Source organism: Oncorhynchus mykiss, chromosome 2, assembly GCF_057628025.1.
Source record: "Oncorhynchus mykiss isolate SJ-2025 chromosome 2, ASM5762802v1, whole genome shotgun sequence".
NCBI lineage: Eukaryota > Metazoa > Chordata > Actinopteri > Salmoniformes > Salmonidae > Oncorhynchus > Oncorhynchus mykiss.
Window position 1 is genome coordinate 12,813,943 of NC_143023.1, and position 60,948 is coordinate 12,874,890.

Below are 60,948 nucleotides of genomic sequence, written 5' to 3' on the forward strand. Positions count from 1 at the left end.
GGAACTCCCTCTAACCGCTCTCTCTCTGAGCAACTGTTTGTGTGTAGGCATGCAGCTGCACTTGATCAGACAAGATCATTTGGTTAGGTATAATTCTCTTGATCAATTTACCATATTTTTTTGCTAATGCCTGCATGTGTGTAAGCTACAAGTCTTTATTTAAAAAGTAGTATTATTGTTACTATTTTACATGCCTTCAGAAGGGAGCCATTTTTATTGTCAATCACGATTATTGGTCAGTGCTTGACTTGGACTGAAATAGGTGCCGGTACTCATGTTTATATTTAGGAGCAGGAGACCTAAAATACTTTTGAGCTAGTATTCTATAAGAGGAACAGGAGATCAAGCAGTAGAAATGTTGAGGTGCCAGTACTCAGCTCCGGTGAGCTCCTGCCCAAGTCAAGCACGGTTCTTGGTTCAAATTCAGGGTGTTGATTGCACGCCCTCCATAGGTCAGGAAAAATAGTTCTATTGAAAGACTGGGAGAGATGTTAGACTGAAGTAGGGCAGTGCTACAGGGTGGCAGGTAGCCTAGTGGTTACAAGTGTTGGGCCAGTAACTGAAAGGTTGGTAGCTGGAATCACAAAGCTAGCATCTGCTAGATGACTAACATGTAACAGCATACACAGCTAGCAAATTTAGTTCCTTGGAAGTTGTAGGAATGTACATTATTGATTCTGGGAACGAAGTCATAAGTTTCCTGACCGTTAAAACTGAAAGCTATTTAAACATTCTGAGAACGGAAGTAAACATTTCTCCTGTTCTGGGAATGTACATTTCAGGTTGTAGGGAGGTTCTGAGAACATTTTTCTATGGTTCCCGGAAAGTTTACCTGGGAGGTTTTATTAACGTTCTGAGAACGGAAATGATAGGTTATTTGAAGGTAATTAAATAGCATTCTGAGGACATATTTCGATAAGACTGCTAGCTTAGTTGAACTGTTTTGAACTCCAAGCACAAGCAAGACACATGGAAATGTATTTGCTTAGGCATTAATCATGGAAACACATGGAAATGTATTTGCTTAGGCATTAATCATGGAAACACATGTATTGTTATTGTGGCATGGCATCGGGCTCCTGAGTGGTACAGCGGTCTAAGGCACTACATCTCAGTGCTAGAGGTGTCACTACAGACACCCTAGTTTGAATCCAGGATGTACCACGACCATGATTGGGAGTCCCATAGGGTGGTGCACAATTGGCCCAGTGTCGCTCGGGTTTGGCAGGTGTAGGCCGTCATTGTAAATAAGAATTTGTTCTTAACTGACTTGCCTAGTTAAATAAAGGTTACTTTTTTTTATTATTGTGAGATTCAAACCTATGATTTCCTGCTCCCTATCCATGAAATTAGTCGACCACGCCATCAGGATGGAGCTGGCATGACATGTTTTTTTTACTCATAAAAAGCTGTTCATTTTAGTCTATTCAAACAGACCCTATGTCAAAGGAAACAAGCACTCATTAACATCAGATGTGGCCAATCAGTGTGTGAAGCCAACACACCTGAACACACTTAACCAGATAGAGGATAGAGGGTTTTGTTGATGCTGAGAACAGAACATATATGTTTTCAAATAATATTCTTAGAACCTTCTTTGAACTATACTTATGTTTTCTTGTGGTTTTTATGGAAAGTTTTCTTAATTCTCTGAGAACATGACTTTAAATAGAACCACGAGGAAACCTGCAGAAAACGTTATGCTTTTAAGTACTGAAATTCCCACAGAAGAACGTTGTTTCTTAACGTTCTCTGAACATTCTGAGAACATGACTTTGAATAGAGGAAACCTGTAGGAAACGTTATGGGAAGGTTGTATGCAAAATAACCGTAGTACAACCCCACTCTCGCCAAGCACTAAGAAACATATGGTTCTGAGAACATGATGTGCTAGCTGGGTTCTCTAGTGACCTGCAGCACAAACTACATCAGATAACCATCCCTGTTCATATTAGGTGACGAAACCATAACGACCCTGCCCTGTGAATCCATTCAGGGTGAATGAAGGACGCTCATAACTTCATACAGATTAAATAAAAACCACCAGGTTCCACAGCCCAATTCAGTTGCGTAATAACACAGATTGGCAAGAGCAGGTACGGGGACAGGTAGATATGACCTCATTGTTGCTGGACATATTTGAAGTACTGTTACCAACACATTTTCCTGCAACACTTGCAAAAGATATGATCGATGTAGCCTTTCCTACAACCTGTCAATTATTCAACCTTGGAAAAAAAAGCCTTGAGAATCTACAGGCAGGTGTCACACATAATAAACTAGGCCTATGTAAAACTGGGGGAATTCCAGCATCAGAAACATTTTGATCAACAAAGTGAATTATAACAGATATTATTTAAAAAATGTTCAATATCAACAATTTTCAATGCATGTTTATGCAAATACTTTGTCATTAATTCTAAACTCACCTTATAAAAACATGAACAAAAATAATCCCAAACCAGTGAGTGATGCTGACAAAAAAAACTTTTCAAATTCAAAGGCTCCGATTTGAGCAAACTCGGCTAAGAAAGATGACTTCACCACACAGAAAACCAAACCCCATTCTCAATCCATTGTTTATATCAGCAGCGATAGAGGAGCCTGCCCTCTTGACGTTCAATGTAGTTGTGTCTCCCCCTTTCCTCTTTATGAAAGACGGTTGGAGAACAGTCCCAAAGATGATTTCACTGGCTCCCGATGCACCCTCTTCTTCAATGAGATGTTGCTGCGCGCTGCGCTATCACTATCTTGACAATACTGCCCTCTGGTGGCTGTCGTTTTAAATTAGTTTACACCTCCTGTCACACTTGAAATATCTTGTGCTTCGTACCCACCACATACTCTCAAAATGATAAATAGATGCTTTCACGTTAGTTCACCACTCTGTATTGATCTGTTAGAAAGCCATTCGTCAGATCTTGTTCACTCTATGGTAATCGGCCTCTCACACATAGCCCTAGGTTTAGTGACTAATTATGTTAGTAATTGCTCTTGAGGATAAGACAGAGGATATGAGGGGTGTAAGTATTGATAGGCTTACGAAACACGTTTTTACTATACGGAACAACTTTATAAACAAAACATGCAACAATTTCAAACATTTTACTGAGGTACAGCTCATATAAGGAAATAAGTCAATTGAAATACATTCATTAGGCCCTAATCTATGGATTTCACATAACAGGGAATACAGACATGTGTAACGGATGTGAAATAGCTAGCTAGTTAGCGGTGGTGCGCGCTAAATAGCGTTTCAATCGGTGACATCACTTGCTCTGAGACCTTGAAGTAGGGGTTCCCCTTGCTCTGCAAGGGCAGCGGCTTTTGTGGAGCGATGGGTAACGATGCTTCGTTGTTGATGAGGGTCCCTGGTTCACGCCCGGGGGGACGGGCTAAAGTTACATTGATGCTGTTGACCCGGATCACTGGTTGCTGCGGAAAAGGAGGAGTGTAACGGATGTGAAATAGCTAGCTACATTTCAGCCATTACAATGAGCCTGTCCTCCCTCCTATGGCTCCAGAGCGACTACAGTTAATTGATTCATTTTAAGATAGCTAGGTGAGAGAACCACATACAGTATCACAGTCATAGAAAGTCTAACTTTTCCTCAATAAAGCAGCTATCAGCAAAGTCACCTGCTGCGAACCCTAATGGGTTGAGACACTGTCTGAGGTCACCTAGATAACATTACTATCATGTACAATGACATTTTAGTAGATTGATTTTAGGAAAGTTCATATTTCAAAGTCATTTTCAGGGTCATGTTTTATTGTTTTGTTGATACGGTGGATTGCCTTGGACAGAAGCTGTTGGTGGAGTATTTTGGACATCAAAGGTAAAAAAAAAAATATAATAATAATAAGATCTGCCTACTCAGGTACAAAGCATAGAAGTAGAGGCTGTCAAATACCTTGTTTAACCCCAGGGCTCTGGCATGCTGTTTAGAGCATCCTTACAGGGTCCTACCTGACCCATTACTTCACTCACAACTAGAGATAACTTTACCTATCTGCTGAGCAGCTGAGTAGACAGTCTTGGGTTAATGACACTCTTGGGTCCATAGACTAATCTCTAGGCATCTTAGGTGAAATCTCTCTTCAGATAACAATTGATAACACCCCTCCTGTCTATTAAAGCAAGGCACATTCAAGGTTTGTCCTTTGAAGATAACACTCTTCAAAGAACACATGTTATCTTCCTGACCACAATGATGACTATAAATGACATCCATCAAGCCCAACAGGATTAGTTAGTGCAGACAAGCCAAGACATCAAGATGTGGTTGGATTTGTATTTGGGAATGGCAGTTGTTCTCAGTGTAGAGTGCAAACCATTGAACAAGGGGACACACAACAAGTTGCTAGTGATCTCCTTTGATGGTTTCCGATGGGACTATGATCAAGACGTAGACACCCCTCACATGGACAAGTTAGTGGTAGATGGAGTGAAGGCAAAGTACATCACCCCTCCGGCTATCACCATGACGTCCCCATCTCACTTTACCACCATAACTGGTAAGGCAGAAGTTACAAAATGCTGTTGACTTGTTGCGTGCATTTGAGCAGCGTGTTTGAAGTTCTCAATCAGGTGCATATTCATCAAAAATAAGAAGTATTTCCTTGGGTAACATGTGACTACGGGCCCAAGTTACTGTTTCAAAACTGGTTTTGAAGTCAAATGTAGCCTACTACTGTAGATGGATTATTGACTGTTGATTTCCTTGGCCAAATATTTAAATTCTTTCATAAAAACAGTTTTGTTTGTGGCATGTGCCCAGAAAATGCCAGTCCTGATCATGATCTCACTCACGTTACTAAGTAGCCCCACTTGCCAGTGTTCTGGGTGGCAGGTAAGCCTAGTGATTAAGAGCTGACTAGGTGAAACATCTGCCGATGTGCCCTTGAGCACAGCACTTAACCATAATTGCTCCTGTAAGTCGCTCTTATCTCTGCTAAATGACTCAAATCTAAATTAAATGTTCTTTCTGATTTTTAGGACAATCTATTATGTCGTTCTGCCCCTGAACAAGGCAGTTAACCCACTGTTCCTAGGCCATCATTGAAAATAAGAATTAGTTCTTAACTGACTTGCCTGGTTAAATAAAGGTTCAATTAAAATAAAATAAATAAAATGTACACTGTATATGTGCACATACTGTACATATCCTTCAGGTCCTAACTATTTAAATACAAATCTGGTCAAACTTGCTGCTTACTTTATCTCTGGGCAATTGACCTCACTTTAATCTGACCCTAGAGTTATTCCTGAGAGATGGAAATCACCTTATGTTTTCATTTGTTAATGCAGGAAAAAACTACAAACCCACAGACAATTTCTAAATGTTCTCTTATATGACAGTGATAAAAAAATATATATATATAGTACAGCAATTAAAGTTGTAAATGCCATCTTCGATATCCTTGATAAGACATCACTGAGGTTTTGGATACTGTTTATCATAATGTCATGACGAAAAGACAATTCAAACTGGAAGGTTGCTGGTGTAACAGTATAGACTTTACGTCCGTCCCCTCGCACTGACCTGGGCGCGAACCAGGCACGCTCTGCACACGTCAACAGTCACCCTCGAAGCATCGTTACCCATCGCTCCACAAAAGCCGCGGCCCTTGCAGAGCAAGGGGAACCACTACTTCAGGGTCTCAGAGCAAGTGACGTCACCGATTGAAACGCTATTTAGCGCGCACCACCGCTAACTAGCTAGTCATTTCACATCGGCTACACTGGCATTAAAAAAGATTTATCAATCATTCTACTTTCTTCTCATATCTCTCACAGGGAGATGGATAGAGGATCATGGAGTTGTTCACAATATGATGTTTAATTCCACAACTCATCAGAAAGTCGTCCATAAAGCTACCTTGAAGAGGTCTGAGTGGTGGGACAATGGAGCCTTACCGTTGTGGATTACAGCACAGAACCAGGTGAGGAACTGGTCATGATTTGATCCTGGACATAAAATATCACAAGTGTTATTTGTCTAATATGCAGATTTAGCTTACAGTCCTCCCACCCACAGCTACAGAAACCACTGTCAGACTATTTACATTGACCCCCACCCCATTTGTTTTGTACACTGCTGCTACTCGCTGTTTATTATCTATGCATAGTCACATCACCCCTACCTACATGTACAAATGACCTCAACTAACCAGTACCCCTGCACACTGACTTGGTACCGGTACCCCCTGTATATAGCCTCGTTATTGTTATGTTATTGTGTTACTTTTTATAATTTATTTAACACTGTTGGTTAAGGGCTTGTAAGTAAGCATTTCACGGTAAGGTGTTGTATTCGGAGCATGTGACAGATAAAATTGAATTTGACTTGATTATGTTTAGGTGAATGAAGTTGCTCTAATGAAAGTTAAGACCCCTACTACTCCCTGTAATTAGAAGCATTTTGTTCTCTTTCAGGGCCTGAAAACAGGCTCCTTTTTCTTTCCAGGAGGAGCCGCCAACTACAGTGGTCAAAGTGTAAACCGGGCGGTGGTTGAGGAAACAGGTCAACAAGATGATAACGAAACAGAGTGGCAACAGAATATTGACACTGTGTTGAGCTGGTTCACCGAAGAAGATTTTGACTTTGTGACTCTGTACTATGGAGAGCCTGACAACGTGGGTCATGCCAAAGGACCAGACCATCCTGACAGGAAAACCATAATAAAGCAGATTGACCGCACCATCGGATACCTGAGGGAGGCCATCCAGCGAGATGGTTTGACAGAGAACCTGAACATCATCATCACCTCTGACCATGGCATGACCACCGTCAAAAAAAGACCTCTTGTAGATGAGATAATCCTCTCTAAATACCTGAATTTCTTCAACTTGGTTTATTTTGAGCTCCTTGACTACGGCGGGTTTGGAATGATCACGCCGAAGAAAGGAAAGGAACAGCAGGTTTATGATGCTCTCATGAAGGCCCCAAACCTCACAGTCTACAAGAAGGAAGATATGCCAGAGAACTTTCATTTGTCCAAGAATGACAGAATGCAGCCTATTATTGTCATTGCTGATCTAGGTTTCAACTTAAACTCGGTAGGTACTGGTATTCACTTTAAAAACACTTCATATACTATGTAAAAGTAAAAAATGGTCAAGTAAAAATATCACAGATTTAAAAAAGAAAAACAATTATGATATGCATGTAATTTCAACAGCGGTTCATCGTCTACGTAAACAAAGGAGATCATGGATTCCACATGGACGAAATGGACATGAAGACCATCTTCCGTGCTTTTGGACCAGATTTCAAAAAGAGTTATCTGTCCGAGCCCTTTGACAGTGTCCACATCTACCCTCTAATGTGCAAGCTGCTGCAGATAGATCCAGCCCCTAACAATGGTTCCCTATCTGTCACTGAGGGCATGCTGGTGCAGAACGGTACGAGCTGGGAGCTTCTCCCAGAAAGCATTTTAGTATCAAAATGCATGAAAGTGTCTATTAATTCATTCTAATACAGGAATATATCAACCTTAATGTGTGCTCCACTGATGATACTTCTTCTATAAGATAATTATCAAGACTGACATGACAAATGGTTATATCAAATAACTAATGGCGCCATTATTCTCTACACAGGTGGGAGAAGAAATCAGATGTCCCTTGGTGTTTTGGCATCGATATTTGTCTACATTTTACTTGTCATGTAGTTATTTATGATGTTGGTTATTTTCCATAATGTTCGTTAACTGAAAACAATTGCATAGTTGAATCAATCATAACCAAAACTCCAACAAATATTTTTAAGGAGGATCACATTCACTATGATGTTCATCAACAATATCCATCTGATTGTATTATACACTCAGTTTCCAGTTTATTAGGTACACCTATCTAGTACCGGGTAGGACCCCCTTTGCACCAGAACAGCCTGAATTCTTCAGGGCATGGAAACGTTGCTCAATTGGTATCAAGGAAAAACATTCCTCGCACCATTACACCGACAGCCTTTATTATTGACACCAGGCAGGATGGGGCCATGGACTCATGCTGCAATAGCCCATCTGTGACAAGGATGGATGTGTTGTGCGCTCCGAGATGCCGTTCTGCACAGCACTGTTGCACTGCGCAGTTATTTGCCTGTTTGTAGCTTGCACAATTCTTGCCATTCTCCTTCGACCTCTCATCAACTATCTGTTTTCGCCCATAGGACTGCCGCTGAACGGATGTTTTTGGTACCATTCTCGGTAAATCCTAGACACGGTTGTGCATAATATAATAAGCCCAGGAGGCCGGACGTTTCTGAGACACTGGAAACGGCGCGCCTGGAATCGACGATCATACATACCATGCTCAAAGTCGCTTAAATCACTAATTTTGTCCATTCTAAAGTTCAAGCCTTCTTTATACACTGAGTGTACAAAACATTAAGAACACCTTCCCAATATTGAGTTGCATGTCTATGTCATGGAAAGAGCAGGTATTCTTAATGTTTTGTACACTCAGTGTATAGCAAGCCACAGCCACGTGACACGCTGTCTGCTAACCATTTTTGGGAACGGGGTGGTGTGCCTAACAAACTGCCCACTGAGTGTATGTTTAATAATCAAACCAGTCAGCATTGGCTCAAATAACTTCGTCTAGAACCTACATTTAATAATGACACCCTCCCACTGATGGTTCAGGGGTTTCAAGTAGCCTGATTCCTTTGAGAAGTTGTTGCCTTTCATTCTAAATGTCAGATTTTATTTGGAGTCATATTTTTGTTTAAATATTTGTTCCGACTGTATATTTATTTGTTGTTATTATGCTTTAATAAACGTGCACGATGAATGAGTATTGCAGTTTTTAAATTAAAATGTTTAACAGGAAACAGGATTTGGATCTAAGGTGTTATTACCACCTGCAGCCAGCTGGGGATATCATTTTTTAAATAAATGTAACCAATATTTAACTAGGCAAGTCAGTTAAGAACACATTCTTTTAAGAACAAATTCTTATTTACAATGACGGCCTAGGTACAGTGGGTTAACTGCCTTGTTCAGGGGCAGTTAGACAGATTTTTACATTGTCAGCTCCGGGATTCAATCTAGCAACCTTACAGTTATTGGCCCCACTCTCTAAACACTAGGCTACCTGCCGCCCCAACTGTATATGTAACAGATGTGAAACGGCTAGTTTAGTTAGCGTGGGCGCTAAATAGCGTTTCAATCAGTGACGTCACTTGCTCTGAGACCTTGCTCTGCAAGGGCCGCGGCTTTTGTGGAGCGATGGGTAACGACGCTTCGTAGGCGTCAGTTGTTGATGTGTGCAGAAGGTCCCTGGTTCGCGCCCGGGTATGGGCGAGGGGACGGTTTAAAATTATACTGTTACATTGATGCTGTTGACCCGGATTACTGGTTGCTGCGGAAAAAGGAGGAAGGTCAAAAGGGGGGTGAGTGTAACAGATGTGAAACGGCTAGTTTAGTTAGCGTGGGCGCTAAATAGCGTTTCAATCAGTGACGTCACTTGCTCTGAGACCTTGAAGTAGTAGTTCCCCTTGCTCTGCAAGGGCCGCGGCTTTTGTGGCGCGATGGGTAACGATGCTTCGAGGGTGACTGTTGATGTGTGCAGAAGGTCCCTGGTTCGCGCCCGGGTATGGGTGAGGGGACGGTTTAAAATTAAACTGTTACATATACACATATTCCAACAAATGGAAATGTTACAGAACAGACCGATCTGAAAACACAGATGGAGGAAATATAAAACGTACATAATCTCCGTTGGCCCTTTATTTCATACTAAATATTATGAAAGCCTCCCTTACTAAAACAAATTGCAGTTGTGAAACTGCAGTAAAAGTGTAGTAACTGCAGTTAACTGTGGTATTTTGGACACAGTAATTGCAGAATAACTGCACTCTAATTAAGCAAAAGGCACGAGGAGGTGTGGTATATGGCCAATATAACACGGCTAAGGGCTGTGTCTAGGTCGTGCGTTAGAACAGCCCTTAGCCTTGTTATATTGGCCATATACCACAAACCCCGGAGGTACCTTATTGCTATTATAAACTGGTTACCAATGTAATTAGAGCAGTAAAAATAAATGTTTTGTCATACCTGTGGCATAACTGCAGTTATACTGCTCTTTCAATGACAGTCTGACCAGGTGAATCCAGGTGAAAGCTATGATCCCTTATTGTTGTCACTTGTTAAATCCACTTCAAATCAGTGTAGATGAAGGGGAGGAGATGGGTTAAAGGGGGATTTTTAAACCTTGAGATGATTGAGACATGTATTGTGTGTGTACCATTCAGAGGGTGAATGGCAGGACAAAATATTGAGTGCCTTTGAACGGGTATGGTGGTAGCTGCGCTTGGCGCACCTGTTCTTCGTGTTTTGTACAATCAGTGTATATTTTTCACATTGATGCCGTTTATTTTTGTCATCGCCAAGGTTATTGTAGGGTTAAGTGGTGAATTGAAATTAAAACAACAAGGGTGATGAATAGGCTACGGGCTATTGCCTAATGTAAATTATAAGATTATGAAACCAGCCATGATGAGTGGCTACACTTGTTGCGGTCATGTGACGAAGCATTAACGGGTTAGGTCAAATGGAGAGTGAGCGCGCCCTGCATTCTATGTGACGTTAAACTGCTGTACAATCACTTCAGTTTTGGATCCGTGCGTGTCTAGGTTAATCAGCCTAAATCACAACTAGTCTCTGATGTTTTAAGCTATGGCTGAATGTTTTGGGAACGACATAGCTATATATATATTCTACAATTGGGTTAATTCTTAGAATAAAGAAAAAATGTTACATTTCGTCTTGCAAGATGTCTCAAACAACACGGAGCAAAACACAACAACGCCTGAGGACTGGACTGTTGTAAGTCATTTACAAGTATTGTATTAAGTATTGTGATTATTCATTTGTAGTTGTCCTGTATTTAAACTACTGCAAAGTGTACAGCAATGTGTATTTCTTAGTTGTAGCTACATCGTTGCAACATGTGTCTGCTGCATGGCTTTTGGGGGGTGGGACCACCCTCTAGCACTGTAGAAAGTGGATGAGATTATTCTCCTCGGTTGAGTAGTGTAGTGTTATAGGATAGTGACTGTTTTGGTTTCTAATCAACACCTTTCCCCTGTAAAGGTGTACTTTGCAGTCAGATGGATCCAGATGACCAGAGTAGTGTTATAGGATAGTGACTGTTTTGGTTTATAATCAACACCTTTCCCCTGTAAAGGTGTACTTTGCAGTCAGATGGATCCAGATGACCAGAGTAGTGTTATAGGATAGTGACTGTTTTGGTTTCTAATCAACACCTTTCCTCTGTAAAGGTGTACTTTGCAGTCAGATGGATCCAGATGACTATGGCAGTGCTGAGGTAAGCAGGGCGCAGCATTTACAACCTCTTTGTAATTGTACAATCTGGTGATCACACGGGTCAAATGAGGAGCTCTTCCCAATGTGGTTTTTCTTCTTGTTGTTTGCAGCATTGTCGGTTCAGGTTCCATAATTGTTTATGCAACTTTCCAACACCTTATAAGGACACCTGAGGTTAGTTACAAACACTACAGATGATCCCCTCTACAGTTGGTTTTAATTGTTACCCTACCTTAGTTGGTAGAAAGGCGCTATATAAATCCAATCGGTTTTTGTTAATAATAACAATATTATTAACCTACCTACAATACCATGACTGCTTTAGACTCCAAAACAATGGCCAATACCACCTCCTCTGCAGATCCAGCCATTGTTCTTACTGAGTGTGACAGACTTGCTGCTGGCAGTCAGCTGGCTGGTAGGAGCAGTACTGTTCACTCAGGACTGTGATAGCCATGCCACCTGCTACAACCTACACATCGTTGAACAGGTATGTACACAGACGTATAATACATTCATTTACAGTAAGAATTGACTTAATGTTTTACTGAGAAATAGATGGCCAAGGCCGATCCAGATCCGGCCCATATGAAGTAGAGCAGCAAATCTAGCCCAATTTGACGCCTCTTCAATTCTGTTAGATCGGGACAAAGGAGTTTGGATGTGGCTGACCCATTTCCCTTGTACTTGTGCACTGGAATATTCTGTACCAAAAGGGAACATGATATATAACCCCACAACAAAACCAATGATGGTCCTAGATATCTAATCTTCATGGATATGCAGAAAGAGAACACCATTTCATTGACACGTCATCACCACTAAAATAGAAGTAAATGTTGGTTGACTCATGGTGACCACTGACGGAGAACCCCTGTCTTTTAACAGATCCTGTATATGACCTCGTTCTTCTACACATTGAACTATGTATGGACCCTGTACTCTGGGCTAAATAACAGATTCTACAGTAGCCTTCATGGATACCCAGCCCAAGTAGGTGCTACCTGACAAATTATCGTTTTGATGTCTGACACATTTGGTTGTCTGTAATTCCCCATATTCAACTGTTTGGTTAAAGTCTGGCCTCTGTTTTTTTGAAGTGCGCCACCAAACTGAGAAGTTTCAGCAAGATTGCTGCAGTCCTGTCATGGTGAGCATGGACTATTTCACAGAAAGAGTATTTCATTTACATGTATTTATTTAACCTGGCAAGTCAGTTAAGAACAAATTCTTATTTACAATGATGGCCTAGTATATGCTTGACCTATTTAAAGTTCAGTAGATGTCATTATACATCCAATAGAGGGAGTATGCTAAATGTCCTGTCCCCATTTCTCCTTCCAGTGTCCTCCCCGTGCTGCTGATGCTGCCAGTGTTTGTAACAGGAAACATGGACCACTGTTACACAAACTTCAGCCAGCCTTACAAGTAGGTCTGTAGCATGCATCAAAGTAGGAATATTATCATGGAGAGAGTTTATTTTGGGATAGAGATAATTGTGTGTCAATAAGGTTTGCAGTTTTAGTAAGGCAATCAGAATTCATATCAAGCACATCCGTGCTAAATGTTTGGTCAATTAATATGATTTAATCGTCATTTTTAATGTGTTTTTTTATTATACATATCTCTCGTTGATTTGAGGTGCATAACGGTTTGACTAAAGTCCCTCTCCCTGCATATTAGGTGTCTTCTAATGCACACGGAGGCACTTTTCATGTCCACTGACTTGAGCAAGATGGAGGTGGACTCAGCTTGCCGCCTGGGACACATGTACAGTATTGCTGTCTTCCTGGCAGTGTTCCTCCTCACCTTTGTTGGCATTGTGGTGAGTCAGCCTCTCCCATGGTTACCAGCTTATATTTATTTTATTCAAACGTATCTTGGCTTCACACGTCTTTTGTCTACACCAGGTGCTCATGGGAAAAGCCCGCACTGTTTACAGACGTTGTGTGAGTTCTAGCGGTTTCCTCGGCGACAGGCAGTGGGCGTCGCTTCGTGTTCTGGACCGACACATGCTCCTCTACCCCTCTGTCTTCTTCTTCTGTTGGGGCCCAGGTAACTACAGTATTGTTCACCCAGCTCAGAATCCTAGGGCCCCCCCGGGCTTGCTAAATGATTTGTAGCAGCTGAAAATCACATTCTCCTCTCTGATATATTGCCTTGTTTACCTTGTCATTTCAGCAGTGTTCCTGGCAGCCATGATTCTGTACAGCCCCAAATCAGTGGAGGGAGTTGTGGGCGTCATTCTCTACATCTTACAGGTAAAACTGCCAGCTGCTCTGAAACCTACATCCAAGACGTGTGCAACCTCAGTCCATGGCTTAACTTCTACTTCCTCATCCCAGGCCTTCACCTCATCCTCTCAAGGCCTTCTGAACTGTGTGGTGTACGGCTGGACACAGACACACTTCCGCTCAGCTAGCAAAGATGCTCTAAGGGACATGGACACCCAGACGCCACTTCTGAGATCTCAGAAGAAAGGCTATAAAACTCTATGGTCAACACCATCCCCCAAATCAGATGATATAGAAGGATCTGGTATTCTACCGACACCACATTAACTTACTATGGTGGTTGTGACACTGGCAAAAGAAATGAAACAAAGCCTTTTGTGCCAGACTGGGAGTGACGGTTTGGTTTTGAATCTTGGGGACAGTACCTTGGGAAGCACCTGTTATACCAATGAAGCAAGAACACCCTCGGCTGTACACAAGGGACAGCAGGGTCCAACCAGACAGAGGCTGAACTGCTGAGGCGTAAAAAAGGGAAGAACCAGGGAATTTACAAGGAGAGGAAGAGCAGCTCTGAAACAGGATCTGAGAGCTCTGTACTTTCATAGGAATCAGAGTCACTTGTTTTGACTGCATCGCTCGTGCAAACATGGTCTCTACATTAGTGTTTAGAATTTCCCACAGTAGTTGGGGACAGCCGAGGATATTTGTGAAAGGCTTTGTAACTGACTGGCATGTCTTTGATTTAGAGGGGCCCTGATTGAGCCCAACCGTGTGGAAACAGTGAGCAGCCTGTCACTTTTCATCTTGATGGAACAAAGGCCCTCCATTCACAGAGATGCTGCTTGACGTACGAGTTTGGCCCGTGGTGTTGTGTGATGGTCGTAGATACGCAAGTGTGTGCAATGTTTAGTTTTCGCCCTGCATGGGCTTGGTCACAGAAATGTGACTGTAGGTTTATGCTCACTCCTTGAGTTCAATTCTAAACTTTATCAAAGGGGACAATTATTGCCTTGCATGAGGCATGAGTTACAGGATAAATACATCACCACAACATACAATTTCTTTTTTTCTGAGATGCAAATGAAACTGAATGAAAAGAATGTGAATTTCCGGTCTGTCAATGCATTGGACTTTATTTCTGTTTAACTCAATCCATCAATATGAAATGGGCATTGCAGCTCAAATATAGTAACTGCTGCAGCCTCATCAAAACAATAAAATATTGTTTCACTCCCACATCCGACCAGCTGCGTCATGGCAGTTATCAAAGATGAGGCTGTAGTCAGTGCCTCCAGCTTTGACGAAATCAGAGACCGTCTTACTCCCTTTAAAGTTTTTGGTTTCAACTTTCTGCAAAAAGTTTTAAAAAACAATGTTTAATTGAACGACTGTGTATTTGCCACTACAGAGTCATTTCAATAAAATATGCTTATGAAAGAAAGCTGATTGAATACTTGCCTTCCAGTCTCGACCCATGTGGCGTGCAGCCACCACTACAGTCTGAGAGCTGATGCCAAATCCATCCCCTTTATGGACAAGCCACTGGGAGCCATCAGCCAAAGTCACTCTGTGGATCAACAACGAAGGATTAGACATAGCGGGTAGTTTAGGCCATTTCTTAATTAACAAACATGATGTTGCTAGATATGCAGTAACATACAACTGACTTTTGTGGGTTTATTTATAAATATCATACGCATTTCATAGATAATATTATCTATTACTCACCTGACTCCTGAGTGGCTGAGAACCCCCACCTGAAAGGACATGCCTTCAAGGGGTCTCCTCATTCTGTCTGCTTCATACACCTTGGAGTTGTACAGCTTCCTCAGGTCAGACATTTTAGATATGTCATAATTGTAGGATCCTCCACCACCTATGAGAAACGTTATAATAACACATGAACAACATAACAATAACATCATAATACTGTATAGATATTTCTACAAAATAGTTGTTGAAACTTACCACCACTGAAAGAGGATTCCACATTTACAACCAAAAGGGCCAGAAGAGCTGGCAGGATGAATGCGGTTCTGATGGAGAACATGGCAGGATCCTTTTCCCAAGGATGTTGTTGTGAATACCTAATACACTTTCTGCAGTGAGATAGATGTACCTTTTTATAAAGCCCAAGTTGAGACACTCCTCCCTTATTTGTTCTTGCAGCACATCAAATAGAAAGTACTGTCTGGCACACAACAGTGGATTGCAAAATAGTTGTAGCACTTGTTTTTATATAGATATTTCTTCTTTTTTTTTTTACAAATATGCACCTTTAAAAGGTTATACTCTCAAACCGATTATTCATCATCTTTGAAAGACTGATAACATAAACTTGAATTTGCCTAGACATAGCCAAGATGTTGTTTTCTCACAGGCAATGTTTGGAAAGACAATCAATGATTTATTTGACTGCTGTAAAGGGTTAACTTCTGCCTTGGAACACAGTTTAAAGTTCATTCCTGGGCTTTAGCAAACCAGGAAATTCCCAGAGTGACAACATGACAGAGTACCAGAGAGCAGTACCAGAGAGCAATACCACAGCACAGAGCAGTTACCAAGAGTGCAAATACAGTCACTGCCAGTATCCTGCTGCAATACAGGATACTCCCATGTTGGGAAACAGGGGGAACGGCCAACATGTTTTGTTTTTCCATCAGGAGAAAACTTCTATGAGTTGCACTGCAATCAATCTACTAAAAATACATAAAGAAAGCAGCCATTGTAATTTACCACACAACTTTTGTCAGCAACACATTGCATGTAGAACTTGTCTGGACGTGAACATGACTTCAGATGTGAATGATGCTATGGCAGTCCAAGTAAAGGAAGGTCATTTGACTTCCAGCTGCCAGTGGAACCAGAGGCAGTTCAATTAATATTGTAACTTTTCCAGCGTATTGTCACTCACTGTAGAGGGAAATACAGTCACAGCCCGGTGACCATGACCCGATGTGATGGTGGCATATGTCTCTGTTGGGCACTGGGGACATCGGGACTTCTCAGAAGGCTGGAACAGCTGGCAGTCATTCCCCCAATGGCTGGCATGTAGGCGTGGTGAAGAATTGGCAGCTGCACGGACCGTCTTCGTTGGAGGCTGCAAAGGAAAACAAGTGTGTAGGACGTTTCATTTCAAAATATATATAGTAGATATTTCTATAAAAAATAAAGTTAAATATACACTGAGTGTACAAAACATTAGGAACATCTTAATATTGAGTTTGCCCTCAGAACAGCATCAATCGTCAGGACATGAACTCTACAAGGTGTCAGAAGTGGTCCACAGAGATCCTGGCCCATGTTGACTCCAATGCTTCCCACAATTATTTCAAGTTGGCTGGATGTCCTTTGTGTGGTGGACCATTTAACAATATAATAAAGGATCATAGTTTTCACATGGATTCACCTGGTTAGTCTGTTATGGAAAGAGCACATGTTCATAATGTTTTGTATACTCAGTGTATATATAGAAAGTTTAGAAAATATTTGTATTGCATAATGTATCTTTTAGTATCAGAGTAATATATTTTCCTGTACTGTTCAGGTGAGTTGATGTCATCAAAGAGTTCCCTGTTCATCCTGGGCACATCCTCAGAGCACACCTGGGCTCTCAGTCTCACTTCATGGCCCTGTGGACTGGGAGGACTCAGCTCTTCCTCTAGTACTTGCATGGCGACATCCTCCAACTGGTCACCAATCTGTAAAGACCATTTCTATGTTCATTCCCAAAGTTCCACCATCTGAAATGGCATTAATGATTATTAGCTCCACAACAGATGGGTGTTCAACCTACAACGGTTAAAGTTCTGTGAATTGTTTAGACTCAAGACAAGGGGTCAGAACTCACCTCTGTGATTCTCCTCCAGAGCTGCTGGTTTTCAGTCCGCAGGCTTTCAAGAGATCTGCCCTGATTGAGACTGCTAGAGGAACTGGAGGTCTCCGAATCCTCCTTGTGAAGATCACATTGTAACCAGCTAGTTGGATCCACTTGGTTGGGATTGTCTCTGATTATTACAAGCTGAGATACAAGACAGAAGCATTAAATTATATTTTTCAAGACGAGTGTTTACATCCAACATCATCTAGCATATACACCAATTTGTAAACAATATACATTGAGAAATGGAAGTAAAATGAGAACATTGAGATAAATGAGATATTTGAACATGAGAGCTCAACATGTATACAAGAGGAGGTTTCAGAGATGAGGCAGGTGACACCTTGGGCAGGAACACCAGACACAGAGTGCAGGTACAGCAGGAGATCACCACCAAAGCCATGATGAAGAGCTGCACATTAGGGTTATACTGGGTCAGGAAGCACCCTGATGCTCCAATGATAGACATGACGGTCACGTGGTACATGCTCAGCCTTGTGTACTTGCTGTCATCGAGGAGATGGATATGTGCATGCCTTGTTCTCAAGGCCAGGAAACATCCAAGAAACTAAAGAAAATATGGAAAACCATCAGCTTTGTTTGAAAAGGATCCTGGGTGTTGAACATGGTTCTGGCAATTTCTCTCACCATTAGAAGCCCTTTGTAGCCATATACAATGGCGAGCCATTTAGTCAGGTTTGTACTTTCACAGTGCTCCAGGAAGTGCCTTGTATTAACATCTTCACCACCAGGAGCAGTCTGAAACACCACAAAAAGGAAAGACTACTTTAATATTTTTGATCTCCCTCCGAGGTTCACATTTACTACGACTCTACCACACGGTCGACTCCAGACCAGAGCCATTCACTACCACCACACGGTCGACTCCAGACCAGAGCCATTCACTACCACCACACGGTCGACTCCAGACCAGAGCCATTCACTACCACCACACGGTCGACTCCAGACCAGAGCCATTCACTACCACCACACGGTCGACTCCAGACCAGAGCCATTCACTACCACCACACGGTCGACTCCAGACCAGAGCCATTCACTACCACCACACGGTCGACTCCAGACCAGAGCCATTCACTACCACCACACGGTCGACTCCAGACCAGAGCCATTCACTACCACCACACGGTCGACTCCAGACCAGAGCCATTCACTACCACACGGTCGACTCCAGACCAGAGCCATTCACTACCACCACACGGTCGACTCCAGACCAGAGCCATTCACTACCACCACACGGTCGACTCCAGACCAGAGCCATTCACATAAACAAGGTCATCTAAAAGGCAGTTAAAATTGAAAGGCTAACTTCAACAACGTCTGCATCCCCTACACAACAAAAGATAAGAGAGCAAGACCAAGGTTAAAATAGAAAATGTCTTTGAAGTGTTACCTCTTGGCTGAACTCTTCCACTGTTCGTCTGAGTGGATCCACCATCTGCCAGCAGGTTAACAGACACAGATCCATTAGCAGCATTCCCCCGACAATTATCCATAGTTGGTCATCCTTAATAATCTGAAGAAAGAACAGAGAGGGAGAGGATGAGTATTAAATATTAGACAGGAGAGATGGCGATTAAGAGGCCTGTACTTTTTGAGTTTCTTTAACTTGATCTTTTGAACTTTGAGTTTACCTTTTCAATTATCTCCTTATTTTTGACAATTGTCCAGACCCTCCAAGTTTTCGCAAACAATGCCCCAAAGGTTGTGGTGTATCCTACAGAAAGAATATATGTGCGAATCTGTGACAAGAGGGAAAAAAATGAAACAATGTGCATCCCTTGAAACAAGGGGTTCCTTCCTTATCACTGAAATGCTTAGACGTTTAAACTCAGGTGTACTCACAGGGCAAAGCATAACAAACACTTTGTCAGTCACAAGGGATCCATCCAGCCCATAGAGGAAGACGGAGGTACAGGCCAGCATCGTACCCAGGATAATGAGGTAGTTCATGGACGGACTGGACTTCTTCATGACCCTATGGGAAAAACAAAATATTGAGATCAACGGGCAGCCTTGTCTGAGCAGAGCATGTGAGTAAGTAAACTGGATAACAACGAAAGACAGAACAACCTTGTGTTTCGATGAAAGCTACCTCAGAAAGTATCTAGTTCAATAACAAGCCAATACAAAATGCTTGGAATAATGATCATACCAATGGTTGTGATGCTTGATGTGGAAGAAGAGGAAGAAGAGTGCCATGAGCATGGCCAGGCCAGTGGTGGATAACAAGATGATGTAGAGGGGAACATTGACATCCCACCGCTGGGAGTGTGTCCGGTCTTTAGGCGGCTGCATGCCTATGAAAGGCACAAAAAAGTAGAATGCAAAGACTGTTACAAAAACAAACATTTTTTGTGTGCTTGAGGTGTCATCATCAGATGTCTTAATGCCTTGTCCTAACATTGTGGCCACCTACCTTGAAACTTGATTAAGTGGTTGAGTTCTAATTCTTCAGCATTATACTGGCCTATCTTAACCTCCCGGCCCTCTGTGGAAACACATGCAGTTGATAAATATTTCACAAAGAATGTTCTCTAAATTCATGGAAATACACATATGTAATGTTTACCTTGAAATTGGCTTAATTTAATAGTTCCCATGCGTTCCCCATTTCTAAACATAACTTGACCCTAAAAAAAGAAGAAGAAAGAAACTCAATTTGACAAGAATATTTGTAAAGCACATCTTATCTTTAGTCTTTTGGAGCAACGATCTATCTAAAATGGAATGTTAACAACAGTCATGCTAACTTACAGTTACACCCTCAAAGCAAATCTCCTTCATGGAATCCAGGACCATTTGTCCAATCTCCTTGCTGCTGACTGTGAAGTTCCGGTGGAAGTCATATCTCTCTCTGTGACGAACAGACTCAATGACCCTGGTCAATGCTTTCACCATCACCCAAACTCCATCATAGGCAAACCCATGGAACTTGCTGGCAACCAACCCTCTCTGCAGCAGCTCTCTGTTGTAAGTCTCATCATACTCTTCTGGGGTCTAAACAGAAACACAAAGGTGTTTGTTTGACTTCTCTTAATGGTCTTGCATTACCTTTGCTACACTGCAAATACACTGTTTGATGTTTTCAACATTACATCCACATTTTTTGTTATAAACACAAGTTATCCATTGGAGAGAGCATGGTACAGTATCGACAGAATATGTTGTCCCTTGCTGAAAACCTCAGTACCTACCCTTCCTGAGATGCCTTTAATCTGTCTGTTACTGAGGTGTGTGAAGTCCACAGTGATGTAGCCTTCCATTGCAGTCAGCAGGTTGTTTGAAGCACAGTTGGAGGAGTTGGCCTCCTCCCACCAGCTCCCCTGGTAACCGCCAGGGAGGATCCACTGATACCTCCCGCCAAACATGTTCAGGCTGTAAGCCTAGAAGACAAAGGTTATATGGTAATTACAAACACAAATGGTTATCATAACGATAATTCAAAAGTAATTGTATGATGAATGCGCTGTTAAACTGCTATTAATCTTTGTCTCAAACAAGTGCTAATCATTAATGATGGCATTGTGTTGCAACGCATCATATTGTAATGTAGGTTTTCTGGTTGTGTACTCACACAGCAAAATACTTTGGAGGCTGAATTCTCGTCAAACAACCCAATAATGATCGTTACATCCATATCCTGTCGAAAGGGACATGATACAAAACAGATTGACACGCTGAGGATGCATCTGCAATTTACTGAAATAATGCAATTCAGTGCCAAATTCTAACTTTGTAAGTAAAGATGATTTGGGCCTATTACTCACCTTCAATTTCTTAACATTGACACATGGGTCAGTGGACAGGCTTTCAGTTACAGCAACCATAACATCAGCCTTGCTCAGTTGTTTAGTCAGATCTCTCCTTATCTTTCAAAGACAAGACAATATAGACTTTACAATTCATACATAAGACAGCATAGTTGTCAGCCGTCTTAATCAATAGGCTAATGCCGGATACCATTGTATCCCTACTTGTAAATGGCGATAACAGCTACATTGTACACCAAACAGGCATGTAACAGAAAGGGTTACCACGATCAGTGGTACCTCTGAGATCCTCTGTACATCCTGGGTCAGCGTCCCTATACGTCTCCACTTGTAGTTCTGTAGGATCTTCACAACAGCCTGATTGACTGTGTTGTCCGAGGTGACCATTCGGAAGAAGTTGGGATATTTTTTCTCATCATCTAAAACAGGCGTTGTTGCAGCGAAAGACAGCTGAAATATTGAATGTGCAATAATGTTAGGCTTGAAGAGCACTAAATCATTATTTGAAGTACAGTGCCTTGCGAAAGTATTCGGCCCCCTTGAACTTTGCGACCTTTTGCCACATTTCAGGCTTCAAACATAAAGATATAAAACTGTATTTTTTTGTGAAGAATCAACAACAAGTGGGACACAATCATGAAGTGGAACGACATTTACTGGATATTTCAAACTTTTTTAACAAATCAAAAACTGAAAAATTGGGCGTGCAAAATGATTCAGCCCCTTTACTTTCAGTGCAGCAAACTCTCTCCAGAAGTTCAGTGAGGATCTCTGAATGATCCAATGTTGACCTAAATGACTAATGATGATAAATACAATCCACCTGTGTGTAATCAAGTCTCAGTATGAATGCACCTGCACTGTGATAGTCTCAGAGGTCCGTTAAAAGTGCAGAGAGCATCATGAAGAACAAGGAACACACCAGGCAGGTCCGAGATACTGTTGTGAAGAAGTTTAAAGCCGGATTTGGATACAAAAAGATTTCCCAAGCTTTAAACATCCCAAGGAGCACTGTGCAAGCGATAATATTGAAATGGAAGGAGTATCAGACCACTGCAAATCTACCAAGACCTGGCCGTCCCTCTAAACTTTCAGCTCATACAAGGAGAAGACTGATCAGAGATGCAGCCAAGAGGCCCATGATCACTCTGGATGAACTGCAGAGATCTACAGCTGAGGTGGGAGACTCTGTCTATAGGACAACAATCAGTCGTATATTGCACAAATCTGGCCTTTATGGAAGAGTGACAAGAAGAAAGCCATTTCTTAAAGATATCCATAAAAAGTGTTGTTTAAAGTTTGCCACAAGCCACCTGGGAGACACACCAAACATGTGGAAGAAGGTGCTCTGGTCAGATGAAACCAAAATTGAACTTTTTGGCAACAATGCAAAACGTTATGTTTGGCGTAAAAGCAACACAGCTGAACACACCATCCCCACTGTCAAACATGGTGGTGGCAGCATCATGGTTTGGGCCTGCTTTTCTTCAGCAGGGACAGGGAAGATGGTTAAAATTGATGGGATGATGGATGGGGCCAAATACAGGACCATTCTGGAAGAAAACCTGATGGAGTCTGCAAAAGACCTGAGACTGGGACGGAGATTTGTCTTCCAACAAGACAATGATCCAAAACATAAAGCAAAATCTACAATGGAATGGTTCAAAAATAAACATATCCAGGTGTTAGAATGGCCAAGTCTAAGTCCAGACCTGAATCCAATCGAGAATCTGTGGAAAGAACTGAAAACTGCTGTTCACAAATGCTCTCCATCCAGCCTCACTGAGCTCGAGCTGTTCTGCAAGGAGGAATGGGAAAAAATGTCAGTCTCTCGATGTCCAAAACTGATAGAGACATACCCCAAGCGACTTACAGCTGTAATCGCAGCAAAAGGTGGCGCTACAAAGTATTAACTTAAGGGGGCTGAATAATTTTGCACGCCCAATTTTTCAGTTTTTGATTTGTTAAAAAAGTTTGAAATATCCAATAAATGTCGTTCCACTTCATGATTGTCCCACTTGTTGTTGATTCTTCACAAAAAAATACAGTTTTATATCTTTATGTTTGAAGCCTGAAATGTGGCAAAAGGTCGCAAAGTTCAAGGGGGCCGAATACTTTCGCAAGGCACTGTACTAGCAATTGTGTTATTTGCATGTATGTCACCTATTAAATAACATGCTCTATTGTGATACACAATACAGTGTGATGTAAAATGGTTGCTCAGTACCTACAATACAGTGTGATGTAAAATGGTTGCTCAGTACCTACAATACAGTGTGATGTAAAATGGTTGCTCAGTGCCTACAATACAGTGTGATGTAAAATGGTTGCTCAGTGCCTACAATACAGTGTGATGTAAAATGGTTGCTCAGTGCCTACAATACAGTGTGATGTAAAATGGTTGCTCAGTGCCTACAATACAGTGTGATGTAAAATGGTTGCTCAGTGCCTACAATACAGTGTGATGTAAAATGGTTGCTCAGTGCCTACAATACAGTGTGATGTAAAATGGTTGCTCAGTGCCTACAATACAGTAAAAAAGATACCTGTACAAGGTTCCACCCCTGTAGTGATTCAGCAATGACGGATGTGACTGATGGACACACACCTCCAAAGATCATTAAGTATTTTGGCCCAAAGCATATGGCATCAAAGTAGGCTTTAAGTCCTTTGGCAATATTACACTAAAAGACAAAGAGAAAACAAAGAGTGAACTGTCCCACTCATCATCATTATGATTCCAAATGCACTGAACAGCTTACATGTCCTTTTTTTGCATTAAAATACACTACTTTTAACCTTGTTCTCCACATAAACAATGTACACCCCACTAACAGAGGCTTGTTGGTCCAAAAACACCAGTCCACTAACACACCAGCAAACGTTACCTCTGAATCTATGACGTGAAAATTGATCTCATAGTTTCTTAGAGGAGTCTGCTGCCTGCTCAGGTCGTCTAGAGCGAGCTGGACAGCCGGCAACAAGGACGCCGTAAGGTTTCCCCGCCCTGGATTGTCTGTCAGTGGCATGATCCACAAGACTGGCAGAGAGTGGCGAACCTGGGACAGAGAAGGAACAACGACCAGCCATGAGAGAACCAGGATCTGTCCTGAGCTTGCCCGTCCACCACCACTCATCCTTTCTCCCTGTCACTTCCCAGTCTCCACTCCCTGGTGTATTTCTCCTCCTGACTAGCACACCTCCTGTAATGGAGTCAGGTCCTAGTTAAGACCCCTTAATCCTCGTCTGTTCCAAGCCAGGCCATTCCACACACCGCAGCTGCTCCCTCAAGAGAATCCACTGAAGAGGATAAAGGGATAAGGTGCTGGCAGTGACTGACGAGGTTACCTACATCTGTCACTCTGATCCCACTGCACACATTCACTGATTGCTATGGTCTGGTTTTATTCTAGAAGGAACTTTTAATATAACTTTCCAATATTTTTGACATTTACTTGTAGGTTATTCCCCTGTGGATTATGAAAAAATGTAGCTCCACAACCAGACGTATTGGTTAAAGAAAAGTCTGATTGACAGCTGATGTTTTTACAGGGAAAGAATACCTTTATGTTCAAGACCACTCAAACCTTCAAACTCTGGCATCATTACATTATCACCACAAGATGGCAGTGTTGTTCAACTTCTCAAAAGAGCTCAAGCAGAACGTTCAATGAAATCCTTTCTCCAGTAATAACATTCATTCATTTGAAAGTGTTATTGTTCTGCATGTAGTTGCAGAACAAGCTATAATACATTTTCTATAAAAAAATCAAACATCAAAATGACCAGTGCAATCATGTACAGGCTAAACTTTATTTACTTATAAATGAGACAAAATATTGAACTTAAATATAAGCGCACAAAAAACCTATGAACTTAGGCACTCGCTCACATCCTCTCTCCCAGAAAGTGAGTCATAACACAATAACGGAAAAGTTGGAAAGGTTGATATTTTGTGCACTCATCGGCCGATGGGGGACTGTCTTGTGATTATAACAGGTTGGTCCAAAGGCCTCTTCCACACACAGAACACATCTCATTCCTGCCCTGCCAGCGCCCCCTTACCACGACTCTGGCCTTTTCCTGGCTCTCTGGATCGATCAGTCTGTCTGACAGGGCCTCCTGGTCCCTTACCCCTGCCACCACCACCTCCCCTCTTCCTCCTGCCCCCATGTCTCTGTCCACCAGCCACCCCTGCATCCTCCTTGGCAGCCTGTGCCCACAGGGCATCAAAGTTCCCTGGAGCCTGGTATCCAGGCAGGCTGGCATCCAGGGGGTCTCTGGAGAGCAATACCCAGATAGCAGGTATGTTCCTACTGACGGTGAGGCTGTCCAGGCCTGCCGCAGGCTCCAGGGGTTCCCACACCTCCAGGACAGTGCTGAAGAGCAGCCTGGTCTGCTGGTGCAAGCCTTTCACACGGCGCTTCAGGATCTCCACACACGTGATGGCCTTGGAGACCCCCTTCCCCATCCCAGTGAATACTATCTGCCGGCTAGGCATCTTTTCCAGTGCCTGGGAGCATGGTGCTTCCTGGACCTCGGTGGTGCTACCCCCTTCTTTGCTCTTAGGCTGCCCCCCCTCGCCTTCCAGCGCTCTGGGTTTGACCTCCATGCGGCTCAGGGCGTAGCGCATGAGGTTGCGGATCTTGCTGCCATCCTTCACTCTAACCTCATTGGTGTCGCTGGAGAGGCCGGGGAATGGGCAGGGGCAGGGCTGTTCCACCGTCCGCGCCTTACTGTAGTTCTCCATGTCACCTGTACCTTATCTTTGTAGACAGAGACACACGTACAGAATATTTGATCAACACGGTATTAGAGCTAGCGTACAGTAGCCTCAGACTTTTACATAATAATCTTGCTGCCATATCCCTTAATTCTCTAGCTAAATACTCTGGCTGTAGCTGGCCAAGTACCTCATTAATAAAATACAACCACTGACTGTTTCGTTGAGATTCAATTGCCACATGCGCGCCGTGTTAACATTTTAGAGCAACGACAATGAGAAACAGTATGTGGTTGTATTTGATTACCGTTTTATTAAAAAAGGTATGGATTTCAGCAAACAAAAAAGGCACACAACGACAGAGGACAAACATAGGTACACGATAAGGGTTTAAGAATTTTAAAAATGTGAAGTATCGACTGCATAGCGAATCGAACGAGTTTCATTTAAAAAACGGAGATCCGTTTAAAAAACGTCGCTCAACTCCGTAGAGTTGATGTAGCCTACTTGGCAAACTCTGCCTGTGACTAGCTACTGTTAGGTAGGTGTGTCAGTCGTGAATATGACATATGCTATCTAATTAAGATTAACTTTGTTATAAAACTCACGTATTTACAAAAACCCAGTCTTAACCATCGGGTGTGTTCTGATCAGCCTGGTTAACACAGTCAAAAAAACAGTTTATTACTTACCCGAAAACATAGGACATCCGTATGTCGCAAAGGGCTCTGATCGTATGACGTTCGCCGCTGCTGCAAAAAGCATTAAAGAGCCCCGGTACATTCTGGGAGTTGTAGTAGATATATATATATATATGCAATCCTTTACTTTTTAAAACATGACTGACTGGAAATAACAACAGAGTTTCAAAAACCATACTAAACCACCTTTGACATAACCACATTAGTAGGCTGGAAGTGTTTGAAGTATAATAATAAGTTGTCTCAGAGAAAATATATGTTTTAGTAGTTTGCTAGAGCAATTTCCTCTGGTTATCTATATTGCAGCATGTTTCGTTAGCAAATGATTATAAGGGACACTTGCCAAAGATGCCATAAGTGATTACGTGTGCCAGACACACCGTTTGTGTTCCTCAGCTAGAGCGTCATTAGGCTACGTCACATTGTTAGGGTTCGTTTTCGAATGTAGGGATTAGGGATTTTGTGTTGCAGATATGTGGTAGGGGAGTAGGGGCACGAGGGAACACACTTAATGTGTTGTGAAATCTTTTGTGAATGTATTGTAATGTTTTTAAAATTGTATAACTGCCTTGATTTTTCTGGACCCCAGGAAGACGGGGCTGTAGTGGAGCAGGTTGAGAACTTCAAGTTCCTTGGCATCCACATCACCAACAAACTAACATGGTCCAAGCACACCAAGACAGTCGTGAAGAGGGCACGACAAAACCTATTCCTCCTCAGGAGACTGAAAAGATTTGGCATGTGTCCTCAGATCCTCAAAAGGTACAGCTGCACCATCAAGAGCATCCTGACGGGTTGCATCACTGCCTGGTATGGCAACTGCTTGGTCACCTACCGCAAGGCACTACAGAGGGTAGTGCGTACGGCCCAGTACATCACCGGGGCCAAGCTTCCTGCCATCCAGGACCTCTACACCAGGCGGTGTCAAAGGAAGGCCCTAAAAATTGTCAAAGACTCCAGCAACCCTAGTCATAGACTGTTCTCTCTGCTATCACATGGAAAGTGGTACCGGAGCGCCAAGTCTTGGTCCAAGAGGCTTCTAAACAGCTTCTACCCCCAAGCCATAAGACTCCTGAACGTCTAATCAAATGGCTACCCAGACTATTTGCATTGCCCCCCCGTCTTTTACGCTGCTGCTGTAACAGTATAGCTTCCGTCCCTCTCCTTGCCTCGAACCAGGGACCCTCTGCACACATCGACAACTGACATCCACAACGCATCGTTACCCCTCTGCAAGGGGAACAACTACCTCAAGGTCTCCGAGTGAGTGATGTCACCAATTGAAATGCTATTAGCACGCACCCCGCTAACTAGCTAGCCATTTCACACCGGTTACACTGCTGCTCTTATTATCTATGCATAGTCACTTCAATAACTACATGTACATATTACCTGAATTACCTTGACTAACCGGTGCCCCCACACATTGACTCTGTACTCTACACATTGACTTGCTATTGTTATTTTTCTGCTGCTCTTGAATTATGTTACTTTTATTTCCTACTTTTTTAGGTATTTTTCTTAACTGCATTGTTGGTTAAGGTTACCTGTTGTATTCGGTGCATGTGACAAATACAATTTGATTTGATTTGATTTGAAGAGTAGCTGCTGCCAAATTAGGGGTCTTTTACCAAATAGGGCTATCTTCTATATATCACCCCTACCTTGTCACAACACAACTGATTGGCTCAAACACATTAAGAAGGAAAGAAATTCCACAAATTAACTTTTAAGAAGGCACACCTGTTAATTGAAATGCATTCCAGGTGACGACCTCATGAAGCTGTTTGAGAGAATGCCAAGAGTGTGCAAAGCTGTCTTCAAGGCAAAGGGTGGCTACTTTGAATAATCTAAAATATATTTTGATATGTTTAACACTTTTTGGTTACTACATGACTCCATATGTGTTAGTTCATAGTTTTGATGTTTCACTTTAACTATACAATGTAGAAAATAATAAAAATAAGGAAAAACCCTTGAATGAGTAGGTGTTCTAAAACTTTTGACCAGTAGTGATTAGTAGATAGATTAAAAAGGTTGTCTGGCGCCGAACTGTGCATGTGCAGGCCATTAAAGGCACTCCTTCGATATATATATATATATATTAACAACAAATCAATACAAAAAGTACATGGGGAACACAAGTACATATAAAGAATATACAAAGGACATTTGGGCTAGGGGCGGGGCTAGGGGCTTTTTGCAAGGTCATGAAATGTGTTTTGTTTGTAAATTTACATTTCTGAATAGGAAATTTGGCCAAAAGAATAATGAAATTAATTACATAAAATTATTTTCACTTATTTATATCATACGTAAATAATCCAAGTAACACATCTCTCAATAATTGTCACGCCCTGACCTTAGTTATCTTTGTTTTCTTTATTATTTTGGTTAGGTCAGGGTGTGACGAGGGTGGTATGTGTGTTTTTGTCTTGTCTAGGGTTTTTTTGTAATTCTATGGGGTTTTGGTATATGTAGGTCTATGGTGGCCTGAATTGGTTCCCAATCAGAGACAGCTGTTTATCGTTGTCTCTGATTGGGGATCCTATTTAGGTTGCCATTTTCCATTTTAGTTTGGTGGGTTATTGTCTATGTGTAGTTGCATGTCAGCACTCGTGTTATGTAGCGGCACGGTCAGTGTTCTTTCGTCCATTAAAAGAAGATGTAGGCTTATCACGCTGCGCCTTGGTCTCCTCACTATGACGAATGTGACAATAATAGTGTAAAATCTTCATAAATGTGTTAAATGATAAATCTACTGATGTCTTGCCACAGATTCCTTACATGAATACAACGGGAAAAAAAAGATGCAACCCTGTTTGTGGCCGTTAAAAAAGGTCCAATTTGTTATTTTTTAACCTCTTCAAATAGTGGTTGTTAATAAGTAGGTATGTGTGGTAACATCCAAACTTTTTTCCAACAGACATTATCAATAAAACCATTCCTATAAGGCATGACATCCTGTTGAAACAAGGCTCTTATAGCTCTGTTGTTGAATGGAATAAAATAGAAATATTTCTTACTGATGAGTCAACCGGTTAGTTGTAGGTATGTTCTGAGGGTCAGGGGCCTGTTGCACAAAACTAGGATAAGGGATTAAGCCAGGATATCTTGGTGATCCTGGCTCAATTGATCCGTAATCCGGTTGCACTAAAGATGGATAGGGGGCAGGAGGATATGTTATGGTATAAATTACCATGGAGATTTATTCTGTGGAGCTAGCCTGCTCCAGACCAGGCTAAATTCCAGGATCTATTTAATCTCATCCCTAATGTCAGTCAGCAGTCACCACAAATGGAAACCAATAGTTATTTCACTGCTCACTATACATTGTTATCACATATAACTAGACCCACTGTTATTTAAACGTTTGTGATCATTAATTTCAATGATTTTGGATAAAAAATGATTTTTAGATGATGTTGCTATCATTAGATAATTTACAGTTTCCCATAGACTATAAGGCTATATATAAAATGCTAGAATATTAGGGCCACAGAGGGGAAAAAAACACAAGTCATAATATTGTAACCAGTTGTTTTAAAGGAGGACAGTTGTTAAAATGACAGATGTGGGGCATTTCGTGAAATTGTACTTCAGTATGGTTTCATAAACAAAGACATGCTGATGTGCCAGAATATTAAGTATCACATTGTCATAAGTATCAAAACTGTAAAAACAATATGTAGCTTTTCTGCAGAAAGAACCAGCCTCATAAATGTATGACTTTATCCTTTTTCTTCAGTGTGGCCCTAGTACTCTGTCATATAAACAAATACACATTCCATATGAATATAAAAACACAATGTGTAACATTATGTTCCTTTATTGAATAAGGACAAAACAAAGCAGGTAAACCATCAGCTCCTTTCAAAACTGAAGTCACAGTGACTCTACAAGATGGAAAGCACAGAATCTAAGCATATTATACAAAATGATACATATACAGACCTTTGAATGTGTATAACACACCCTGCATGTCTGCACACTAAAATAAATGCAGGACAAATCCATACACATCAACTGAACAGACAAATGAATGGATGCAGTAGCCTCCCTGCAGCCTTGTATTACACACAGTATACCGCACAAACATCATAAGAGGCCAAATTCGTCAAAAAACGAACCCAAAAAAACCCAAATTCCTCTGCCACCGCAGGACATATTTAACCAAAATTGAAAGCACACATACTAACTAAAATAATTCAACACATATTGGTCCCTCAGCAGCCGACCACTGTCGTCATCAGGGAAGATTGCCGGATTGTCCCAGTCCATGGCTGGTGGCACTCTGGGGGCCCTCTCCTTCCTCAGGCAGGCCACATTGTGGAGGACAGCACAAGCCACAGTAATATCACATGCCCTAACAGGGCTGACCCTTAATTTGTGAAGGCAGTGAAAGCGTGCCTTCAGGAGGCCAAAGGTCATTTCAACTCTGGCCCTGGTCCTGGCATGGGCATGGTTGTAGGCCTGCTGTGCTTCCTGGGGGTCTGTGAAAGGTGTCAGGAGAAAAGGCTGGCAGCCATACCCCCTGTCTCCCAGCAACACACCAGAGAATTCACCTGTCAACACAAAATCTCATCATTACTACCTCATAAACACAGTGATATTCTTGACACAGCCATGATGGTTATAAATAGGGGTTGTGTGGCTTACCTTGTGATAGGCACTGATAGATTTCAGAGGCCCGAAAGATTCTGGAGTCATGGACTGAGCCAGGCCATTTTGCCACAACATTGCTGATCACACAGTCAGCATTGCAGACCATCTGAAATCATAAGATGAGGAATATTACACCAATCAATGCACATCACTGGCAATGCAGAGTGTTCGTCAATGGACAATATCAAAAAGTTATGTTCACCTGAACATTAATGCTGTGAAAGGATTTCCTATTCACAAAATCGGCCTCATGGGCACCTGAGGGGGCTTTTATCCTTATGTGTGTGCAGTCCACTGCACCAATGACATTGGGGAAACCTGTCACACAAAGTAATGAGTATCCTACTATGTGTTAACAGTTGTCCTGTAATTTGTAGATCCTCTTACCTGCAATCCTATAGAACTCCTCTTTGATGTCACAGAGTCTTCTGTGGCCAGGGAAGGAGATGAAGACATCTGCTAATGCTTTGATAGCCAGACACACACTCCTTATTGTGCGGCAAATTGTGGCCTTGTTCAGCTGTTCTGCATCCCCCACTGAGTACAGGAAGGCTCCACTAGCAAAAAAGCGCAAGGCCACACAAACCATTTGCTCCACACTCAGTGCATGGCTCCGTGCAGTGCGGTGCTTAATCCTGGGACCCAGTAGTCTGCATAGATACCTGATGCCATCTGCAGAAAACCTGTATCTTTCATATAGATGGTCATCAGGGAAGGCCAGTGGGTCCAACCGGTCCCTGAAGACCCTTTCTCACCTGAAGGCTCTCCTCAGCACAAGTGCTTCTTCATCCACCACATCTCGCACGAATGGGCATGCCATTGTCAGAGCAGAAAGGAACACACAATTTTGGGCCTTCATATAGGCTAGTGGCCACACCTGGTGCTGGGGGGGGTGGGCAAAAGAGGGCGATGCCTTATAACGATGACTTGGTTGTACTGATTGCTGGGAAAATAAAAAAAACCTTAGAAAGATGCCACCGTCCTGTGTGCTCACAATAAGAGCTCATATGTCATGGCTCACTTGACTTTACGAGAATATACCTAATTTTTATTTTGAGCTGTGTCATCTTCTTGGAGCTGGGGGAGGAAAGAAAAATAATGATTAATACATTTGTGTTACAGTTAGCATACAGTGTACATTGAAGGCATATCTCACCTCCCTCTCAAGTTTTTTTATTTCAAGGTCCAGTTTCCTAATTGTCCTCTTTTTTATTTCGAACTCCAGTGCAAGATTTTCCATCTTTTTCTTCTTGTACTGAATGTCTATGTCTGCCAGTTCTATTTGGCACCGGAGGTGGTTGCCATACAACTTTCTGATAGCTTGTGAGCTCTGTGAACACAATACAATTAGCGCAGCTGGAATTTGGCAGGATGTGGTGTCCTTTTATTAATACGCACTATGTTGCCAGGCTGGTTTTCCCACTGTATAGCATCTGGGTCCTGTAAAAGAAATTAGATTTTTTGATTTTGATGAGGACTCCTCACCATTGTAGAGTAAATAGTACTTTCACAGTCTTAACATGATACCTCATGCCTTCTGGAATCCAGAGAGATGGTCTCCTCCTCATCATCGTCTCCATCATGTGCTGTTGCTGCTGCACTGGGGCCTTCACCCTATCACATTTAATCGGATTCATATTGAAGCTAGTAGACAAGACATGCCAGGCCTACAGTATGCCTTTGATGGAGTACTCACTGGATCAGCATCGTCTGGTGCTTGTGCTGGTGGCTCTAACAGGAACACAGTGCTGCCAGACACTGCAAGGCAATAGGTAAACCAAAGTCAGACAGTCCAAATTGATTCAATATGAATGTGGTTGTATCCCATGTAGAGATGGAAGGACATACCTTGAATGAAGCGGGTGGCATCTTGGGAGGAACCTATGCTCGTCTCTTTCCCCCCAGGGATCCCCTCTAAGACGGGCCTGCCTTTATTTAGCTCCAAGGCCATGTCCTCTGCTGGGGTAAGGTCAGCCTTTGGTGACCCACCACCCGTGCCTTGTCTGTGGGTATTCTTTTTCACTGCTAAAACAGTACAGACAATGTGTGAGCAGGCACCTTCTGGGTACAATATATGCTTGTGCTTTGTTAAATATTAGTCAGGGACCATACCATTCTGCAGAATGTTCTTGTATTTGATTTTGACCTGCTGCCATGTCCGTTTTGGCCCGTTCATGTTTAATCTACACACACACACACACACACACACACACACACACACACACTTAATGGAGTCACACTGCAAAAAATTACTTGGTATTTTTGTCTTGTTTTCAGTAAAAATATCAAATTTTATCATAGCTTTATACAGTGTGATGGAGTTACTTTACACAATTTCACTCATATCTGCAGTGCATTTCAATAAAAAAAATTAACCGTTTCATAATTACAGTACAACTGCATTTTTGGAGATGTGAATTAAATATTTGAATTGTAATTGTGATGTTTCAGCGGAGCGGTGAGTGTGTAATTGTGCACTACTTACGCATTCAGGCGGTCTGCAATACTTTGCCACGCTTTTTCTCTTTGCTTTATCACTGTGGCGGTGTTGCCTTTCTTCTTAATTATATATTTTACCTCCTCGTATGCCTCCATGAGGATTTGTGCTTCCGACGGGGAAAAGTACGCGGCTCTAGTTGCCATGGTAAATCAGTTAATCTGTGATCTGTGGCGGGGTCTATTTGAGTGAGCCGTGAGCGCGCACCTATCCAGGATTGGTTTCACCTGGCTTAATGAATCCGTGTCTGCTCATCCTGGCTTGGTCTTTGTGCAACCAATTAAGCCTGGACGCACATGTTTTGGCTTCATTGAGCTCAGCTGAGTCATTTATCCCGGATGTCTTAATTCTACTTTTGTGCAACAGGCCCCAGGTCTTGACACTTTCCTGAATAATAAAGCAACACCTGAGGGAATGGCATCTAAAACCTTGTAAAGTGATAAGAATTCCTTATAATTAAGTAAAAGCCCCTCTGCATTTACCAGTTGGCTCACAAATAAGATGTTATTTCGGAACCAATATTCTAAAAACAGAAGTATTTTTATATAATATGTCTGGAGAAAAATGATGCTTGAAGGAAGGACCTCGACAAGAAAACCTGCCGATGAAAAGCAGAAAGTTTCACTGGAACTTTGTCAATATTATAATTCCAAAACAACATGAAGTTAAGGCCACCACAAGTACAGAAGACATTTTTTGTATTTAAAAATATTTAACTATGCAAGTCATAGTTAAATTCTTATTTACAATGACAACCTACAGGGGAACAGTGGGTTAACTGCCTTGTTCAGGGGACAGAATGACAGATTTTTGCCTTGTCAGCTCAGGGATTCAATCCAGCAACCTTTCGGTTACTGGTCCAACTCTCTAACCACTAGGAATTACGAATAAAGTTCCACATAGAAGTGGGTCACTTCTTGAAAGCGTTTTTTACTAATGGGGAATGCAGTCAGAGGCTATAATGGGGCTGCAGATGACAGTCTCCTCAGTTCTCTCTCTGCTGAAGCCATGAGTGCACGTTTCAGTGCCCAATTTGTTCAGATGTCCAGGAGGAACAAGAGAATAATGATTTAGAAGAGGAGGAGGTATCTGAAGAAGAAGACGAAGAAGAATACAACTCAGAGCACAATGCATCATCTTCAGATGAAGAAGAAATCCCCCAAGCTGATATTGAGACATTTTTGTCAAAGAACAGCAAAATAACATGGTCCTTGTCACCATATGACAACCAGGGCAGGATGGCAGCACAAAATGTCATAAGGATGACCTCAGGGCCCACAATACATGCAGTTGCCCATGCCCAGGACATCGCCTCAACATTCTACATGTTCATTACACCAGCCATCGAAAAAATCATCCTGGAGATGAGAAATTTGGAGGGTTTCCATATATATGGAGACAACTGGAAAAGGATGGATGAAATTGACCTGCGTGCCTACATAGGGCTGCTAATCTTGTGTATAGGTCCCAAGGCGAGGCTACATGTAGTCTCTGGGATGCAGAGAGTAGAAGGGTGATTTTCCATGCCACGATGCCACTGAAAGTCTTTCACACTTTCTCAAGAATGCTACGATTTGATAACCATGAGTCAAGACCTGCAAGACATGTGAGAGACAAACTGGCGGCCATAAGAGAGGTCTGGGAGAAATGGGTGGAGCCATAAGAGAGGTCTGGGAGAAGTGGGTGGAGCCATAAGAGAGGTCTGGGAGAAGTGGGTGGAGCCATAAGAGAGGTCTGGGAGAAGTGGGTGGAGCCATAAGAGAGGTCTGGGAGAAGTGGGTGGAGCCATATGAGAGGTCTGGGAGAAATGGGTGGAGCCATAAGAGAGGTCTGGGAGAAGTGGGTGGAGCGTCTGCCATACTGTACCTCTACAACCCTGGGCCTGAAGTAACAGTGGATGAGCAACTGGTTCCATTCAGATGTACATTTTTATTTTCATATCTGTAATGTAAGTGATTTTCACTGTTAATTTTATTATGTATTGCTATAATATCATTGATTTATGTGATTGTTTTCGGTGACACTGATACTAATTACTGATAGTAATCTCTTTTGTCAAAAGGTCGCTGTCCTTTCCGGCAGTATATGCCCAGCATGCCAGCAAAATATGGCCTCAAGATATGGGTGGCCTGTGACGCACAATCCAGCTACGCTTGGAAGATGCAAGTCTACACAGGGAAGCCGACCAGTGGAGGCCCGGAGAAGAACCAGGAGATGCGGGTTGTGCTAGATGTGACAGATGGACTGAGGGGGCACAATGTCACGTGTGACAATTTCTTCACCTCTTATGAACTCAGCCAGCAGCTCCTGAAGAGGAAGATCACCATGATTGGTACAGTTAGAAAGAACAAGCCTAAGCTCCCCCCTGCACTCCTCGCAACAAGGGTGAGAGAGGCCTTCTCATCAAAGTTTGTCTTCACCACCACTCTAGTTTCTTACCTCCCAAACAGCAACAAGAATGTGGTCCTTCTGAGCACACTGCACAAGACGGCTGAGATCAGTGATCGGGAGGACAGGAAGCCAGTCATCATCCTGGACTACAACCACAACAAAGGAGTTGAGGACAACCTGGACAAGGTGATTGGAACTTACAGCTGCAGGAGGATGACTGCCCGCTGGCCCCTGGTCATCTTTCATAGCATCATTGATGTGTCCTCATAAAATGCCTTTGTGATATAGAACAAGATCAACCCTACCTGGGTGCCTGATAAGCGGAACAAGAGGAGAGTGTTCCTGGAGCAGCTGGGAAAGGCACATGTAACCCCACACAATCCAAGAAGGGAGCGCCTCCCCTGCACAGCAGCCTCTGCAGAGCTTGTGAGAGCTGTTCAGGGGGCTGAATCTAGTCCTGATCCACCTGAGGCTGTAGCTGGGGCAGACAAGAGGAGGAGATGCCAGTTCTGCCCCCAAAGAAGGACTGAAAAACAAATACTATGTGCTGCCCATGTGAGAAATACATCTGAAAAGTCCATGTACACACACTTGCATACTGTCCTACATGTGAAAATTAGAGTTGATTGATTTATGTTCTTCACGTTTTTGTATTGTATCTTATTTTATTATTATTTATTGTTATTGTTTATATACCTTGTGGGTGGGGGAAATGGTTCAAAAAAATGGAAGACAACTAGTATTTTGTAGTTGAATTCCTCATTGTACAGTATATATAAGAATATATCACTATGTTGCCAAAAAAGTTCAAGACTGTTATTGTTTCCCTTCAATAAAATGCATTCAGATCTACTTTCTGCACATTTCTGCTACTTTCTTAGGCTACACAAGTGCTATCTCTTGCACAAAAAAAACATATTTACACCTATGCAGTACCTTTAGCAATAATAAACATGTACTTTAGTAAAGAAAACAATTATGACAGGTGTGTTGTAATAAAAACGAGTGGTGTGCACTGATTAAATGGAGTCTTTCTGCTTTGTGAAGAGGGAAAACCCAGATATTCACAATGCCATGATTACTGTATATATGTGATAACCTTTGTATGCTTGAAAATAAAAGAGAGCGGCACACTCTAGGAGCTCAGATGCAAAAATCTAATACCAACGTTTCGACAGCCAAGCTGTCTTCATCAGGGTATAATCACAAACACTGCGGGATGACTCGTTTATATAGTGTCAAAAGACACAGGTGTCTGTAATCATGGCCAGGAGTGGCCTAATATCATTGGTTAATAATCAAATATTAAAATGTCATACAAAGAACAGCATACAAACAAATGGATAGCATACGATCATAGATTAATTTGACTATATAAGTTTACAAACAATTACAATGGCAAAGTCACAATAATCACAAGAATGGCTTCAGATCAAAGTCTACGTTGAGACTGAAGGGCGCAAGGGTCTTTAAATCAAAGATCCAGGCAGCCTCTCGTTTTAACAATAAATTATCAAGGTCACCCCCTCTCCTAGGGAGGGTGACATGTTTGATGCCAATATAACGCAGAGATGAAATCGAGTGGCCTGCCTCCAAGAAGTGGGCCGCAACTGGATAAGTAAAGTTTTTACACCTAATGGTGCTACGATGCTCTGAGATATGGACTTTTAATTTGCGCTTTGTTTTACCCACATCATTTTTACCACAAGGACAAGTTATAAGATAACTTGAAGAATAACTGCCTTAGTGGAGCACGTAATAACACCTTTTATTGGGATCGATTTCCCTGTTTGTGGGTGTTTGAAGGATCTACATTTATAAGTGCCATTGCATTGAGCACAGCCATTACATTTGTAATTTCCATCCAGTAGGGGCGCAAAAAGACATTGTTCAGGAATATCTTGGGGTGGTAAATCAGAGTTTACCAATTGGTCTCTGAGATTTCTGCCCCGCGAGAATACGACCAAGGGAAGGTTCGAAAACACATTACCGAGACTATCATCGGATTTTAGGATGTGCCAATGTTTGTGAACAAGTCCCTTAATTTGTTCAGAGCACTTTGAATAGAATGCGTCTTTTTGCGAGACTGACCTTGAAAAAGGTTTTGAATTTTCTCAATGGCAATATTAATCTGATCATTCTTGTAGCCCCTCTCCTTGAACTTTCTTTGTGTCTCAGCCATATTTCTGTCAAAATCGGATTGTTTTTTGCAAATTCTTTTGATTCGACAGAATTGGATGTAGGGCCAACTATTTTTCAAGGGAAGTGGGTGACAACTATCAGCCCTCAACAAACTGTTACGATCAGTAGGCTTCCTGTAAAGATCAGTGTATAGAACATCATCTTCATACAAGATCAGAAGATCAAGAAAACTGATTTGATGTATCAGATTGCATAGTAAATCTCAGATGCTCAGAACAGGAGTTAAGAAAAGCATGGAACGCCTGGAGCTGTTTTGCATCACCCCTCCATAGAACAAAAATATCATCAATATACCGTTTCCAAATAATGATGTGAGGCAAGAAAACATTTTTGAGAGGATTGAAAATAGACTGCTTCTCCATGTAACCCACATATAAATTAGCATAGTTAGGAGCCATGGGGGATCCCATAGCAGTACCTTTCGTCTGAATAAAGAAATCATTTAGAAACATGAAATAGTTATGCGTGAGTACTATTTCAGCCAATGTTACAATGCATGCACTGGAAGGTAGTTCATTAGGGTCACGTTGCAGAAGAAAATGTTCCATAGCTTCAATACCGCCCTCGTGTGGAATATTAGTGTATAATGACTCAACATCAAAAGTAACTAACAAGGTATTCTCGGGGAGAGGATCAAGAGATTCAATGATAGAGATCATACTGCTGGTGTCCTTTACAAAGGAGGGGAGCTGTTCTGCGAGTGGTCTAATAAAAAAGTCAACAAAAGTAGATAGAGGGGCTGTTACTGCATCAATGCTCGCTACAATAGGGCGCCCTGGAGGTTGTGTAACATTCTTGTGTAATTTCGGCAAAGTATAGAAAGTGGCAATTTCAGGGTGTTGAATAGCCAAAAAAGCATGTTATTTTTTGGTTATCTGACCAGAACTTAAATACCCATCTAGGACAGACAAGATAGTATTCTGAAATTGGGAAGTGGGGTCACTTCTGAGTTTCTTGTAAAAGGTGTTGTCAAGCAGCTGTCTATGACACTCATTTATAAGCTGTCCTATTCATGAGTACAACCGACCCACCCTTATCAGCGGGACGAATAAGGACTGACGTATCAGATTGTAAATCAAGCAAAGCTTGCTTTTCATTCTTGGGTAAATTATGGAAAGATTTGGATCCCTGTTTATTCTTAAGGAGAAGTCCAACATCATTTTTCACAAGTCTGCAATATGTCTCGATAGAGTGATTGCGATTGGCTGGAGGTATAAAATAACTTTTGCTTCTAAAAGGAGTCGGAGTATGTGCAGGAGAGCAACCTACTGGTTCAATAGAAGTGTCAGAATTAGGGGAGCTAAAGTATTCCCTTAAACGGATGTTTCTAAAAATCTTAAACATGTCTACCTTAACATCAAAATCGTTGCACTGAGTTGTAGGCACAAAAGATAACCCTTTATTAAGCAAAGAGACATGGGCAGGGCTCAATATCCTGCTTGATAAATTAAAGACACTCAGTCCCGTGGGTTCTGGGAACGTGTGAACGGTCTCCTCTGCCTCTGATAGTCGTTTCTTCTTACCCTGGCGGCCTCCTCCGCCCTTCCGTCCATCCAGTCTCTCGTTGAATAAAAAACTACCACTGGAAGCCGATGAGGCGCTGGTTGTAGAGCGTTGATCAGACAAGGGTGGATAGAAGTAAGCGGCATCCCTCCTGCGTCTGTCATGGAGAGGGGGAGCAGGACCTCTTTTGTCAGGGTTTCTCCAGAAGTAGACTTTACCATCGGCCTTGTCTTTTTTGTCTTGGTTGAATTTCTTGATTTTAAGTTTTTTTTTTCTGTAGACAACTTGTCCTGAAGCGCTTGGTTAGTTTTCATCAGTTCATTGAATATGCCATCATCATTAACAACTGTTTGTAGAGCTGTGCGTTTGTCTTTAATCGTGTTATCCATTTCAATAAAATCCTTCTTCAAATGGTCAATAATTAATGTCATTAAATCAATAGAGCATTTGTTCAGGATGGCACACCAGCGCCCACAGTAATCATCTGTGCGCTGTCCCAATGATGGTTCTTTTTGCCACCTGAGTCCCCGTGGAATAATGCCTTGACGCACATAATCACTAAGAGTGACTATATGTAGATGCGTTCTCGTCTGGCGCTTAGATAAATGTAACAGTTATTTCGAGAGGTCAGACTTACCTCCCGGCATGTCAAAAAGGGACTCCGAAATAATGATCTTATCACGCTCCCTTTGGCTATATTCAAAGTAATCTTGTATGGGTCTATGACCAGTGTCAGGAAAATAATTATCATTCGGCATCGTTTAAGAGCTTTTTTATCAGTAGGGTGCTGTTTACTGGGTAACAGAACGATCTAGAAGAAAAATAAACGCACACCTATTAAGACGAGGTGCTGGCTAGCGGAGTAGAAACTTGAAAATAAAAGAGAGCCGCACACTCTAGGAGCTCTAGCCGCACACTCTAGGAGCTCTAGGAGCTCAGATGCAATGCGTAATGATGGAAAAGTACTGGGTAATGGAGATGTACTGCTTTACTTCTCAGGCTGAGAACTGCTTGCACCTGCGGATAGTCACGCAGCCTCAAAGCCGAGATAGTAGAGTGAGAAACCACAGTCTAGACATTTGGTTCTCATTTTAGATACTTTTTATCTAATCCAATGCAACAATGATATATCTTCTTAGGGATAGGCCCCTTTTTTCTCCACTTCCTGTCTGAATGACGTGCCCAAAGTAAACTGCCTGGAGCTCAGGCCCTGAAGCCAGGATATGCATATAATTGGTACCATTGGAAAGAAAACAATCTGAAGTTTGTAGAAATCTTAAAATACTGTAGGAGAATATAACACAATAGATATGGTAGGAGAAAATCCAAAGACAAACCAACCAGAATTTATTTTTGAGAGAGAACATCCTCTTAGAAATGCAAGAGAAAGGTCATATTGTAAAATAGCTCCCTGGATGCAATTCCTATGGCTCCCACGGGGTGTCAGCAGTCTATGTTCAAACAAATAAGAAATAACAGTTTTTGTAAGAGGACAGTCTGGGAAACCCATGTTTCTGTGCGCCATGACGAAGTCGCGCACCTGCTAAAATCGGTTTCCTATTGAACATACTTATTTTCCTACATAAATATTATAGCTTGATTACATTTTAGGGTGTCTGAGGAGTAAATAAAACATATTTTGACTTGTTCAACCAAAGTTTAGGGGTAGATTTTCGGATTCCTTTCTCTGCAAGTTGAACGAGTGGATTACTCAAATTGATGGCGCCAACTAAACAGACTTTTTGGGATGTAAAAAAGCTGGGACCCTTTGGATGACAAATCAGAGGAAGATTTTCAAAAAGTAAGTGAACATTTCATCATTATATGTGAATGTATGAAATCTGTGCCGGTGGAATTTTTTTTTTATGTGGTTCGCAACCTCAAACAATAATCACTGTAATAGCTACTGTAAATCGGACAGTGCAGTTGCATTTCCCTGCATTAAAGTCTCCGGCCACTAGGAGCGCCGCTTTTGGATGAGAATTTTCCTGTTTGCTTATGGCCGTATACAGCTCATTGAGTGCGGTCTTAGTGCCAGCATCAGTTTGTGGTGGTGAATAGACAGCTAGGAAGAATATAGATGAAAACTATCTGGTAAATAGTGTGGTCTACAACTTATCTGGAGATAATCTACCTCAGGCGAGAAAACCTTGAGACTTCCTCAGATTTTGTGCAACAGCTATTGTTTACAAAAAATACACAGACCGCCACCCTTGTCTTTCCAGAGGCTGCTGTTCTATCCTGCCGATTAAGCGTAAAACCCTCCAGCTGTATTTTATTCATGTCGTCGTTCAGCCACGACTCAGTGAAACATAAGATATTACAGTTGTTAATGCCTTGTTGGTAGGATATACATGATCGTAGTTCTTCTATTTTAATATCCAGTTACAGCTAAAGCAGGCTGTACATGCGGGTCCTAAAAACTAAAGTATGAACATCTAGATCCAAAATCCATCCTTGTTCTCTCATTGTATGCAAAACACATGTCATGACAATGAGCTTCGCATGCCAACTCCTTAACAGTGGTAACCCATGCCAAGCTCATTGTTATGACAGCCTTTTATGACATGTGTGGGAAGAACGACAGATTTGTACCTTGTCAGCTCAGGGGTTTGAACTTGCAACCTTCCAGTTACTAGTCCAATGCTCTAACCACTAGGCTACCCTGCCACCCCTAACTATGACTGTACGCTGATGAGAAGTGATCCTATTAGATGTGATGAGGAACATAAACGTTTTACATACAGTCTATAAAAGTTACCTGATAAGAAATGGGACAATGATTAACCATTATCTAATGAAGAAAGGACATTGCTTGTTATTACGGTACCAATAGTATGCTCCATATTCTCACCTAAAACTTAACTAAACCAGGAAAGACTATGGACAATAAATCGGCTACATTTTGTGTAAAATAACCGTTTCTATAGAACAATATTAGGAACTGGAACAGAATGACTGATGATACATTTATTACACATTTCTCGGGACACATCAGTGATGTTTTCAGTGACAAAAAACGAAATATTAACAAATGAGTATCCTTGATAATAACATCCCCAAAATAAATCATCTGATAAACAACACAAAAAACATGTGACAATAATAAATATCGGCCTAGAAAACAATTAAACTGTGGTTGAGCTTGTTTTGTTCATACTGCATTGAGCTGCCAGTAGCCAACCATTTTCATTGGTAAAGCAGTCAAACCAAAACGATTAGTCTAAAACCATTCAAACATTACTCAGTCATCGGTACAAACATTACTCAGTCATCAGTACAAACATTACTCAGTCATCAGTACAAACATTACTCAGTCATCAGTACAAACATTACTCAGTCATCGGTACCAACATTACTCAGTCATCGGTACAAACATTACTCAGTCATCAGTACAAACATTACTCAGTCATCAGTACAAACATTACTCAGTCATCAGTACAAACATTACTCAGTCATCAGTACAAACATTACTCAGTCATCAGTACAAACATTACTCAGTCATCAGTACAAACATTACTCAGTCATCAGTACAAACATTACTCAGTCATCGGTACAAACATTACTCAGTCATCACTACAAACATTACTCAGTCATCGGTACAAACATTACTCAGTCATCAGTACAAACATTACTCAGTCATCAGTACAAACATTACTCAGTCATCACTACAAACATTACTCAGTCATCGGTACAAACATTACTCAGTCATCAGTACAAACATTACTCAGTCATCAGTACAAACAGTACTCCGTCATCAGTACAAACATTACTCAGTCATCAGTACAAACATTACTCAGTCATCGGTACAAACATTACTCAGTCATCACTACAAACATTACTCAGTCATCACTACAAACATTACTCAGTCATCAGTACAAACATTACTCAGTCATCAGTACAAACATTACTCAGTCATCGGTACAAACATTACTCAGTCATCAGTACAAACATTACTCAGTCATCCGTACAAACATTACTCAGTCATCAGTACAAACATTACTCAGGCATCAGTACAAACATTACTCAGTCATCGGTACAAACATTACTCAGTCATCACTACAAACATTACTCAGTCATCAGTACAAACATTACTCAGTCATTAGTACAAACATTACTCAGTCATCAGTACAAACATTACTCAGTCATCAGTACAAACATTACTCAGTCATCAGTACAAACATTACTCAGTCATCGTTACAAACATTACTCAGTCATCAGTACAAACATTACTCAGTCATCAGTACAAACATTACTCAGTCATCAGTACAAACATTACTCAGTCATCAGTACAAACATTACTCAGTCATCAGTACAAACATTACTCAGTCATCAGTACAAACATTACTCAGTCATCGGTACAAACATTACTCAGTCATCAGTACAAACATTACTCAGTCATCAGTACAAACATTACTCAGTCATCAGTACAAACATTACTCAGTCATCGTTACAAACATTACTCAGTCATCAGTACAAACATTACTCAGTCATCAGTACAAACATTACTCAGTCATCAGTACAAACATTACTCAGTCATCAGCACAAACATTACTCAGTCATCAGTACAAACATTACTCAGTCATCAGTACAAACATTACTCAGTCATCAGTACAAACATTACTCAGTCATCAGTACAAACATTACTCAGTCATCAGTACAAACATTACTCAGTCATCAGTACAAACGGTGACAGTCGGCTTAAACAGCACAATCATTTGAAGTGATCATTTTGTGCATCATTATTACAAGCATACAACGCTTTGTCATTACATTACATTGTATCTAGGCTTACATGGCACCTAAATTATCTGTTTAAAAACACAGATCAGCAAGAGACACTATGCTGGCTGATTCTTGAATTTGATAGGCTTATGGCTGATAATGCACAGTGGAATGTACTGCTGTCCATTGGGATGGCATCCGGTGTGTACCGGGGGTTATAGCTACAGCAAATGAGCCATTTCAGCATGAAGCCTTGTTGAGAATGATAACTGGAATATGCATTACCATAGTAACCATACACCAATGTATTATTAGACCACTACATTAAAGTTATAGGACAAACGTACTCTGTATCTCATTGTCAATTTGGACCACTACATTTAAAGTTATAGGACATAAGTACTCTGTATCTCATTGTCAATTTGGACCACTACATTTAAAGTTATAGGACATAAGTACTCTGTATCTCATTGTCAATTTGGACCACTACATTTAAAGTTATAGGACATAAGTACTCTGTATCTCATTGTCAATTTGGACCACTACATTTAAAGTTATAGGACATAAGTACTCTGTATCTCATTGGACCACTACAGTTGAAGTGGAAAGACACATAAGCGACAATATAATCAATTTAATATTAACAATATTACATACTTTCTTCCTAACATTCTTAGATCAACAGGTGCCACTCTGACAGCAGGTAAGTTAAGTGTGATCCTGTAATGTTTATGTACACTATACACAAGGGTTGGGCTCAAATTAATTTCAATCCAGGCAATCCAGGAAGTAAACTGAAATTCCAATTCCATTTTAAAATGTTCTCCATGCTTTTCAATGAGATTAAAATTGTGAATTGGAATTTACTTCCTGAATTGACTGAATCAAAATGGAATTGGCCCCAATCCTGCTATAATGACCGGTGATAAGGCAGCAGAATTTGACTTGGGGCTAGTGCTACAGAACAGCCTAAAAGAGCTCAGCACAGAGACAATAATCAAAGGATAAATGACATAGAGAAAGACAGAATAACTGTTCATATTCCCACCCAGAGAGACAATAAATACTTAGATATCTTCATACTAGCTTTAAGTCCCCAAAGCCCCATGGTTCTATTCAAGTTCCAGTTCAGTCAAAAACTAGATTTCCCTGTGTTTTGTATATATTTCAGGTTGGAATAATACTGTGAAATTGGAAAAATTATGATAATGCTCTTTTAGTGTTTGAAAATAATTTCAGCCTGTTTTGGTGGGATCAGGTTACATCACCAGATGGTAAATTAGTTCCAAACCTCTCTGCCAATAACAGCTAATTCAGCTTTGGTTGAATCATCAGCATAAATGGACAAACATGCTTTGTTTAATGACAGTGCCAGGTCATTGCTAAAAATAAGAAAGAGTAGAGGGCCTAGAGAGCTGCACTGCTGAACACCACACAAACTGTTTGTAAATGCCTTATCAATGGTTTATTATGGACCCTTGAAATAAAGTTTTACCTACAATTTTTGTAATTATTTTAAGTGTCTGCTAACTGGTTTGAGAGTCATACATGTTCAGTTTAAGAGTTCCATATAAAATATTCTGCCAAAGCAGAGATAGACTTTAGTGTGTATAACCAATAATTCTCAAGAACAGCTGGTTTAAATGTTATTTTTCATTTTTTTGATAAAATGATAAAATATGTACAGATCAGCAGTAATGTCATAGTAACAATAAATGGGATTTATAGAGCTATTTTCAAAGACCAAAATAAAACAAAGTGAAACTTATCAGAACTTCTATTATAGTTCATGCTAAAAACAATGTAAATGAAGTCATAAAAGGTACTGTCATGGTCATTTCCTGTATTACTAAGTGAAAGGAGAGTTTACAAACCACACACAAGTCAGAGTTATACTTTAAACTTCATATTTTATTAATATGAGCTTCACCATAGCCCTTTGACTCTCAGATCAATTCAGTGTCTATACATTTATTCTGAGAGTGCTTACAAAATAATACTTCATCTTTTATAGCCAAGATACACCTCTCTCAACTCACAATGACGAACCACAGATCTTAGGAACTTAACAAAGGGCCTTTTACTTGAGAGAGGAGTATTCCATAGCCAGATAGCATTAGCTATAAATTATCGTTCAGTTTGGTCTCTTAGACGAGGTTCTACTTCTCGTTCTTGGTACTTCATATTACCAAAACATTACCTCATCCAATGGCATATATCAATTGTCAATTCTAGATACTCCCATCTCAAATACAACCCACCCCTGGACAAGCTCCCTGAGGGGAGTGAGCCTCTAGGTCATATACTATGAAAGACAAGTTTCAACATCAGAGGGGACATACAATGGTTCTAGACACTGCCATACTCCTCCCCCCAATGGGAAAAGGAGGGAGTGACTGGAGTACAGACATAGTGGAGCCCTTCACATGGTTTCACAGATATATTCATTATGAAGATTTTGTTCAAACCTGACCTCTCCCTTTCTGATATTCTGCCTATTACCAGACATGTAAAAGACAAGCCTGACCTCTCCCCTCTCTGGGCCCCAAGTGACTTTTCCCAAGAGAAGCATATTATGAGAAAAAATAAAACATCTTATTTATCAATGTTACCTAACTAATTCTGATTCAGCTACGACAGTACACACAAGAACAATAAAAACATTGAAGAGTTGAGCAGAACGTCTCTATATCTAAACCGTTATATAATGGTCCCTCCCTATTCCCAGCCGATCCGCCCCTGCTTCCGGGAGAATTCTGGATTCCTAGCTCGGTTGAATCTGTCCTTGCTCTTGTGCCTGGTCCGCACTGAGACCAACGTCCAACCCAGATCGTCCTCTGGCTTGGCCTTGCTCCCACCTCCAGCACCATCATCATCATCATATTCCAGAGCCAGAATGTGTAGATGGGCCGTCAAATCGTCCAGTGGCTGTGTCAAGGATGGAGGTGTGGCCCTCTGTGGCCCAGACACCAAGGGGATGACAGCGGCATCATGGGAGTTGAGTATGGCTCCCAGCATGGGCCTATACAGCTGCCCAGAGCAAGGGCCTCCCATCAGGAGAGAATCCGGGGTTAACCCCCCTCTCAGTTTGGTCACAAGCTGGTGCACCAGAGTGCCCTTGTACAGCCTAGACGCCACCCAGGAAACAAAAGATGGTTGAATTAGCTCTGTTTCTGATGGGATAAAATACAATGTGAATGAATACCACTGCTCTAAGTTTAGGGGCAAGGGTTGACTTAGGAAGGGACACCTTACCAGGCACACTGAGGCTCGGCTAGAGGGAAGCACAGCAGTTGGTTGAGGTGAAGGCTTTCTTTCAGGCAGCACTGCCACTGGCTGTAGGCGTGGGCCACACCTAGGTCTAGGCTCCTTCTACCTCTCTGAATCAGCCCTCTCAGCCTCTCCAACACTGGTCCCTCCATAAACCCTGTTACAAAAAAGGAGGAGTCAGTGGCTACACTTCGATATTCATCAATTCTAAATGGTGTGTTTTCTCGTAAATGCTCTGGGCCATACCTCTTTGGCTCTTCCTCTGTCTGCAGAGCTCTCCGTACACCAATCCTAGTAGCAGGGCCTGCAGGACAGGGAGTTCTGGAGGGGGATGGGCATGCCTCAGCCAGTAGCAGGTGACAGCCACAGGAAGACGCAGATGAGGCGGGACACCGCTCATAGTGGACTGGGACACACCAAGTGTCTCCAAAAACACCTTAAGCTGCACTAACCTTGGAGCCTAAGGAACACAGCAAGAGAATGAGAATCAACAGTAGTATGTTTGAATATACTGTATACTATATCATACACATGTATACATACCTGATGCAGAGTGTCTAGCTGTATATGTTCTGCAGCACTGGGCAGGATGGCTTCAACCATGCTGCTGGTCAGGCTCTTGCCTTCCCTGTAATACTCCTCCACTTCATCCACTGGGGGTCTCTGACTGCTGTGGTCTGCCCTCCTCCCACCCAGCAGCAGCCCGTAGAGTACCTGTCGTATTGACCGAGAGGTGTTGTTCCCACATGGCAAGCTGGGATCTTCCACCTGGGCACCCTGCATCATCCTTCCCAGCAGCATCACGTCTACCATGCAGGAGGGAAGTCTACCTTCCATCAATGGCAGCAGGGTCCAGTCTGGAAGGACCCTCAGAGGCTCTGGGAGACGGCCGGGCCCTGGTCCCACTCCATCGTTGAAGAACCGCTCCAGGCAACTAGGGGGAAGATGGTACTCTTCTATGCCCAGGGAGAGGCCATGGAGGACAGCACCTGTTTTCTGTCTGTTGTTACTATGACTGATGAGCCTGAGCACAGAGTCCAAGGCCTCCTTCTGCCCATGGAAGCGGGCCAGCCAATTCAGCAAGCCGTCGAAGCGGGCAAACCTTCCTTTCATTGACGAGTATTCTTCCCACCTGAGGGAAACACCCATGTTACGCAACTTGATGTAGTCATTTCCTGCCACAGAGGCAAAGACCGGGAGAACTTTTCTGTTGATATTGAAGTGTCTGCAGAAGCTTGTTGTGGTGTACTGCTTGCAGGGAATGTATCTTATAGAGCTCCCGCGTTGCATAGACACTCTCTGCCAGTGAAAATGGGAGATAGGCAGAAATCCTGCCTGGATGTCAAAGATATAAAAGTCACTGTCATTGGACAGCACTGGACAGTTCCAACTTCGAGCCAGGGAGGCTATTTCTTGGTCTGCCTCACAAATGCACTGTGCGTACGGCACATTCAGGCTGATGAGGACCTGTTTGAAGACATATTTGATGAGGGTTGGTAATATACCACCGCTCCCCTGAAGCCCCATGGACAAGTCATTGGCAGTGTTGATCCTTGATTGAGCTCGTTCTTTGAGAGTTTCAAACTTTTTGTCGGTGTAGTCGGAGCCCCCATCTACAATCACAAAGGGGTCAATGTCGCAGTCTCTCAGAGCCTTAAAGAACTTGCAGACCTGGTCCTCAAAAGCATCATAATCCCCTCCATGACTCTGATCCAAACGTGAGTTAAAATAAAGCAAGTTGAACAGATTACTGCCATCGATGATCAACTTGCTGTTTCTGAGGTGAACATCTTTTAAAATGTTTCCATTCTCCTCCATAAAGCTGGTCAATCCCTGGACGCCCATGGTGTGCTCTGTCTGGGATGTGATGTATTTCTTAGTGAAGAGTTTCAGCAGTCATGGGAGTGACTGAGTGAGGCTAGTATTATTACAATGGGTGAGTTTTCCTTTCCTTAAGTTTCATTTTCCTTACCTCATATCTGTCACTCCCATATTGTATCTTGTCACAGTAGGCATATAATAGTTAATGGGACATTATATGACGGTAATAAGGGTGGAAATGTGTTTTAGATGTTTTTTTGCAATTATAGTAAAATTATGTTCAGCACTTATCTTATGCATAAGAATCTGTGCTTAATTTGAGCCTCTCATGGCATGAAAAATAATTGTCAATGTTTGTCAAATTTGAGTAATAACAGCGATCAGAGTTAAATCAAGTTGACTCCTTGTCAATTCTCTTGCCCCCACAAAAACATAATGTGAAAATGCAGATTTTCATCCAGAGCCTGTCTTTCTTTTGAGAATTGATTCAGGCGGGTTGGGGAAGGACTAGGTTTGGGCAACATTGTATGTTTTGTAGCCTACATTACATGTGTAGGTTTAAAGTGTTTTTTAGTATAATAATAAAAAAATAATAATATGGAAATAGTCCCAAGTGTTGTTCTTTATGTTTAAGATAAATGGTTTTGTATGGCTTTATGTTGTATAATGTTTTTTATTTGTATGGTTTGATAAAGCAATTTCCTCGGGGCTAAATAACATCCGTTTGGTTTTCTTCATGTGAAGTTTAGTTTCAGTTTATCTCGGTTTCGTTTAGCCTGTTTGACTCGCGACCCACGTGACTACACAACGACCTATGAAGAGTTGCCACGTTCATATACAAATCAAAACTAGGATACTCGGAAATGTCCGACTTGTTAACTGTTTGATAGCGGCACATGTATACATACAACCAAGTCTGAAATGTCCGAGTTTCCAAGTTTTGACCTGAACGCGGCAAGAGGCACAGAGTTTCAAAAACCAGAGACGCAACATTGCGAGACTTCGTGGAACGTTTACCTAAATTGCAACATTAAAACATCTAAACACATTCCCATGACTGTCATATAAGTTCAAATGAACTAGTCTATGCCTACTGTGACCAGAGACAATATGGGAGTGACTGAGATGAGGTATGGAAAGTGAAACTTAAGGAAAGGGATAGCCTCACTTAGCCAGTCCCATGACTGCTGAAACTCTTCACTAGGAAAGACATCACATCCTAGACAGAGCACAGCACACCATGGGTGTCCAGGGATTTCCCAGTGTTGCAGTGCTGCAGAACAGATGCAGCCAGACACTCTGGATCAGGTATGTATACATGTGTATGATATAGTATACAGTATTGTAATGACCTGACTAGATCATAAAGGAACAATTGTCCAGACAGAGGGTTGAGTTTACAAATTGACGGTTTATTAAACCAACTTTACACAGGCTACTGTTTGGCAATAGCCCACGCCAAATAAATGAAAGATAACCCACAAGCCAATCGTGACCTTCTCTTGAGGAAGGCCAGGCATAAGAGAGAGAACAAAGGCTAAACCTGGTCTTAACTTCCAATGCTCCATCCCCCTGCCCAACCCCCCTCCACGCCACTCCGCCAGCCGCCAGGGTGCCCGGCATCAGAACATTCCAGGCATTCCCGTGATTGGCAGATAGCAGGTTGATTGACATGTCAGACACCGCGAACACTGGGTACTGGTAAGTACAACACAACCACCTACTAGCCTAACACATAACACACAGCTGTCTGTGCGGGTCGCTACAGTATATTCAAACATACTGCTGTTGATTCTCAAATTGATTCTCTTGCTCTGTTCCTTAGGCTCCAAGGTCAGTGCAGCTTAAGGTGTTTTTGGAGACCTTGGGTGTGCCCAGTCCACTTTGAGCGGTGTCTCACCTCATCTGTGTCTTCCTGTGGCTGTCACCTGCTACTGGCTGAGGCATGCCCCTCCCCCACCAGACCTGCATATCCTGCAGGCCCTGCTACTAGGTTTGGTGTACGGAGAGCTCTGCAGACAGAGGAAGAGCCAAAGAGGTATGGCCCAGAGCATGAACGAGAAAACACACTATTTAGAGTTGATAAAGTGTGTGAAGTGCAGCCACTGACTCGTCCCCTTTGTGTGTAACAGAGTTCATGGAGGGACCAGTGTTGGAGAGGCTGAGAGGGCTTATTCAGAGAGGGACAAGGAGTCTCAACCTGTGTGTGGCCCACGCCTACAGCCAGTGGCAGTGCTACCTGAAAGAATGCCTTGACCTGAACCAACTGCTGTGCCTCCTGAGCCTCAGTGTGCCTGGTAAGGTGTCCCTTCCTAAATCAACCATAACCTCTAGACCAGTGTTGCTGTCACCCCCTTGGTGTCTGGGCCGCAGAGGGCCACACCTCCATCCTTGACACAGCCACTGGACGATCTGACGGCCCATCTACACATTCTGGCTCTGGAATATGATGATGATGATGGTGCTGGAGGTGGGAGTAAGGCCAAGCCAGAGGACGATCTGGGTTGGACTTTGGTCTCAGTGCTGACCCGGCACAAGAGCAAGGACAGATTCAACCGAGCTCGGAATCCAGAATTCTCCCGGAAGCAGGGGCGGATCGGCTGGGAATAGGGATGGACCGTTATATAACGGTTTAGATATAGAGTCATTCTGCTCAACTCTAACCTTTTTATTGTTCTTATTTGTACTTATTATGACTTCATTTACATTTGTTTTTAGAATTAACTAGCATTAACTATAAAATAGTTTACGAAAGATACAGTCGGGCAAAAAAGTACTTAGTCAACCACCAATTGTGCAAGTTCTCCCACTTAAAAAGATGAGAGAGGCCTGTAATTTTCATCATAGGTACACTTCAACTATGACAGACAAAATTAGAAAAAAATCCAGAAAATCACATTGTAGGATTTTTTATGAATTTATTTGCAAATTATGGTGGAAAATAAGTATTTGGTCAATAACAAACGTTTCTCAATACTTTGTTATATACCCTTTGTTGGCAATGACAGAGGTCAAACGTTTTCTGTAAGTCTTCACAAGGTTTTCACACACTGTTGCTGGTATTTTGGCCCATTCCTCCATGCAGATCTCCTCTAGAGCAGTGATATTTTGAGGCTGTTGCTGGGCAACAAGGACTTTCAACTCCCTCCAAAGATTTTCTATGGGGTTGAGATCTGGAGACTGGCTAGGCCACTCCAGGACCTTGAAATGCTTCTTACGAAGCCACTCCTTCGTTGCCCGGGCGGTGTGTTTGGGATCATTGTCATGCTGAAAGACCCAGCCACGTTTCTTCTTCAATGCCCTTGCTGATGGAAGGAGGTTTTCACTCAAAATCTCACGATACATGGCCCCATTCATTTTTTCCTTTACACGAATCAGTCGTCCTGGTCCCTTTGCAGAAAAACAGCCCCAAAGCATGATGTTTCCACCCCCATGCTTCACAGTAGGTATGGTGTTCTTTGGATGCAACTCAGCATTCTTTGTCCTCCAAACACGACGAGTTGAGTTTTTACCAAAAAGTTATATTTTGGTTTCATCTGACCATATGACATTCTCCCAATCTTCTTCTGAATCATCCAAATGCTCTCTAGCAAACTTCAGACGGGCCTGGACATGTACTGGCTTAAGCAGGAGGACACGTCTGGCACTGCAGGATTTGAGTCCCTGGCGGCGTGGTTTGTTACTGATGGTAGGCTTTGTTACTTTGGTCCCAGCTCTCTGCAGGTCATTCACTAGGTTCTTGTGATCATTTTGACCCCACGGGGCGAGATCTTGCGTGGAGCCCCAGATCGAGGGAGATTATCAGTGTCTTCCATTTCCTAATAATTGCTCCCACAGTTGATTTCTTCAAACCAAGCTGCTTACCTATTGCAGATTCCCAGCCTGGTGCAGGTCTACAATTTTGTTTCTGGTGTCCTTTGACAGCTCTTTAGTCTTGGCCATAGTGGAGTTTGGAATGTGACTGTTTGAGGTTGTGGACAGGTGTCTTTTATACTGATAACAAGTTCAAACAGGTGCCATTAATATAGGTAACGAGTGGAGGACAGAGGAGCCTCTTAAAGAATAACCAAATACTTATTTTCCACCATAATTTGCAAATAAATTCATTAAAAATCCTACAATGTGATTTTCTGGATTTTTTTATTCTCATTTTGTCTGTCATAGTTGAAGTGTACCTATGATGAAAATTACAGGCCTCTCATCTTTTTAAGTGGGAGAACTTGCACAATTGGTGGCTGACTAAATACTTTTTTTCCCCCACTGTAGATGTAGATTTTTATAAATGTTAAAAGACGTTAAAGTTTATAATATACAATATATAAAAACATTTGACTTTGTTTAATATGTTTTTATTTCTTTGCTCTCTACTGTAAAGCGTATTTTGGTCTTTGAAAATAGCTCTATAAATCCCATTTATTGTTACTATGACACTACTGCTGCTCTGGACATATTTTATCATCATTTTATCATCAAAATGAAAAATAACATTTTAACCAGCTGTTCTTGAGAATTATTGGGTATACACACTAAAGTCTATCTCTGCGTTGGCAGTATATTTTATATGGAAATCTTAAACTGAACAAAACTTTACCTCAATCTGAGCAAAAATGTGTTACGTCAGTGACGCTGAAAACGTGTGACACTCAAACCCTCCCCCAGTTAGCAGACACTCTTAAAATAATTACAAAAATGTAAATGCACTGTACCAGTCAAAAGTTTGGACACACCTACTCATTCAAGGGTTTTTATGTATTTTTACTATTTTCTACCTTGTAGAATAGTGAAGAAATCAAAACTATGAAATAACACCAATGGAACCATGTAGTAACCAAAAAAAGTGTTAAACAAATCACTTTGCCTTGATGACAGCTTTGTACACTCTTGGCATTCATGTCTCTCTTGGCTAAGAGTTGAGGAAACACTGACTTGTTGTTTTTATAAGAAACATTCATGTGTTGTAAATTCCAAATTGTTTGCATAGTCAACTTACACACAGCACTGACACACACACACTTACCCCACCAGACATGCCACCAGCAACCCTTCATGGCACAACGCCTCTCCCCCATGTGACCTACTTGTTGTGTGTATGTACTGTACTGACGTGTGTAATGCGCACACACACACACTGTTAATGTTTTTAAATGTACTGACGTGTGTAATGCGCGCACACACACACTGTTAATGTTTTTAAATGTACTGACGTGTGTAATGCGCGCACACACACACTGTTAATGTTTTAAATGTACCGACGTGTGTAATGCGCACGCACACACACTATGCTAATGTTTTTAAATGTATGTAAATTGTAAAGTATTTGGTCTGTAATGTCTTTTTTGTTGTGTCAGACCCCTGTAAGGCTAGTTGTCACTATTGACATCGGCTAATGGGGATCCTAATAAATAACATTTTTTATTTTTTATTAATCATTAGTCCCTGCGATGATCGTCTCATGTACTCCGTCCATTGATCTAAATAAAATATGAACACTGACGATTATTTACCATTGATGAGAACCACATGTATTTATGGATAATAATTTGGGTTAGAAATGTCCTCTTGATTCTTGCTGGTCACCTGTAAAAGATGAGAAATGTGTATTTGGGTTTGGTGTCAACATATGGTTTAGTGCCGAAACCTACCGTTGTGCTTCTCTCTGTAAAATGTTACTCTTTCTTTAATCATGTATGTAGTGGTCAGAAGTTACCTCTATAATGTGATCATTGAAATGTTAAGGTGAATCTTCAGAAATGTAAATGATTACCTTCTATTCCTCGTTTATTGATGAGGGTTCTGTTAATTTCCTGTTCAGAGAATTGACGGGCAAATGGGGCACTTTCGAGCGCATGGTTTTTCATTGATGGGTAATGGAGTAGTAGCTTATCCATGAGGATGTACAGTGCCTTGCGAAAGTATTTGGCCCCCTTGAACTTTGCAACCTTTTGCCACATTTTAGGCTTCAAACATAAAGATATAAAACTGTATTTTTTTGTGAAGAATCAACAACAAGTGGGACACAATTATGAAGTGGAACGACATTTATTGGATATTTCAAACATTTTTAACAAATCAAAAACTGAAAAATTGGGCGTGCAAAATTATTCAGCCCCCTTAAGTTAATACTTTGTAGCGCCACCTTTTGCTGCGATTACAGCTGTAAGTCGCTTGGGGTATGTCTCTATCAGTTTTGCACATCGAGAGACTGACATTTTTTCCCATTCCTCCTTGCAAAACAGCTCGAGCTCAGTGAGGTTGGATGGAGAGCATTTGTGAACAGCAGTTTTCAGTTCTTTCCACAGATTCTCGATTGGATTCAGGTCTGGACTTTGACTTGGCCATTCTAACACCTGGATATGTTTATTTTTGAACCATTCCCTTGTAGATTTTGCTTTATGTTTTGGATCATTGTCTTGTTGGAAGACAAATCTCCGTCCCAGTCTCAGGTCTTTTGCAGACTCCATCAGGTTTTCTTCCAGAATAGTCCTGTATTTGGCTCCATCCATCTTCCCATCAATTTTAACCATCTTCCCTGTCCCTGCTGAAGAAAAGCAGGCCCAAACCATGATGCTGCCACCACCATGTTTGACAGTGGGGGTGGTGTGTTCAGCTGTGTTGCTTTTACGCCAAACATAACGTTTTGCATCGTTGCCAAAAAGTTCAATTTTGGTTTCATCTGACCAGAGCACCTTCTTCCACATGTTTGGTGTGTCTCCCAGGTGGCTTGTGGCAAACTTTAAACGACACTTTTTATGGATATCTTTAAGAAATGGCTTTCTCTTGCCACTCTTCCATAAAGGCCAGATTTGTGCAATATACGACTGATTGTTGTCCTATGGACAGAGTCTCCTCCCACCTCAGCTGTAGATCTCTGCAGTTCATCCAGAGTGATCATGGGCCTCTTGGCTGCATCTCTGATCAGTCTTCTCCTTGTATGAGCTGAAAGTTTAGAGGGACGGCCAGGTCTTGGTAGATTTGCAGTGGTCTGATACTCCTTCCATTTCAATATTATCGCTTGCACAGTGCTCCTTGGGATGTTTAAAGCTTGGGAAATCTTTTTGTATCCAAATCCGGCTTTAAACTTCTTCACAACAGTATCTCGGACCTGCCTGGTGTGTTCCTTGTTCTTCATGATGCTCTCTGCGCTTTTAACGGACCTCTGAGACTATCACAGTGCAGGTGCATTTATACAGAGACTTGATTACACACAGGTGGATTGTATTTATCATCATTAGTCATTTAGGTCAACATTGGATCATTCAGAGATCCTCACTGAACTTCTGGAGAGAGTTTGCTGCACTGAAAGTAAAGGGGCTGAATAATTTTGCACGCCCAATTTTTCAGTTTTTGATTTGTTAAAAAAGTTTGAAATATCCAATAAATGTCGTTCCACTTCATGATTGTGTCCCACTTGTTGTTGATTCTTCACAAAAAAATACAGTTTTATATCTTTATGTTTGAAGCCTGAAATGTGGCAAAAGGTCGTAAAGTTCAAGGGGGCCGAATACTTTCGCAAGGCACTGTACATGTTTGCATCCCATATTGTATTTATGCTTAAAGGGACATTTGAAAAATGTTCAAGTTCATATTGATCATCTCCAGCACCACTCCAACATCAACATATGTGAAAATGGCACTTTGTTACAGTTGAATTCGGAAGTTTACATACACTTCACAATTCCTGAATTCCTGCCTAGTCAAAATTACCTGTCTTAGGTCAGTTAGGATCACCACTTTACTTTAAGAATGTGAAATGTCAGAATAATAGTACAGAGAATTATTTATTTAAGCTTTTTTTTCTTTCATCACATTCCCAGTGGGTCAGTTTTACAAAAGCACTTCAGGTAAAGAGCTTTTTTATGTCTTAAAGGGGCAGTGTTGTATTTTGAGACAGGCTTCAATACGATAAGTAGCCAATAGGCAGAGGGTAGCATAATGTGTCTGATTCTCTGTAGTAATAGTATGGGATTAATAATGCATTTGGTTTTCTAAAGTGGTTTCTTGCATCAAACAACACAACATTTTCAGTCACCTCCTTGTCTGAAGGACAAGTGGATAAACAGGTTAATGTCAAGCCCTGAATGATTTTATCAAAAGTCTCAAGGAATGTACAGTTGAAGTCGGAGGTTTACATACACCTTAGCCAAATACATTTATACTCAGTTTTTCACCATTCCTGACATTTAATTCTAGTAAAAATTCCCTGTCTTCGGTCAGTTAGGATCACCACTTTATTTTAAGAATGTGAAATGTCAGAATAATAGTACAGAGAATGATTTATTTCAGCTTTTATTTATTTCATCACATTCCCAGTGGGTCAGTTTACATACACTCAATATTTGATAGCATTGCCTTTAAATTGTTTAACATGGGTCAAACATTTTGTGTAGCTTTCCACAAGCTTCCCACAATAAGTTGGGTGAATTTTGGCCCATTCCTCCTGACAGAGCTGGTGTAACTGAGTCAGGTTTGTCGGCCTCCTTGCTCGCACTTGCTTTTTCAGTTCTGCCCACAAATGTTCTATAGGATTGGCAGTGCAGAGTGGGAGGAGGGCAGACCACAGCAGTCAGAGACCCCCAGTGGATGAAGTGGAGGAGTATTACAGGGAAGGCAAGAGCCTGACCAGCAGCATGGTTGAAGCCATCCTGCCCAGTGCTGCAGAACATATACAGCTAGACACTCTGCATCAGGTATGTATACATGTGTATGATATAGTATACAGTATATTCAAACATACTACTGTTGATTCTCATTCTCTTGCTGTGTTCCTTAGGCTCCAAGGTCAGTGCAGCTTAAGGTGTTTTTGGAGACACTTGGTGTGTCCCAGTCCACTATGAGCGGTGTCCCGCCTCATCTGCGTCTTCCTGTGGCTGTCACCTGCTACTGGCTGAGGCACGCCCATCCCCCTCCAGAACTCCCTGTCCTGCAGGCCCTGCTACTAGGATTGGTGTATGGAGAGCTCTGCAGACAGAGAAAGAGCCAAAGAGGTATGGCCCAGAGCATCTACGAGAAAACACACCATTTAGAATTGATGAATATCGAAGTGTAGCCACTGACTCCTCCTTTTGTGTAAAAGGGTTTATGGAGGGACCAGTGTTGGAGAGGCTGAGAGGGCTGATTCAGAGAGGTAGAAGGAGCCTAGACCTGGGTGTGGCCCACGCCTACAGCCAGTGACAGTGCTGCCTGAAAGAAAGCCTTCACCTCAACCAACTGCTGTGCTTCCCTCTAGCCGAGCCTCAGTGTGCCTGGTAAGGTGTCCCTTCCTAAGTCAAACCTTGGCCCTAAACTTAGGGCAGTGGGATTCATTCACATTGCATTTTATCCCAGCAGAAACAGAGATAATTCAATCTTTTGTTTCCTGGGTGGCATCTAGGCTGTACAAGGGCACTCTGGTGCACCAGCTTGTGACCAAACTGAGAGGGGGGTTAACCCCGGATTCTCTCCTGATGGGAGACCTTGGCTCTGGACAGCTGTATAGGGCCATGCTGGGAGCCATACTCAACTCCCATGATTCTCATGAGGCAGCTGTCATCCCATTTGTGTCTGGGCTGCAGAGGGCCACACCTCCTTCCTTGACACAGCCACTGGACGATCTGACGGCCCATCTACACATTCTGGCTCTGGAATATGATGATGATGATGGTGCTGGAGGTGGGAGCAAGGCCAAGCCAGAGGACGATCTGGGTTGGACTTTGGTCTCAGTGCGGACCAGGCACAAGAGCAAGGACAGATTCAACCGAGCTAGGAATCCAGAATTCTCCCGGAAGCAGGGGCGGATCGGCTGGGAATAGGGAGGGACCATTATATAACTGTTTAGATATAGAGACGTTCTGCTCAACTCTTTAAAGTTTTTATTGTTCTTGTGTGTACCTATTATGACTTAATTTACATTTTATTAGCATGAACTATAATAGAAGTTATGATAAGTTTGACTTTATTTAATATGTTTTTATTTCTTTGCTCTCTACTGTAAAAACGTATTTTGGTCTTTGAAAATAGCTCTATAAATCCCATTTATTGTTACGATTATATTACTGCTGCTCTTGAAATATTTTATCATCAAAATGAAAAATAACATTTAAACCAGCTATTCTTGAGAATGATTAGCTATACACACTAAAGTATATATCTGCTTTGGCAGTATATTTTAAATTAAATTCTTAAACTGAACAAATCTTAGATAGTCATTTTTACCTCTATGAGCAAAAAATGCGTTACTTCAGTGACGCTGAAAACGTATGCCACCTAAACTAATTATACAGTACCAGTCAAAAGTTTGGACACACCTACTCATGCAATGTTTTTTTAAATGTTTGTTTTTACATTTTCTACATTGTAGAATAGTGAAGACATCAAAACTATAAAATAGCACATATGGAATCATGTAGTAACCAAAAAAAGTGTTAAACAAATCAAAATATAATTTATATTTTAGATTCCTCAAAGCAGCCACCCTTTGCCTTGAAGACAGCTGCACACTCTTGTGAAAAGACTGCCTGCATCACTTCATGTTTTTATAAGAAAATTCCAAATTGTTTGCATAGTCAACTTACACACTCATTCTCCGGACATGCTTTTTTCCGGATGCCCCAAACAATCGGAAAGTGGATTCATCAGAGAAAATGACTTTACCCCAGTCCTCAGCAGTCCAATCCCTGTACCTTTTGCAGAATATCAGTCTGTCCCTGATGTTTTTCTTGGAGAGAAGTGGCTTCTTTGCTGCCCTTCTTGACACCAGGCCATCCTCCAAAATTCTTCGCCTCACTGTGCGTGCAGATGCACTCACACCTGCCTGCTGCCATTCCTGAGCAAGCTTTGTACTGGTGGTGCCCTGATCCCGCAGCTGAATCAACTTAAGGAGACGGTCCTGGAGCTTGCTGGACTTTCTTGGGCGCCCTGAAGCCTTCTTCACAACAATTGAACCGCTCTCCTTGAAGATCTTGATGATCCGATAAATGGTTGATTTAGGTGCTATCTTACTGGCAGCAATATCCTTGCCTGTGAAGCCCTTTTTGTGCAAAGCAATGATGACGGCACGTGTTTCCTTGCAGGTAACCATGGTTGACAGATGAAGAATCAAAATCAAATCTAATTTATTTATATAGCCCTTCGTACATCAGCTGATATCTCAAAGTGCTGTACAGAAACCCAGCCTAAAACCCCAAACAGCAAGCAATGCAGGTGTAGAAGCACGGTGGCTAGGAAAAACTC

General features: G+C 41.8%; 9 protein-coding genes and 1 pseudogene across 15 annotated transcripts in view; 5 read left to right on the plus strand and 5 right to left on the minus strand.

Moving 5' to 3' along the window:
- LOC110535394 (copine-4) overlaps positions 1-2,716 on the minus strand; it is an 83,444-nt gene extending 80,728 nt beyond the window's left edge. For all 3 annotated transcript variants that reach the window (XM_090189021.1, XM_090189020.1, XM_090189016.1), the window contains exon 1: positions 2,430-2,716. The gene's annotated coding sequence lies outside the window, so the exon portion shown is untranslated. The remainder of the gene's footprint in view (positions 1-2,429) is intronic.
- A 1,430-nt stretch (positions 2,717-4,146) lies between these two features.
- Positions 4,147-8,804, plus strand: zgc:153896 (alkaline phosphatase family protein). The gene is made up of 5 exons (XM_036966600.2): positions 4,147-4,518; positions 5,801-5,946; positions 6,440-7,063; positions 7,186-7,408; positions 7,607-8,804. The coding sequence occupies exons 1-5, from the start codon at positions 4,281-4,283 to the stop codon at positions 7,675-7,677; spliced, it is 1,302 nt and encodes a 433-aa protein (XP_036822495.2). The 5' UTR covers positions 4,147-4,280; the 3' UTR covers positions 7,678-8,804.
- A 1,287-nt stretch (positions 8,805-10,091) lies between these two features.
- Positions 10,092-15,012, plus strand: LOC149984843 (transmembrane protein 116-like). Of its 4 annotated transcripts, none has more exons than XM_090189034.1 (11): positions 10,092-10,836; positions 11,292-11,338; positions 11,448-11,511; positions 11,699-11,827; positions 12,226-12,330; positions 12,438-12,487; positions 12,682-12,765; positions 13,021-13,162; positions 13,248-13,392; positions 13,519-13,598; positions 13,683-15,012. In XM_090189034.1, the coding sequence occupies exons 1-11, from the start codon at positions 10,762-10,764 to the stop codon at positions 13,896-13,898; spliced, it is 1,137 nt and encodes a 378-aa protein (XP_090045160.1). In that variant the 5' UTR covers positions 10,092-10,761; the 3' UTR covers positions 13,899-15,012. The 4 variants fall into 4 exon arrangements, with proteins under 4 accessions (XP_090045160.1, XP_090045167.1, XP_090045155.1 ...); XM_090189041.1 differs by having other exon boundaries at positions 10,166-10,836; positions 13,522-13,598; XM_090189029.1 differs by having other exon boundaries at positions 10,171-10,836; positions 11,663-11,827.
- On the minus strand, positions 14,687-15,680 carry LOC149984844 (uncharacterized). The gene is made up of 4 exons (XM_090189044.1): positions 15,540-15,680; positions 15,300-15,447; positions 15,030-15,138; positions 14,687-14,921 (listed from the first exon to the last, which is right to left on the minus strand). Exons 1-4 carry the CDS (start codon positions 15,619-15,621, stop codon positions 14,799-14,801), a joined length of 462 nt encoding a protein of 153 aa, XP_090045170.1. The 5' UTR covers positions 15,622-15,680; the 3' UTR covers positions 14,687-14,798.
- A 108-nt stretch (positions 15,681-15,788) lies between these two features.
- On the minus strand, positions 15,789-24,651 carry LOC110534076 (gamma-aminobutyric acid type B receptor subunit 2). The gene is made up of 18 exons (XM_090189025.1): positions 24,131-24,651; positions 23,789-23,926; positions 21,522-21,692; positions 21,240-21,341; positions 21,047-21,112; positions 20,667-20,855; positions 20,227-20,469; positions 20,042-20,102; positions 19,889-19,960; positions 19,625-19,769; positions 19,315-19,447; positions 19,104-19,211; positions 18,863-18,985; positions 18,100-18,210; positions 17,795-18,019; positions 17,422-17,592; positions 17,112-17,272; positions 15,789-16,671 (listed from the first exon to the last, which is right to left on the minus strand). The coding sequence occupies exons 1-18, from the start codon at positions 24,377-24,379 to the stop codon at positions 16,503-16,505; spliced, it is 2,637 nt and encodes an 878-aa protein (XP_090045151.1). The 5' UTR covers positions 24,380-24,651; the 3' UTR covers positions 15,789-16,502.
- Positions 24,652-25,036: 385 nt separating this feature from the next.
- LOC110535382 (ribonuclease P protein subunit p25-like protein) lies at positions 25,037-25,992 on the minus strand. Its single transcript, XM_036962145.2, has one exon. The coding sequence runs from the start codon at positions 25,990-25,992 to the stop codon at positions 25,279-25,281; it is 714 nt and encodes a 237-aa protein (XP_036818040.1). The 3' UTR covers positions 25,037-25,278.
- Positions 25,993-34,487: 8,495 nt separating this feature from the next.
- LOC149984845 (uncharacterized) lies at positions 34,488-35,495 on the plus strand (annotated as a pseudogene).
- An 11,044-nt stretch (positions 35,496-46,539) lies between these two features.
- LOC110535340 (single-strand DNA endonuclease ASTE1) lies at positions 46,540-49,813 on the minus strand. The gene is made up of 4 exons (XM_036966650.2): positions 48,463-49,813; positions 48,166-48,379; positions 47,905-48,076; positions 46,540-47,776 (listed from the first exon to the last, which is right to left on the minus strand). Exons 1-4 carry the CDS (start codon positions 49,762-49,764, stop codon positions 47,368-47,370), a joined length of 2,097 nt encoding a protein of 698 aa, XP_036822545.2. The 5' UTR covers positions 49,765-49,813; the 3' UTR covers positions 46,540-47,367.
- A 533-nt stretch (positions 49,814-50,346) lies between these two features.
- Positions 50,347-55,241, plus strand: LOC149984846 (uncharacterized). 2 transcript variants are annotated; one of them, XM_090189058.1, is made up of 4 exons: positions 50,347-51,048; positions 51,175-51,441; positions 51,566-51,778; positions 51,873-55,241. In XM_090189058.1, the coding sequence occupies exons 2-4, from the start codon at positions 51,413-51,415 to the stop codon at positions 51,994-51,996; spliced, it is 366 nt and encodes a 121-aa protein (XP_090045184.1). In that variant the 5' UTR covers positions 50,347-51,048; positions 51,175-51,412; the 3' UTR covers positions 51,997-55,241. The 2 variants fall into 2 exon arrangements, with proteins under 2 accessions (XP_090045184.1, XP_090045187.1); XM_090189061.1 differs by having other exon boundaries at positions 51,345-51,441.
- Positions 55,242-55,626: 385 nt separating this feature from the next.
- On the plus strand, positions 55,627-59,821 carry LOC110535330 (single-strand DNA endonuclease ASTE1). Its single transcript, XM_090185981.1, is given in 5 exon segments — positions 55,627-55,634; positions 58,205-58,427; positions 58,511-58,724; positions 58,814-58,985; positions 59,111-59,821. Coding segments are annotated over 5 exon segments (1,035 nt in total). The 3' UTR covers positions 59,529-59,821.
- The last annotated feature ends 1,127 nt before the right edge of the window (positions 59,822-60,948 follow it).

Coding starts and splice junctions, on each gene's coding strand:
- LOC110535340 (XM_036966650.2), bottom strand. CDS start 49,764: ATGGGCGTCCAGGGATTGACCAGCTTTATGGAGGAGAATGGAAACATT. Junction 48,380..48,462: donor AGCTAGACACTCTGCATCAG/GTATGTATACAT, acceptor TGTGTTCCTTAG/GCTCCAAGGTTAGTGCAGCT. Junction 48,077..48,165: donor ACAGAGGAAGAGCCAAAGAG/GTATGGCCCAGA, acceptor TTTTTGTAACAG/GGTTTATGGAGGGACCAGTG.
- LOC149984844 (XM_090189044.1), bottom strand. CDS start 15,621: ATGTTCTCCATCAGAACCGCATTCATCCTGCCAGCTCTTCTGGCCCTT. Junction 15,139..15,299: donor CTCAGCCACTCAGGAGTCAG/GTGAGTAATAGA, acceptor GTTGATCCACAG/AGTGACTTTGGCTGATGGCT. Junction 14,922..15,029: donor ACATGGGTCGAGACTGGAAG/GCAAGTATTCAA, acceptor AACTTTTTGCAG/AAAGTTGAAACCAAAAACTT.
- zgc:153896 (XM_036966600.2), top strand. CDS start 4,281: ATGTGGTTGGATTTGTATTTGGGAATGGCAGTTGTTCTCAGTGTAGAG. Junction 4,519..5,800: donor TCACTTTACCACCATAACTG/GTAAGGCAGAAG, acceptor TATCTCTCACAG/GGAGATGGATAGAGGATCAT. Junction 5,947..6,439: donor GGATTACAGCACAGAACCAG/GTGAGGAACTGG, acceptor GTTCTCTTTCAG/GGCCTGAAAACAGGCTCCTT.
- LOC149984843 (XM_090189029.1), top strand. CDS start 10,762: ATGTTACATTTCGTCTTGCAAGATGTCTCAAACAACACGGAGCAAAAC. Junction 11,339..11,447: donor ATGACTATGGCAGTGCTGAG/GTAAGCAGGGCG, acceptor TGTTGTTTGCAG/CATTGTCGGTTCAGGTTCCA. Junction 13,599..13,682: donor TCATTCTCTACATCTTACAG/GTAAAACTGCCA, acceptor TCCTCATCCCAG/GCCTTCACCTCATCCTCTCA.
- LOC110535382 (XM_036962145.2), bottom strand. CDS start 25,992: ATGGAGAACTACAGTAAGGCGCGGACGGTGGAACAGCCCTGCCCCTGC.
- LOC149984846 (XM_090189058.1), top strand. CDS start 51,413: ATGTCAGACACCGCGAACACTGGGTACTG. Junction 51,442..51,565: donor ACCGCGAACACTGGGTACTG/GTAAGTACAACA, acceptor TCTGTTCCTTAG/GCTCCAAGGTCAGTGCAGCT. Junction 51,779..51,872: donor ACAGAGGAAGAGCCAAAGAG/GTATGGCCCAGA, acceptor TGTGTGTAACAG/AGTTCATGGAGGGACCAGTG.
- LOC110534076 (XM_090189025.1), bottom strand. CDS start 24,379: ATGAGTGGTGGTGGACGGGCAAGCTCAGGACAGATCCTGGTTCTCTCA. Junction 23,927..24,130: donor TTCACGTCATAGATTCAGAG/GTAACGTTTGCT, acceptor TTTGTCTTTTAG/TGTAATATTGCCAAAGGACT. Junction 16,672..17,111: donor GACATCAACTCACCTGAACA/GTACAGGAAAAT, acceptor TTTCCTTTGCAG/CCTCCAACGAAGACGGTCCG.